The sequence below is a fragment of the Salvelinus alpinus genome, chromosome 27 (assembly GCF_045679555.1).
Source record: "Salvelinus alpinus chromosome 27, SLU_Salpinus.1, whole genome shotgun sequence".
Lineage (NCBI taxonomy): Eukaryota > Metazoa > Chordata > Actinopteri > Salmoniformes > Salmonidae > Salvelinus > Salvelinus alpinus.
In genome coordinates this window covers 35,616,798-35,670,172 of record NC_092112.1, presented here as the reverse complement: position 1 = coordinate 35,670,172, position 53,375 = coordinate 35,616,798, and the positions used below count along the sequence as shown (strand labels likewise).

The following is a 53,375-nucleotide window of genomic DNA, read 5'->3' as shown; positions in this document are numbered from 1 at the left end:
CTTTTTTGGTTACTACATGATTCCGTATGTGTTATTTCATAGTTTTGATGTAGAAAATAGTAAAAAATAAAGAAAAACCATTGAATGAGTAGGTGTTCTAAAACTTCTGACTGGTAGTGTAGATCAACGTTTTTTCTGTTATCGAATCAACATTATATCAGCCTTTTTCAATGCAACAAACCAAAACAAATCTAACTTTGCAAGATTGAGTCTGCGATTTTGTTGTAGGCAGAGCCAGAGTGCAACGTAGTACAATTATATTGCGGGGGACGAGTGGATGTTCAATAACTTCAATCACTAGTAGGTAATACACATGATTGAGGAATACTACAGTGTGTAATATTGTATGCTACAGTGAGTACTACACATGATTGAGGAATACTACAGGGTGTAGTATTCTACAGTATACTGCAAAATTATATTGTAAGTACTACACATGATCATGTGACTATAAATTGTGTAGTATAATATTCTACAGTATACTACAGTTTACTACAGTATACTGCAAAATTCTATAGTAAGTAGTACACATGATTAAAGGATACTACAGTGTGTAGTATGGTATGCTACATTTTACTACAGAATTATACAGTAAGTACTACACATGATCAAGGGATACTAAAGTGTATAGTATTGTGTTCTACAGTATACTACAGTTCACTAAATAATTCTATAGTAAGTACTGTAATATTCTGTAGTAAACTGTAGTACTTTTTATGTGGGGTGGCCTGATCAATATAAGTGGGACCATTTGAAATCGCAAAACTTGTGCAGCACACCGTACACAATCACCCTCTGGGCCACCATAATCACAACGTTGTTCAACTGGTTGTTAAGTACAGTACCTGGATTATTTTTCACAAACACAAAATACAATTAATTCAACCAAATTACAGTAAAGGCTTCTCCTTCACATGAACAGAAAGCTACTTGCACAGTATAAGCTAAGGTTTGTTCCACAGGTAGAGTTAAGCACTGATTTGCAGTGTTTATATGAAAACATCTGTCACGACTTCCGCCGAAGTCGGCCCTTCTCCTTGTTCGGGTGGTGTTCGGCGGTCGACGTCACCGGCTTTCTAGTCACCACCGATCCATGTTTCAGTTTCGTTTTGTCTGTATTACACACACCTGGTTTCAATTCCCCTATCATGTTCCCTATTTAACCCTCTGGCATACATCCGTTCTGTCCGTGATTGTTTGTGTCGTTAGTGGTTGTTGTATGTGCTAGTGTGTTTGTTATTATTCCTATGTGGAATTTTGCTTGTTTTTTGAGTAAACTCCGTTGTGTTGCTCAACACCTGTGTCCTGCGCCTGATCCGCTACATATCTGCACACAATCGCTGACAACATCTGATATTTTATGATGTGCTCTGCTACCTGGTTGGACTTTATATTGTAAAACTAAAAGAGAAACTATATCAACCACAATCCAATAACAAGATGCATCTTCTGGCACATAACGATTAAGGGGTGGTTTCCTGAACAGATGTCAGTCCATTACTGTGTGCCAGGAAACCACCCCATGTGCTTTCTTGGAAACGTGAGTTTCAGTTTCAATATTTCAAGATTTTTATTGTAGCCAACAGCTCATTAGAACTCTGAACAATACGCATACTGCACAGCTGAAGCTAAGCTCTGGTCTACAGGTAAGATCTTCTTCACTTCATTTATTTGTAATTAGTTATTTGAAAAATATTAGATCCTAGATCTTACCTCATGTTTGGTCATGTACAATGCAGTGATAATATATACTTTGCAGAGATTTTATTTATTATTGCAACATTGTAATTTCTTCATCTCTGCTCCGGTTCTAACTTCAAGGTGACATTTTGTGTGAGCATAAATTTGTCCAGAGTTATCAAAAATAACCATATTTCAAATACATGGGGAGGCATATTATAATATTGCATGTTCCAAATACTTCAACTCATTTACAGCGCCTTCAGAAAGTATTCACACCTTGATTTTTACAAAGTGGGATTAAAATGCATTTAATTGTAATTTTTGGTCAACGACCTACACAAAATACTCTAATGTCAAAGTGAGAAAAAAATGTTTTACATAAAAAAAATTTTTTTTAAAGCAAAATGCTAATATAGTATCTTTATAAGATAAGTATTCAACCCAGAGTCAATCAATATATGTTAGAATCACCTTTGGCAGTGATTACAGCTGTGAGTTTTTCTGGGTAGGTTTCTAAGAGCTTTTCTTTAACTGACTTGCCTAGTTAAATAAAGATGAAATAAATAATCTAAAAAAATTATAATAATAATTTCAGGTCTTGCCATAGATTTCATGCAGATTTAAGTCAGACCTGTAACTCGGCCACTCAGGAACATTCACTATCGTCTTGGTAAGCAACTCCAGTGTAGATTTGGCCTTATTTTTTAGGTTATTGTCCTGCTGAAATGTGAATTAATCTCCCGGTGTCTGGTGCAAAGCACACAGAATCAGGTTTTCCTCTAGGATTTTGCCTGTGCTTAGCTCCATTCCATGTATTTTTTTATCCTGAAAACTCCCCAGTCCTTAACCATTACAAGCATACTCATAACATGATGCTACCTCCACAATGCTTAAAAATATGGAGAGTGGTACTCAGTAATGTGTTGTATTGGATTTGCCCCAACATAAAACTTTGTATTCAGGGCAAAAAGTTATTTGCTTTGCCACATTTCCTGTAGTATTACTTTAGTGCCTTGTTGCAAAGAGTATGCATGTTTTGGAATATTTTTTATTCCGTACAGGCCAAAATTCACTGCTTGACTGAGGGATCTTACAGATAATTGTATGTGTGGGGTACATAGTCATAAATCATGTTAAACACTATTATTGCACACAGAGGGGGTCCATGCAACTTACTATGTGACTTGTTAAGCAAGGTTTTACCCCTTAACTTATTTAGGCTTGCCATAACAAAGGGGTTAAATACTTATTGACTTAAACTTTTTATTTTTTAGTTAATAAAAAAATAAACATCATTCCACTTTGACAACATGGGTTATTGTTGATTCCTATGGGGTGTAATTCAATCTCAATTTAATCAAATGTAAATTCAGGCAGTAACACAACAAAATGTGGAAAAAGTCAAGGGGTGTGAATACTTTCAGATGGCACTGTACCAGTATGATAAGGCATACCAGCATAATAAATCACACATCCTGTATTACTGCACTGGGAGGATGTTGTATTTGTCTGATCCCCAAACAAAATAAAGAGCATTTATTTGTTGTGTTTATATTGTTATTTGTTTGTGTCTTTGCCCGTGTGTTTCTATAGGACAAAGTAATGGCAGGCCAAACAGTGTCCATGAAAGGACCAGTGTGTCTAATTGAGAACGACAGTGAAGGGAAACTGTGTGTGGTCCGCAGCGCACTGGAAACCCTGAGCCAGATTGAGCAGCATGTGGTAGTGGTGGCAGTGGTCGGCCTGTACCGCACCGGCAAGTCATACCTCATGAACAAACTGGCTGGGACGAACAAAGGTGGGCACATTAATTATTACCTTAATTTATTAGCTAAATCAATATATTATTCTACACTGGTAGTAGGCCTGGTTAGTAATTATTAGGGTCTGACAGGCTACAGTATATAGCAAATTTCCTTAGATGCTTCAGAAAGTACTGTAGAGGCTCTGCTTACAAGTTCTTACGCACAGGAATTTGAAACTCTACAGCTGCTCCATCAGCATCGACATATGCTTTCTAAAATCAACATTGATTTTGTTTTGCTGACAACACTCTCAAATCCGACACCATAATAAGGCTGTAAGACATTTAGCGGTGTTATGTTCCCCAAATACAACACATACAGTAGCTACTGATAGTCTCTAGGTTTTCCATGCATTAAATGACTTTGTGAGATTTCCGCAGCAAATGGAATATTTGCACACAAATACTTGCACACTTCACTGAATTCGCCCCAGTAGTTTGCACTTACAAGGAACACAAACCGGCTGCGCGCTTGCGCCATCGTGCATAAATTTGTTTTGTCCCCCCACACCAAACGCGATCACAACATGCAGGTTAAAATATCAAACAAACTCTGAACCAATTACATTAATTTGGGTACAGGTCGAAAAGCATTAAACCTTTATGGCAATTCAGCTAGCTAGCTTGCACTTGCTAGCTAATTTGTCCTATTTAACTAGCTTGCTGTTTCTAGCTAATTTGTCCTGGGATATAAACATTGAGTTGTTATTTTACCTGAAATGCACAAGTTCCTCTACTCCAACAATTAATCCACACATAAAATGGTCAACCGAATCGTTTCTAATCATCTCTCCTCCTTCTAGTCTTTTTCTTCTCTTGACTTTATATTGCGATTGGCAACTTTCATAAATTAGGTGCATTACCGCCACCGACCTCATTTGTCTTTCAGTCACCCACGTTGGTATAACCAATGAGGAGATGGCACACGATGGTGCACACGCGCAGACGGTTTGGGTTCCGTGTTAGCCCTTGGCAATGCAGACGCTTGTTGGCGTGTGCGAGCAGTGTGGGTGCAATAATTTAATATAGATTTCTAAATTTATTTTGCGACGCAGCGGTGTAGTCAGCCTGTTACTATATACCGTAGATCAACATATTATCAGCCAATTTTCAATGCAACAAACCAAACCAAAACAAATCTAACTTTGCAAGACTGAGTCTACGATTTTGTTGTAGGCAGAGCCAGAGTGCAACCGAGTAGAATTTATATTGGCGGGGTAGCCCACAAGCTGACTTTCAATCACCAGGGAGTGAATTCGCTTTTCAGATCAGAGTGCAGAGCCGTGTGTGTGCACATTTGTCGATATTCTTTGCTAGTTAGCGAGTTACTAGCGCAGTTATAGATAAGTATAGGTATGCAATGGGGAGTTACTGCTTGCTACAAGAGCACAAAACATGTAGGCTACATTTCAAGCTGTCTTTGAAAAGCCAGTCAGGTAAAAAGCTTATGTCTTAATTTAATGAGCAGTGTTGTATTTTAAGACAGGTTTAAATATGCAAATAATCCGACATTGTCTAATTCTTATTCATTTTATTTTGTAAAGTGGTTTCTTGCATCATACAACACAATACAATGTAATTTACAGTGTCCTATTTGGCCCATGGTGTTACAGACCAAGTAAAAAAGTATTAATTAATGTCAAGCCCTTCTATCAGCATATCGATTGTGCTACCAGGGCTGGTAAAACCCTGGATCATTGTTATTCTAACTTCCGCGACGCATATAAGGCCCTCCCCCGCCCTCTTTTCGGAAAAGCTGACCACGACTCCATTTTGTTGCTTCCAGCCTACAAACAGAAACTAAAACAAGAAGCTCCCGCGCTCAGGTCTGTTCAATGCTGGTCCGACCAATCTGATTCCACGCTTCAAGACTGCTTCGATCACGTGGATTGGGATATGTTCCGCATTGCGTCCAACAACCACATTGACGAATACGCTGATTCGGTGAGCGAGTTCATTAGAAAGTGCATCGGCGACATAATACCCACAGCAACGATTAAAACATTCCCAAACCAGAAACCATGGATTGATGGCAGCATTTGCGCGAAACTGAACGCGCAAACCACTGCTTTTAACCAGGGCAATGTGACCGGAAACATGACCGAATACAAACAGTGTAGCTATTCCCCCCGCAAGGCAATCAAACAAGCGAAGTGCCAGTATAGAGACAAAGTAGAGTCGCAATTCAACAGCTCAGACACGAGGTATGTGGCACTATTACACTTCATTCAGCTGCCTCTAGCCCAAAGGTAAATGTGCTAAAAATGTTTTTCTATTATCCTCATTCCTCAAGGTTTTGCCCTTGGAGCCACAATTCAGTCCCAGACTAAGGGCATCTGGATGTGGTGTGTGCCCCACCCAATAAAATCAGACCACACCTTGGTGCTGCTGGATACAGAGGGGCTGGGGGATGTGGAGAAGGTGGGAGATTAAGGTTATACATTTAACATATTTACATGCAAGGCTACTACTGTAATAATTAGAGGCTCTTCATTGTCAAAATATTGTATGCAATGAAAATGTATACAGTACATATAAAACATACAGCAGAGTAAAGGCACATTTTAGAAATTATACAAACTTTAAACTTTTTCTCCTTGAACTTTGAACTACTCCCTGACTTTATTTCACTCATCACTCCAGTAACACCTAACTCATCTTTCTGTGTTGACAGGGTGATGATAGTAATGACAACTGGATCTTTTCCCTGGCTGTTCTTCTGAGCAGCGGCCTGGTGTACAACAGCATGGGCACCATCGACAACTACGCCCTGGAGAAACTGCAGTATCCTTCAGCAGAGATGGGGAAGGGGAGATAGTGCCCAGAGCAAAGGGTCGTTTTCTAGCCTGGTCCCAGATCTGTTTGTGCTGTCATGCATAACAATGGAGTTAGGAGTTGGCAAAAAAGCATAAACAGATCTGGAACCAGGCTATTGTTTTTCTGCCACTGTAATGAAAAATAGCAGTAGCTGTGGTAAGGTTTGGGTGACTTTAGGAGACTTAGCTTTGGAGACTTGACATGGCAGAAAGCTGAAAGGGTTACAGGCCACACCCTCAAACTAGATATTATGCCCTTTGCAACCTGGTGGTGTTATACTATTCAATACAATCTCACCCAATGTAGACAACAAATATGTTTATTTTTGTAGCTCACTGCATACATTTCTACAAAAGAAATCATGGGTAACACACAAGTTGCCGCTATTACTATGTAGCTGACACAGTAATAACTGTTAACAACATGGTAGTTACATACGTTTTTACAAAGTAATTACATGGTACTGTAACAAGATTGTTGCAGAATCAGTTATTACACAATTGGAAGCTTATTCCACATATGTAACTACTGATGTTATTACACATTCTCTTGATCCACTATGTAACTAATATTTTGTAATTACACATTTGAAAGTCATCTGTGAATTACCATGTTAATAACTCAAACCAAAATGTGACCTAGTTACATGTAACTACAAGGTGCCACTACCACTGAATCTGCATGTAATACCAGGGTTAATAAATAGGCTAGGACCTGGTAACAACAATTGTAACAATGCACTCCCTGTTATTAACTACCGGTCATTTTCAATTAGTTTATTTCTGTGTTTTGACCTGGCTCAAAGGCTATACCTAATCAAGTGTAATGTAAGAACAATGTAGTTATATAGGATATACTGGTAATTATCATGTATCTACCCAGTAGCAAGCAACTTATAGTAAAGTGAAACCCAGTCGGTCTTAACTTTTATAATTACTACATGTATGTAGTAACAATCTTTACAGACAATAGACTAACCAGGAGAAATTGAGACAGGAGAACATTTACCTACATTGAACTTTATCAACCAACTCTCTAATTAAAATGTTGTTACAAGGGATATACATGTATTTACAATGTACTTATCCAGGAGCAAGCAACTTGAAGGTGCAATATGGAGATTGCTGAATTTCAGTTTGTGACAACACAAGCAATGTATAGTATAGACAATCATCTAAACCGTTGTGAAATATCTTTTCACTAACAAAAAATATTGTATTTTCAGCTGGTGTATAAAACCGAAAGTAAAAGTCGCAAAAACAAAACTTTGGGTCACCCACTAAGTTACATAGTGCAGCTTTAATATAAAGTGAAGTGAAATGTTTTATGACTTTGTAGTTACAATGTAACAACCTTTGCAGACAATAGGCTAACAAGGAGAATTAAGGAGACAGGAGAACATTTTGACTTTTCTTTAGTGGATTTGACAAAGATTCATATTCAAACCATTCAAATTCAATTCCCCATTTCAGACTCAATGCAAGAACTATTAGTAAAACGTACTAACTAGTTAGTAAAATGTAATAACACAGGGTGGTAAAGCTAGCTAGCTAGAATTTTGCTAATTAATGTTAGCTAGAAAGCAAGTTACTGTAAGCACTGGCACAATGTCAAAGCGTTTTCTAACTTGGTCAATAAAGACAAAATCGTCATTAAAGTTATGAAACATTTAGTTAACAATATTATTTCACTGTTTTGAGACTTACATAACAAACCTTTATTAACACAACAAATTAAGAGACAGAAATAACATGTGGCTCCTATTTTGGCTACAGAGGAGCTTGTGAGAGGTGAGAGGTCAGTATGACGTCACTTCCTGGTGAACTCACTTCTACAAAATCGCAAAAAAATAAAATAAATAAAATAAAAATAAAAATAAAAAAGCGAGCTATTGGATCACTCCAATATGGTATCCTTCCAATATGGTATCCAGCTACACACTGTGTGAAAAACAGCAGTGTAATATAGCTGAAAAGTAAGTTTCCAAGGAAAACTGAGATAGTTACTGGAAACTAGGATAGTTATCGCCTGTACTGTAAAGTAGTACAACAGAACTATAGTAAACACAGCTACACACTGAAACCCTCAGTGTAATAGAGTTGAGATGTGAGTTTCCAAGGGAAACTAAGATAGTTACTGTTTTACTGTAAAATAGTACAACAAACAACTATTGTAAACCCAGCTACACACTGTGTGAAAACAGCAGTTCAATAGAGCTGAAGAGTGCATTTCCAAGGGAAAACTAGGATAGTCACTGGAAACTAACATAGTTACTGTATGTACGTAGCCTACCGTAAGTTTAGTAACAGAAAAACTATAGTAAACCCAGCTACACACTGTGTGAAGAACAAAAAACAGTAATGTAATAGAGCTGTCAGTTTCCAATTAAGGGATAGTTACTGTCTGTACTGTAAAGTAGTGCAACAGAACTACAGTAAACCCAACTGAAACCCTCAGTGTAATAGAGCTAAGATGTGAGTTTCCATGGGAAACTATGACAGTTACTGTCTGTACTGTAAAATAGTGACAGAACTATCTCAACTCAGCTCTGAAAAAACAACACCAGTGTAATCTCACTATGGTGAGGCTAGCATAAACTCAGACCAACAGTGTAAGATTACTGTGTATATAGTGTGCAATACTGTATGATAGTATAGAATGGGACATACAGCATCAGCCTTAGTCTCATACATTATCTGAAGGAGGAGTCGTGGAGTGTGAACTGCTTGACCATGAAGGGGCAAGGCATTCTACCTCACACACGTTTATAGCTTATTTCTTGCTTTATACGTGGGGATTCAGGTTGACAGGACATAAGGAAAAGTGTGTTTATAACTGTGCTTCGTCCTGCAATGGTCACCTCTCGTTAAGCTAGCTACTTTGCATAGCTCATTCACCGTGGAACACGCAAGATGGCTGCATCCTGTGAGAGATGAAAACGTGATGCGCCTCACGACACCTAGCTCACTCTCAGGGGAGAACTGCAAGTCCACCAGAGCGAAACATACACAGTCTCCCGATCTTGCAGGGTAGGCTCGGTCCCCGGATCCGAAGGCTAAAACCGGGAGGGTTGGTGGACAGACAAGTCACACAGACAACTAAGACAAACCCTCAGCGCCGCCAATACTGCTCGACCAAACCAAGTATCGCCCAGGTTGGTACACTCTGTCACAAGTAATAAAAACAAGGACCAAACCCAAACGAGATGGCACAAGCCAAACCAAACCGAGTTGGGAGACAGCAGAGCCGTATTGGAGTGATCCAATATAGTGCTACATAACTCATGAAACATTTTTGTTTGCGATTTAGTGACTGACATTGTACGTTTGCACATTCAAAATAAGAAGCCAGAAGAACGCTGGGCTGTCACCAGGAAGTGACATCACACTGACATCTCACACTCTCCTTTGAGGCCAAAATGGAAGCCACATGCTATTTCCAAAGACAGTACAGTATGAATGAAGATAGGCAGAAACTGCTTCTCCAGTAGAAATCCCTGATCACCCTTGTAGGCGATGTCATGGCGACGTTGGCTAGCTAAGCCACAGATAGAACAATGAGACGGATATTTCACCGGATGTATACATGTGAAGCATCCGCTTGGTGCTTCCACTCACTACCAAATATAGTGGTGAGAGGAAGCTCGGTAGTGGGTGAAGATGGAGCGAGATGGATTTTGGCCGACATTCTGCAAATGTTCTTATCAATGAAACATTTGATCTCTATTAGTGCTGACCCCATTTAGTCGACTGTTCTATTGTTTGGTCGATAGGCTGTTGGTCGACCGATATTTCTTTAGTCGAGCAGTAGCAAAAAATAATAATAAATCATGGTGTATTTTTATTTTTATTTTTTATTTCACCTTTATTTAACCAGGTAGGCTAGTTGAGAACAAGTTCTCATTTGCAACTGCGACCTGGCCAAGATAAAGCATAGCAGTGTGAACAGACAACACAGAGTTACACATGGAGTAAACAATAAACAAGTCAATAACATGGTAGAAAAGAAGAGAATCTATATACAATGTGTGCAAAAGGCATGAGGTAGGCAATAAATCGAATAATTACAATTTAGCAGATTAACACTGGAGTGATAAATCATCAGATGATCATGTGCAAGAAGAGATACTGGTGTGCAAAAGAGCAGAAAAGTAAATAAATAAAAGCAGTATGGGGGGTGAGGTAGGTAAATTGGGTGGGTAGTTTACAGATGGACTATGTACAGCTGCAGCGATCGGTTAGCTGCTCGGATAGCAGATTTTTAAAGTTGTTGAGGGAGATAAAAGTCTCCAACTTCAGAGATTTTTGCAATTCGTTCCAGTCGCAGGCAGCAGAGAACTGGAAGGTAAGACAGCTTTCTGATTTCGCGCCAGTCTGAGTGGACTAATCCATTGTGGAGGATGTGGGGATGGTACAGTCCATCACTCTAAGGCATGTGCTACTGAAAATATATATGGTTAAGGACAATGGTGCAATATTAATAAAAACAGCATTATTTTATAACAAATGCACTTTCTCCTGCGTTTGATAGTGGTCGCTGTCTGCGGTTCTGAAACATCAGTGCGCTGTTAAATTGGTGCCTTTTCCTAGACTATGTTGCTATGTGCATAATAGCAACGTTAACAAGCAGATTGTTCTCAACACCAATGTGGCGGATGCAGAAGCGCAGTCAGAAGACGAGAAAACAGCCCTTGCCTTGTCTAAGAAAAGTGAGGAGAGAGGAAACCCCAACTTAATTTGGTCTATAATCAATAGCCTAACTTTTAAATGTGCCTGACTTCATAAATCATCCATATATATATCTACAGAAATAAGACAGATCCTTCTTGTGTTTCCTGTTTGAGTGTTTGTTTAATAGCCTACTAATTCAGTGAGCTCCAATCCTCACACAACCACAACATGTCGGATAAACAATTTCACAAATTTGACTGTTTTTAATATTTGCTATGCTGTAATACAAGGGTTGCACTTCTTTTTTTGTTAGAACAGCCTCTCTGGTATTACTTATTATTTATTTTGTGTTCCAAATTGTCAGAAAAATAACCCTCCTTTTTCTTGATCTCTTTCTTATTGTTATTATTACTACTATTATTGTTATGATCATCATTATAATAATAAGTAGCCAATTACTTTTAAACTCAGTTTTTCACAATTCCTGACATTTAGTCCTAGTAGAAATTCCCTGTCTTAGGTCAGTTAGGATCACCACTTTTATTTTAAGATTGTGAAATGTCAGAATAATAGTAGAGAGATGTCACGACTTCCGCCGAAGTCGCTCCCTCTCCTTGTTCGGGCGGCGTTCGGCGGTCGACGTCACCGGTCTTCTAGCCACCGGTCTTCTAGCCAAGTGCTGCCTCACTTGTTCTTTGGGCATTTGTTTTTTTGTGATGCGGTTGCGTTTTGTTCTAAATATTGCCTCAGTAAAGTGCTTTGTCCACTCATCTCTGCTCTCCTGCGCCTGACTTCCATACACCAGCTACACCCACCGTATGACAAGAGAATGATTTCTTTCAGCTTTTATTTCTTTCATCACATTCCCAGTGATTCAGAAGTTTACATACACTCAATTAGTATTTGGTAGCATTGCCTTTAAATTGTTTAACTTGGGTCAAACGTTTCGGGTAGCCTTCCACAAGCTTCCCTCAATAAGTTGGGTGAATTTTGGCCCATTCCTCCTGACAGAGCTGGAGTAACTGAGTCAGGTTTGTAGGCCTCCTTGCTCGCACACGCTTTTTCACTTCTGCCCACAAATTTTCTATGGGATTGAGGTCAGGGCTTTGTGATGGCCACTCCAATACCTTGACTTTTTTCCATCCTCATGATGCCATCCATTTTGTGCACCAGTCCCTCCTGCAGCAAAGCACCCCCACAACAACGGTTGGGATGGTGTTCTTCGGCTTGCAAGCCTCCCTTTTTTCCCCTCCAAACATAACGATGGTCATTATGGCCAAACAGTTCTATTTTTGTACGATTTTTGTCCCCATGTGCAGTTGCAAACCGTAGTCGGGCTTTTTTTATGGCGGTTTTGGAGCAGTGGCTTCTTCCTTGATGAGCGGCCTTTCAGTTTATGTCAATATAGGACTTATTTTACTGTGGATATAGATACTTTTGTACCTGTTTCCTCCAGCATCTTCACAAGGTTCTTTGCTGTTGTTCTGGGATTGATTTGCCTTTTTTTGCACCAAAGTACGTTCATCTCTAGGAGACAGAACGTATCTCCTTCCTGAGCAGTATGATGGCTCCGTGGTCCAATGGTGTTAATACTTGCGTACTATTGTTTGTACAGATGAACGTGGTACCTTCAGGCTTTTGGAAATTGCTCCCAATGATGAACCAGACTTGTGGAGGTCTAACAAAAAAAATCTGAGGTCTTGGCTGATTTCTTTTGATTTTCCCATGATGTCAAGCAAAGAGGCACTGAGTTTGAAGGTAGGCCTTGAAATACATCCACAGGTACACCTCCAATTGACTCAAATTATGTCAATTAGCCTATCAGAAACTTCTAAAGCCATGACATAATTTTCTGGAATTTGCCAAGCTGTTTAAAGGCACAGTCAACTTAGTGTTTGTTAACTTCTGACTCACTGGAATTGTGATACAGTGAAATAATCAGTCTGTAAACAATTGTTGGAAAAATTACTTGTGTCATGCTCAAAGTAGATGTCCTAACCGACTTGCCAAAACTATAGTTTGTTAACAAGAAATTCGTGGAGTGGTTGAAAACCGAGTTTTAACTTCTTATGGGCAGCATCCGGTGAAATTGCAGAGCGCCAAATTCAAAATACAGAAATAGTCAAATTAAACATTCATAAAAATAGAAGTGTTATACATCGGTTTAAAGATTAACTTCTTGTTTACCCAGCCGCTGTGTCAGATTTCAAAAAGGCTTTACGGCGAAAGCATACCATGCGATTATCTGAGGACAGCGCCCCGCTTACAAAAGCATACAAACATTTTACAACCAAGTAAAGGAATTACAAAAGTCAGAAATTGCTATAAAATTAATAATTTACCTTTGATGATCTTCATATGTTTACACTCTCAAGAGTCCCTGTTACACAATAAACTCAGTTTTGTTGGCGCATTTTGTTCAGTAATCCATTGGCTCAAAGGCGGTCACGACATGCAGACGAATACATCCTAATAGTACCGGTTAAGTTCGTCGAAACATGTCAATCGATGTTTATAATTAATCCTCAGGTTGTCTATTGTCTAAATAATTGATAATATTTCAACCGGACAATAGTGTCTTCAATAGAAAGGAAAAACAACGAACGGCGAGCAATCGGTCACGCGCACAAAACAGCTCTGGTTCATTCTGCATGCCACATAGAAAATGGTCTCATTCTTCCTTGTTTTTCAGAATACAAACCTGAAACAATGTCTAAAGACAGTTAACATCTAGTGGAAGCCATAGGAACTGCAATCTGGGCCCTAACCCAACAGATACTGTATAGGCATTCAATAGAAAAGTACCCATATAAAAAATATCCCACTTCCTGGATGGATTTTCTTCAGGTTTTCGCCTGCCGTATCAGTTCTGTTATACTCACAGACATTATTTTTTGGAAACTTTAGAGTGTTTTCTATCCAATACTACCATAGGATATGCATGGTAGTGCATATCCTAGCTTCTGGGCCTGAGTAACATTCATCCAAAATTCTAAATACTGCCCCCTACCCAAGAGAGGTTAATGACTCCAACCTAAGTGTATGTAAACTTCCAACTTCAACTGTATATAGGCTACTGTATCAATCAGTAATTCATTAGTTCATATCATCACACAGCATACGAGTCATTCATGCTTTGAAACGCAATCAAGCATTTTAGCTTTAAAATTAAATAACAAGCGACCTTTGAATAATTAGCGTAAACAATAAATAAACCGTTCCATTTCGGCAATTGCATTCACGAATGCATACAACTGTTTTTAGTCTTTGCTATAGTAAAGGATTTACAAAAAATAAAATAAACGTGCCAACAGACTGGTAGGCTTTTAATTCATTTATTTTATTTAACTAGGCAAGTCAGTTAAGAACAAATTCTTATTTACAATGACGGCCTAAGAACAGGGGGTTAACTGCCTTGATCAGGGGCAGAACGACAGCTCGGGGATTCGATCTAGCAACCTTTCGGTCACTGGCCCAATGCTCCAACCACTAGGCTACCTGCCACCAATTTAGTGTTGTTTACATTGTTCTAAACGGTCAGGAAAAGTTATATTGTAATCTAACAGCACCTGTTTGGCACACATAATATCTACGCAGCGCTTGCTCCTTTCCTTATTTAACTTGATCTCCAGTATTTTCCACAACTAGTCAAATTTTTTCCACACATCTGACTTCCCCTTTACCTCCTGAGCAACCAGTGAACATTCCCCCATTTAGAGTTTATTTGTCACGTCCTCTGCATCCATTTTGCTGTCAAGTGTGTTATCATGTTCAGAGTTTGTTATAACCAATTTAGTCGTATGACTATGATATGCTATGATGTGATATCTCACAAAGAGAGCAAGGTTTGAGGAAATAGGGGATATTTTTCCGAAACAATTGAGGGATTTCGGTAACAAAACATTTCAGTCAAATGTCTGTAATTATGTTGCCGCTTCAGCAACACGGTGTTACGAGAATTATGTTCTCAATGTTCATAAACCATTTCAATTAAACTACTCAGGATTTGTAAGATTCTGGTTGACTGAAACAGACGGAGGCCCAGCTATGATAGTCAACATGTTTATTCACGAGAGCGCTAGTCCGTTGTACAAAATCATTCATTTTATACTGGCTCCTTACGCACTTACATTCACACACAAACAGTAGGTATCCTACGCACATACTGTATCACTACCCAGCCGACAAAGATTAGGGAGACCGTGAGAAGTACTCCCTGTCCTCGCCCAAGATTAGGGAGGCCGTGAGAAGTACTCCCTGCCCTCTCCCAAATCTCTCAGTGGCCCCTAGCCAAGGTCGGCACCGAATTTTGCTCAGACAGTCTGTGTTTAAGATACTATAAAGACATATTGTACAGATATATTGTTTTACCCTAATTCTGACTAAAACTACACATATCATTTATTATAATTTTACTGACTAAAACTACACACCTCATTAATAATACTTTTATGATCCTAATCAATTTCATACAGTTATAAGGTTTCAGAGTGGAATTATTTCATTCTTTCAACATTTTAATTACTTTAACACACGGACAGCACCATAAACACTGTTAATGTTCTGAGGAGGTCGATGTAGCAGAGAGGAGAGAGAGACAACGGGTGCTAGTCACACAGTCACTCGCTGCCGTTTTTTTTTACACAGCGCAGCAAGTCTGAGCCCGGCCTGGCAAAATCATATCAATTGCGGTCAGACTCCCTCTAGTCATTTATGTGTCTTAATGATTTCATCAAACAGAGCTCTTAAAGCTTTATACAAGCTCAGTGCATATAGTTGATTTGATTAAACCACATCAGATGTGTCTATATATGGAGAAATACATGTTTAAAAATGTCAAACAATCGATTGGTTGAAAGAACAGACGACTCTCGGTCGACCAAGATATTCTTGGAGTCGGGGACAGCCCAAATCTCTATACAGTTTTCTGTTTACAAAGCTATAATCTGTTATGAACAGAGTGTACAAATCTTTGTGTAATTTACCCTTTGTCAAGTTTTTTCAATTTGCATTGTTTAGAAGGAGTGCAAGGGCGAATTGAGTTATTGCAGACGTGCACTTCACAGAGAAGGCGTTCCCTAATGGAAAAATTTAAATACGGTGAACACTTTGGAATTACCTACATTTCTGCATAAATTGGTCCAAAAATTTGATCTGATCTTCATCTAAGTCACGGCAATAGACACAGTGTGCTTAAACTAATAACACACAAATTATTGTATTTTTCTTGTCTATATTGAATATTTTGGTTTGAGTCATTAACATGGTAATTTACAGGTGGCTTTCAAATGTGTAATTACAAAACATTAGTTACATAGTAGAACAAGAAAAAGTGTAATAACACATGTGGAACACAGTAATTACACAGGTGGAATAGTGTAATTACACATTCCTTGCTCCAATTGTGTTATAATTAATTCCACAACACACCTATTACCATGTAATTACATGGTCAAAGTCTATTTAACTACCATGTTATTAATGTGTTAGTTACTTAGTAAGAAGGGCAACTTAATGTAAAGTGTTACCAAATAAGGTTCTAAATAGCAGTACCCTGTAGAATTTGGTCACAGCCTCAGTGTGGGGATCATAGAGAGATAGAGATCACTACATAACCAGTTTTTGCATGGACATTGCCATTGAGGACTTCCACCATTTTAAAGTAGTCAACTGGGTATGACTTCCTATGGGTTAAGAAAGGACCACACAATTCCATCCAGGTCATCAGGAGGGGTCAGCCAATTAATTATACTCATGAGCAAACAGTCCATAACTGCAGGTGACAGTAACTCGCCAACCTTGGCTTTATACCTATTCAAACAACACTCTAGGTGGCAGTATGTACCCTTTCAATTTGTTTACCAACTCATAGAAGTAGTAATGGGAAAAAATGTACTACTTCAAAATGGAGATGGCTTCAATGGCGCTGCCCATGCTCTCACAGATGCCATGATGGGACAGAAACAAAGATGTGTCATCTAACTAGGTCTATGGTGTGGATATGTCTGGGTTATTGTCCTCAACACCGCCCCCTAAAGCTATGTGACAGAACTGACAGACCTCATTAAGGTGAAGTCGGTTGAGGGAGACGTTGATGAATCTGCAGACTATGTCCGTTTCTTTCCGTCTTTTGTGTGGACGGTCAGAGATTTCGGACTAGATTTAAAGCTTGATGGAAAACCCATCACAGCACATCAGTACCTGGATAATGCTCTTAAACTGAAATCAGGTGAGAATACTACAGATGGATTAATGATACTGAATATATGGTACTTAAAGTTCTACTTAAAAGGACAGTTCATCCAAATTACCAAATTACATTTTAGTTTCTTTACCTCGCAAGCAGTCTATTGCCAAGGTAAGACAGCAATCCATGCTTTGGTTTTGTTTACCTGGCCACTGTTTCCAAATGCTAATTTGTTAATATCAATGGTCCATATATTAGCATTTTTTACATTTCATGTCCAAATCATCCTAAAGTGTCTTCAATTGATTGTGTAGCTCAATTAAGTTACTTTAAGATGATTTGGACAATTAGCATTTGGAGACAGTGGCCAGGTAAACAAAACAACAACATGGATTGCTGTCTTGTAATTTGTTCTATCTGTTCATTTATGTAATTTTTTCGAAGGTACTAGCAAGAAGATTGTTCAATACAACCTGCCTCGTGATTGTCTGCGGAAGTTCTTTTCCCCCCGCTGGTGTTTTGTCTTTGAACGACCTGCCAACTCTGAGAAAATGAAACGCATGGAGGAGTTGACAGATGCTGACTTGGAACCCTCCTTTGTGATGCAGTCCAGAGACTTCTGTGACCACATATTTAAAGAAGTCAAGACTAAGACCATGATAGGTGGCCTGAAAGTCACTGGTAAAAGTGAGTATTTAATCTATTATATAGGTGTGAGAAAATACAGTGTGTGTCTATTGGGTATAATTTAAAATATTCCACTACAACTATTTTTTTCCAATTGTGCTGCTGCTACCACAACTACCATGTATACTTTTACCTCATTATTACTACAACCTCGATATCTACTACCATACACTGAGTATACAAAACATTAAGAAAACCTGCTCTTTCCACGACATAGAATGACCAGGTGAATCAAGGTGAAAGCTACGATCCCTTATTGATGTCACTTGTTAAATCCACTTCAATCAAATCAAATCAAATGTTATTTGTCACATGCGCCGAATACAACAGGTGTAGACCTTACAGTGAAATGCTTACTTACAAGCCCTTAACCAACAATGCCATTTTAAGAAGAAAGTATCTTCAAAAATAAACTGAAGTAAAAAAATTAATTAATAAAATAACAGTAGCGAGGCTATATGCGGGGGGTACCGGTCCAGAGTCAATGTGCGGGGGCACCAGTTAGTCGAGGTAATTGAGGTAATATGTACATGTAGGTAGAGGTAAAGTGACTATATATGGATAATAAACAGAGAGTAGCAGCAGTGTAAAAATGGGGGGTTGCGTGGGGACAATGCAAATAGTCCAGGTAGCCATTTGAAGAAGCTGTTAAGAAGGCTTTTGAACCTAGATATAGTGCTCCGGTACCGCTTGCCGTGCGGTAGCAGAGAGAACAGTCTATGACTAGGGTGGCTGGAGACCTTGGCAATTTCTTCCTCTGACACCAACTAGTATACAGGTCCTGGATAGCAGGAAGTTTGGCCCCAGTGATGTATTGGGCCATACGCACTACCCTCAGTAGTGCCTTTCGGGGACTGAGCACGCACCCCTGAGGGGCCCCTGTGTTGAGGATCAGTGTGGCAGATGTGTTGTTACCTTACCACCTGGGAGCGGCCCGCCAGGAAGTCCAGGATCCAGTTGCAGAGGGAGGTATTTAGACCCAGGGTCCTTAGCTTAGTGATGAGCTTTGAGGGCACAATGGTGTTGAATGCTGAGCTGTAGTCAAAGAATAGTATTCTCACGTAGGTGTTCCTTTTGTTCAGGTGGGAAAGGGCAGTGTGGAGTGCAATAGAGATTGTATCATCTGTGGATCTGTTGGGGCGGTATGCAAATTGGAGTGGGTCTAAGGTTTCTGGGATAATGGTGTTGAGGTGAGCCATGACCAGCCTTTCAAAGCACTTCATGGCTACAGACATGAGTGCTACGGGTCGGTAGTCATTTAGGCAGGTTACCTTGGTGTTCTTGGGCACAAGGCCTATGGTGGTCTGCTTGAAACATGTTGGTATTACAGACTCGGGCAGGGACAGGTTGAAAATGTCAGTGAAGACACTTGCCAGTTGGTCAGCGCATGCTCGGAGTACACATCCTGGTAATCCATCTGGCCCTGCGGCCCTGTGAATGTTGACCTGTATAAAGGCTACGGAGAGCGTGATCACACAGTCATCCGGAAGAGCTGATGCTCTCGTGCATGCTTCAGTGTTGCTTGCCTTGAAGCAAGCATAAAAGTTATTTAGCTCGTCTGGTAGGCTCATGTCACTGGGCAGCTCGTGGCTGTGCTTCGCTTTGTAGTCCGTAATAGTTTGCAAGCCCTGCCACATCCGACGAGCGTCGGAGCCGGTGTAGTACGATTCAATCTTAGTCCTGTATTGACGCTTTGCCTGTTTGATGGTTCGTCGGAGGGCATAGCAGGATTTCTTATAAGCCTCCCGGTTAGAGTCCCGCTCCTTGAAAGTGGCAGCTCTACCCTTTAGCTCTGTGTGGATGTTGCCTGTAATCCATGGCTTCTGGTTGGGGTATGTATGTATGGTCTCTGTGGGGATGACGTCATCGATGCACTTATTGATGAAGCCAGTGACTGAGGTGGTGTACTCCTCAATGCCATCGGAAGAATCCCGGAACATATTCCAGTCTGTGCTAGCGAAACAGTCATGTAGCTTAGCATCTGTGTCATCTGACCACTTCCTTATTGAGCGAGTCACTGGTTCTTCCTGCTTTAGTTTTTGCTTGTAAGCAGGAATCAGGAGGATAGAGTAATGGTCAGATTTGCCAAATGGAGGGCGAGGGAGAGCTTTGTACGCATTTCTGTGTGTGGAGTAAAGGTGGCCTAGAGTTTTTTTTCCTCTGGTTGCACATTTAATATGCTAGTAGAGATTTTGTAAAATGGATTTAAGTTTTCCTGCATTAAAGTCCACGGCCACTAGGAGCACCGCCTCTGGAGGAGTATTTTCTTGTTTGCTTATGGCGATATACAGCTCGTTGAGTGCGGTCTTAGTGCCAGCATCGGTTTGTGGTGGTAAATAGACAGCTACAAAAAATATAGATGAAAATTCTCTTAGTAAATAGTGTGGTCTACAGCTTATCATGAGATATTCTACCTCAGGCGAGCAAAACCTTGAGATGTCCTTAATATTAGATTTTGTGCACCAGCTGTTATTGACAAATAGATACAGACCGCCACTCCTTGTCTTACCGGAAGCAGCTGTTCTATGTTGCCGATAGACCGAAAATGCCGCCAGCTGTATGTTATCCATGTCGTTGTTCAGCCACGACTCGGTGAAACATAAGATATTACAGTTTTAATGTCCCGTTGGTAGGATAGCCTTGATCAGAGCTCATCCATTTGGTTATCCAATGATTGCACGTTGGCTAATAGGACTGATGATAGAGGGGGATTACTCACGCATCATCGGATCCTTACAAGGCACCCCGACCTACATCCCCGATATTTCCATCTCTTCTTCATGCGAATGACGGGGATGTGGGCCTTCTCGGGTATCTGAAGTAAATCCTTCGCGTCCGACTCGTTAAAGAAAAAATCTTCGTCCATTACGAGGTGAGTAATCGGTGTCCTGATATCCAGAAGTTAATTTCGGTCATAAGAGACAGTGATAGAAACATAATGTACAATCAGTGTAGATGATGGGGAGGAAACAGGTAAACAGGGATTTTTAAGTTTTGATGCAATTGAGACATGGACTGTGTATATGTTCCATTCAGAGGGTGAATGGGCAGGACAAAATATTTAAGTGCCTTTCAACGGGGTATGTAGTCGGTGCCAGGCACACCGGTTTGTGTCAAGGACTACAATGCTGCAGGGTTTTTCACACTAAACAGTTTCCCGTGTGTTTCAAGAATGGTCCACCACCAAAAGGACATCAAGGCAATTTGACACAACTGTGGGAAGCATTGGAGTCAACATGGGCCAGTATCCCTGTGGAATGCTTTTGACACCTTGTAGAGTCCATGCCCCGACGAATTGAGGCTGTTCTGAGAGCAACTCAATATTGGGAAGGAGTTCTTAATGTTTTGTACGCTCATTGTAACACAACAACCATCCACCACTAAAATCACAACCACAACTACCTTTCACCATCACCACTTCCACTAACAACATCTACTACTACTACTACTACAACCACCATCATTACCACTAAAATCACTACCAACATCACTACTACTACTGCTACTACCATCATTACTACTACAAACACTACCACCATCACTACTTAAACTACTACATCCACCACCATCACTACTACTACAAATACTACTGCCAGATGTGCTGAGCCCCATTTTTCTGATGCAGTGCTCGGGAACCTGACAGAGATGTACGTTGACATGATACGGAGTGGGCAGGTACCCTGCCTGGACAATGCTGTGGTGGCACTGGCCCAGATTGAGAACTCCAGTGCCATTGAAAAGGCCAAGGCCTACTACCAGCAGAGCATGGCAAAGCTGGTGGTCTTTCCCACTGAGACCCAGCAGCAGCTGTCTATGGTTCATGCTTCCATGGAGAGGGAGGCAGTGGCCATCTTCATGAATAGTTCATTCAAGGATGAAGACCAGAAGTACCAGAAGGAGCTCATGGTATGGGAATATATTATATTCATGGGTTGCACATTGCATCACAATATTGTCATTAAGGTTCTCTTCGGGACTGAGTGGAGTACTACGAATCTATCTAGATGTACTAAGGCTTTTCTAAAGTTAGCTAGCTTCAGTTAGCTTCACATTCCAGCTCAAGCTTCATCCATGTTACGAAGGTGGATATTGATTGTGCACCAGCCGCTTACCCGAGCGTGTTCAAGCCAGGCTTGTTAGTGCGCGTTCATGTCACACGTGGCAACATCAATCCATGGGCGAGTCAGTGCCACATTTACATTTAGGCCGAAATCTCTTCTGCGTGAAGTTGCAAATGTTTCCTGTTATTACAAAAATTGAATGCGTAATGTGATAGGCATTTTAATAATATTATTTTTAACATAAAAAAACATTGATTAATACAATATTTAATCAGTCGTCTTCCTCAGCTGAAGAGGATGATGACACAATCTTTTTGAGAGGGATGGAATATGATTTCATTGGTCTTCAACTCGCAACATACACTTCATTCAGGATAAATGGAGTTAGCCCATGGACTTAGATAGAAATTGCATCTGTCCCATTTTGGCATCTGTTAGCAATGCTAACATTAGCAATGCTAGGTATTTTTGACAAACTTTGCTAGGTAATGGTAACATTGCCATCTGTCTAAAGTAAATTTGATGACATCATAATGATGACAAAGTTGTTTCTTACTAATTATTGCATACATTAGCAATGTCAATGTATTTCCAAGCAACTATAGTGTTATTTAGACGAAACAATCATAAGCCTTTAATGACTGAGCACTACTCGACTTTCGGGAGTCACTGTGGCTACGGCGTCTTTAGAATGTTCATAACAATGGCATGATGTGATGGAGGTTTAAGATCCAAAACAATTATTTATGACCATCGATATAAAATCCAATTTACATATACGTTAAACGCAAATGTGTTGCATGAGGGGAGAAAAATGTTTTGGCTATTTTGCAAAGAGCAAACTGTTTTCAAAGTTCAGTTAACTGTTTTGAGAGCATGGAACTTTTTTTCCCAAGACGCTCCAAAATAAAAACTTTCATCCTCCCAAATGCAACACATGTAATCATAATAGTGATTACATTATTTAATTCTGTTAGACAAAAGTATGTCATAAACATCACAGTGGAGTTCAAATACATGTTTGGACCTAACCTCTTTTCTCTAACCAACCACTCCATGTTTCTTTTAGAAAGCGCTTCAAGAAGTATATTCGACAATCTGTGAGAGAAACTCGCAGGAATCCCAGAGGGCATGCACGCACATCATCGAACACATATTTGCTCCCCTAAAGGTCCAACTTACGAATGGTTCCTACATGACCCCTGGAGGATACAAACACTACTGCGATGACCTCAAAATGATGACCAGCGAATACAGATCAACAGGAGGCAAAGGAGTGAAGGTATGTTGGACTTGCATCTAACACAACCTCACTGATTGGTCAAAATGGAAGACTGGTGCCGTGTGTATTGGAGGTTGAGGTTCTGTTCTTATTGTCTCTTATCATGTGTGTGTGCGTACATACATGTGTGTGGTTCTAGGCTGAAGAGGTACTGAAGAAGTACCTGAATGACAAGGAAAGCACTGGTCAGGCCATCCTGTCAGCAGACCAATCTCTCACTGAAGCTGAGTTGAGGGCCGAAGGTGAGGACCTGTGTTGGAATTATCCATCCAGTAAATGCGAGTGGCAAACGGCAATCTTTGCAACTTTACCTTTAATAAACGTACAAGGGTTGTGTACTATGGTTTTCCTAAAATCATTTACCATTACAGACGAGGAAAATGTAACCCATTGTGTTGCCCAAAATGATATAAATATATAAATGAAATACAGTTTCTTGGTTTTGCTCTCTCTCTCTTTAGAGGAGAAAGCGAAAAGGGAGGCGTCTGAGCAAGAGAAACGAACCATGGAAGAGCAGATCAGAGTCCAGGAATTGCTGATGGACGATCAGAAGAGAACGTATGAAGAGCATAAGAAACAGCTGTTGGAGAAGATGGAGGCTGACAAGGAAAATGCTAAAGTAGAGTACAATAGAGTTCTGGAGGCCAAACTCAAGGTAGGAACTGTAATAATGGAGACCAGCAGGCAGTATATTGATTTTGGGTTAAGGGATAGTCCCCTCAAAATACCTAACATGATTTTCCAAAACAGTCTTTATTTGACAGTTTTGTTTACAGTTTGTCTGCATTTTAGTCACCTTTTGCACTTTGAATTTGTTTTCTATTTCACAAAGTTTTGTAAGATTTTGTTAGCCTCACAGCCTAATAACTATGATACAGTATTTTTGTTGTAGTAACTGCTTGGTACTTTTGATAGACTTGATTTGTGTTTACTGTATTGTAAAGTTATACAGCATTAATATACATATATTGCATACTACAGTAGCAAAGTATTTTTTTCATTTGCAAGTGACATTTTTCATTGGTAGTTGGTCGTACTAATTCAGAGGACAAGAATACAGCTCAATACAGAGGTAAAATGCTTTTAGTGATCTAAGCAATGTTGGTCATTTCAGGAGAAGGAAGACCTCCTCAAGGAAGGGTTTCATTGCAAAGCACAAGAAATGGAGGAACAGATTAAGGACCTCAGGATGGAGCAGGAGGAACAGGAAAAAGCTAAGCCCTCAATATGGAAGCAAGCTCTGGATAACATTGGAACTGCTGCTCTAATGATTCCAGGATGGGGAAAATTAATTGGAGTTGGTATGAAAGTTGGGTCACATTTCATGAAATGAAGGTCCTTTAGGGGGGGATGATAATATACTTCCAAAATATAGTGTTTCACCACCATGTCCACTTTCGAGAAAGGTGTGGATAAATTCTCAAATTTTTTACCTTTCAATCATTAGACTGAATACTTTAAATTAAGCACTCCGTTCAGAAAGTGTATTTATTTAGTTTAATGTTTGTTAAGAAGGCATAAAAACAATAAAGAGTATTTTTTTTTCAAGGCAAATTAAGGAGTGTTCCTTTATTGAAAAGATTTATCAGTACCTTTAATTTCATTCATTTGCACCAAATATAATAGAATAGTATGTACATTGGGATGTTTGTAATAGGCTCAGTGTTAGTAAGGGCTTTATTTGTGCTCACAACAAACACTTTCTACACAATAAACACTTTTATTTTCACTGATCCTGTCTTGATTAGCATGGACAAATGAACAGGATAATTTTTAATTATGTGAAGCTGTAATGAACATGATGGGAGACAGAGAGCTGGTTTCAAGCGCAGGGCGCAGCAGGTGTTTATTTGTAAAGGACCACAGGAGGAGGCAGGTAGCTGGGTCCAGGGGCAGGCAGAAGGTCATACACAGGGGGTCCAACAAGGCAACAGTACAGGCAGGGAAAAGGCTAGTAACGTCGTCTGGGAGATCAGGCAATAGGTTGATAACAGGAAATCCGATAGGCTAAATTACAGGCAGGGAATAGGTAAAAGGTGTCATTAGTGAGGCAGGCCAAAACTATCATGCCCAGGAGAATTAAATTGCGGGGAAAAACAGAGCTCCGAATAGAAGTGTGTCACAAAACAAACAATACCTCACAATGATGGGGTGCAAAGAACTGAACTAAATAGTGTGTGATAATGGCATACATTAATAATGACATTGTTTATTTTCATCATTAAGCTTCATGAATCTCCATAGTATGCTTTTCTCGGTAAGTCACATTATACAAACTGGCTTTGTTGAATAAATTTGTTCGGATTGTGCAGTAAATAAGAGATTATGGTCAGATAATACATAATCACATACACTACATGACCAAAAGTATGTGGACGCCTGCTCGCAAAACATCTCATTCCAAAATCATGGGCATTACTATGGAGTTGGTCCCCCATTTGCTGCTATAACATCCTCCACTATTCTGGGAAAGCTTTCCACTAGATGTTGGAACATTGCTGCGGAGACTTGCTTCCATTCAGCCACAAGAGCATTAGTGAGGTTGGGCAATGATGGGCGATTAGGCCTGGCTCGCGGTCGGCGTTCCAATTCATTCCAAAGGTGTTCGATGGGGTTGAGGTCAGGGCTCTGTGCAGCATTAAGATTTCCCTTCACTGGAACTAAGGGGCCTAGCCTGAACCATGAAAAACACCCTGCATATAATTCCCTTATCACACCCCCAGACCATTATTCCTCCTCCACAAAACTTTACAGTTGGCACTATGCATTGGGCCAGGTAGCGTTCTCCTGGCATCTGCCAAACCCAGATTCGTCCGTAGGACTGCCAGATGATGAAGTGAGAGAAGGCGTTTTCCGCTGTTCCAGAGTCCAATGGCAGCGAGCTTTACACCACTCCAGCCGACGCTTGGCATTGCGCATGGTGATCTTAGGCTTGTGTGCGGCTGCTTGGCCATGGAAACCCTTTTCATGGAGCTCCGGACAAACAGTTCTTGTGCTGACATTGCTTCCAGAGGCAGTTTGGAACTCGGTGGTGAGTGTTGCAACCGAGGACAGACGATTTTAACGAGCTATGCGCTTCAGCACTTGTGGTCTCGTTCTGTGAGCTTGTGTGTGACAGAAAAATGTGTGTGAGGGAGAGGGAACAGGCACAAAAGAGCTTGGGATTTATTGTATACTGGCAGTGGCACTGTCCCCGAACAATATGGTTATAATGGGTTGGATTAGGATAACCAACTAGTATCCCTAGCCAGACGGGTTGCCTCCCACAATGCATCCAGTGCTACAGCAGTCAGGTTTACAAGACTAACAACCAACCCCAAAATGTTTTATTATGGAGTTGATAGTGACAACCACCTCCACATGCTAATTAAGATGCTCCCTCTACCTTGCCTCTGGACTTCCTGTAATCACCATATCAGGTTGTTCTCCTTGTGCCGCTACAAGTTTAACAAGAACAACAGAAAAGGCAACATTTGCGTGTGGCAGAGAGGTACAGTGATCGCAGCGTTTCGTTCAGAATATCAAATCAGGCATTCCAAATATAGTAATATGCAAAAACATGCTCCAATAGGTTCTTGTTAGGACCTAGGTCCTGCTTAGCTCTGCCTACCTCCTTGTTTATTCTGCCCACTGTGTGACAGCGATTCCCATTGTAAAAGGCCCATCTTTCCCATTTTCACTTAGTTATGAGTAAATATGTCACATAGAACACATAGTATTCAGACTTTGCATTGTGATTTGTTTGATCCAATCGGTGTACCAAAAGTCTTCACAGTAATGAAAGTTGGCTTTACATCATGACTTTCTACATTTTGCAATCAGAACAACAGCACAGAATATAATACCTATAATTTATTGAATATTTTCTGTACAGTGATTGTTTCTTGTGGAGTAGAAATGTAACTCAGACATGGGTCTAGATTCAATCCGTAGCATGGAAGATCCGCCCTATAGCGCGAATAAAATGTAAAGGCAATGTTCCCGTGTTCGCACAGACTGCAGTCACGGTTAACACTGCATATGTCGGCTCAATCGGAAATTACCTATACATTTCAATCGCAATATTAACGTTGATCTTCCGGGTTACAGATTGAATCTAGTCCATGGTCTGCGAATTTTGTTGGAATAAACTGAAACTGAAAATAGAATTGACTAGTTATTATATATCTCAATAGACTAGATTCCATTGTCATTGTAGCCTATAATGGACTGATAAAGCAGGCTACTATTTTATTCTGCTATGATATTCAACAATGTTACAGACAGGCCAACCAACGTCAGACAGTAAAAACAAGGACATATAAGTAGCCTACACTATATAGATACAGGATATACAAATAAAGTGTATCATTTTAATTACACTTCATGGTACATCTAGTGGTCTGTAAAGTGCTAGTACATGAGGGAGAGAGAGTACAAAGATATATGGGGCATGGGTTATTAAAAGTTCTGGGTTTGCACTGCTATGTTTTTTAGGCGTGTTGTCCTGATTGTTAGTGCTCTGTAAACATCTTCAGGAGAATACAAGTACCCTTCGTCTGAAGGGAGCTTGTTAAGAATGTGTGAGGATATGCATTTTTGACAGGATCAGACAAGATGAAAGTGACAAAAATGTAAATTTAACGAGTGGCTTGTACCACTGTGTCACATGTTCCATTAAACACATGAGCCATCCAATCCAGGTCATGTTCAGTAGTCTGGTAAAGTAGCACCACCCATAAAGTCGCCTACAAAATAAAATGAATCGGTTAAATCCAAACATATCCACAAAATAAAGTGAGAGTAGTGACTGTTTGCTGAAGGTGGCCTTGGTTCAATAGTGTTTATTACACCCCTACACTAACTGCATAATCTGGGGAAAGGTTGTGATGAATGAATAGGGTCCAGCTGAGCAGTATCAGGCCATGGCCCTGTTGTTGATTAATGGACAATAAAGAGGGCATTTGAATTAAGTAGGCCTCTAGTCTTAGCCAGAGGTAGGTAAAAAGCAAAGGGAATAAAAAGGAGGGACAGACAGACATATTTATTGTATATGATCTCTGACACATGGAGTTGCATGGGAAACGGTCCAGGAACAAAGGACAATGCCAAAGGACCAGTCAGCTCATCCCCCCTCTGATGGGCTAAAATGTATCTCTGCTATAGTATCCAGAGGACTATAGAATGAGTGATAGAATAGTACTATATTATCCATGTCTGGTATCTATCTGAAACTAGTTCACTGATGATAACTCTGATGCTATCTAAAGGGATGTATGATCTGCCACTGACATTGCTCGTACATGTATTTATATATTCTTAATTCCATTCCTTTACTTAGCTTTGTGTGTATTGGGCATATGTTGTGAAATTGTTAGATATTACTTGTTAGATATTACTGAACTGTCGGAGCTAGAAACACAAGCATTTCGCTACACCCGCAATAGCATCTGCTAAACACGTGTATGTGACCAATAAAATTTGATTTGATTTGATCTCTGTGGTTACTTGTGTCTGTACAGGGTGAACTCTGAATTACTATATGCAAAAAGGTTTTATGGTCCTCTCAGGAATTATGTCTTATTTACTTCGGTCTCATTCCCCAAACAAGAATTTAAATCACAGGAGGTTGGTGGCACCTTAATAGGGGAGAATGGGCTCGTAGTGATGGCTGGAGCAGAATAAGTGGAATGGTATCAAATGGAATGGTATCAAAAAATCTAAAGCCTCAATACAGGACTAAGATTGAATCGTACTACCACGGCTCCAACACTCGTCAGATGTGGCAGGGCTTGCAAACCTTTACAGAGTACAAAAGGAAGCACAGTCGCGAGCTGCCCAGTGACACGAGCCTACCAGATGAGCTAAATTACTTCTATGCTCGCTTCGAGGCAAGCAACACTGAAGCATGCATGAGAGCATCAGCTGTTCCGGACGACTGTGTGATCGCGCTCTCCGTAGCCAATGCGAGTAAGACCTTTAAAGGCTGGTCATGGCTCACATCAACACCATTATCCCAGAAACCCTAGACCCACTCCAGTTTGCATAACGCCCCAACAGATCCACAGATGATGCAATCTCTATTGCACTCCACGCTGCCCTTTCCCCCCTGGACAAAAGGAGCACCTACGTGAGAATGCTATTCATTGACTACAGCTCAGCATTCAACACCATAGTGCCCTCAAAGCTCATCACTAAGCTAAGGACCCTGGGACTAAACACCTCCCTCTGCAACTGGATCCTGGACTTCCTGACGGGCCGCCCCCCAGGTGGTAAGGGTAGGTAACAACACATCTGCCACGCTGATCCTCAACATGGGGGCCCCTCAGGGGTGCGTGCTCAGTCCCCTCCTGTACTCCCTGTTCACTCAACTCCAACACCATCATTAAGTTTGCCGACAACACGACAATGATGAGACAGCCTATAGGGAGGAGGTCAGAGACCTGGCCGTGTGGTGCCAGGATAGCAACCTCTCCCTCAACATGATCAAGACAAAGGAGATGATTGTGGACTACAGGAAAAGGAGGATCGAGCACGCCTGACATTCTCATTGACGGGGCTATAGTGGAGCAGGATGAGAGCTTTAAGTTCCTTGGTGTCCACATCACCAACAAACTATCATGGTCCAAACACACCAAGACAGTCGGGAAGTGAGCACAACAAAGCCTATTCCCCCTCGAGACTGAAAAGATTTGGCATGGGTCCTCAGATCCTCAAGAAGTTCTACAGCTGCACCATCGAGAGCATCCTGACTAGTTGCATCATTGCCTGGTATGGCAAATGCTCGGTCTCCGACCACAAGGCACTACAGAGGGTAGTGCGTACGGCCCAGTACATCACTGGGGCCAGGCTTCCTGCCATCCAGGACCTCTATACCAAGCGGTGTCAGAGGAAGGCCCTAAAAATTGTCAGACTCCAGCCACCCTAGTCATAGACTGTTCTCTCTGCTACCGCACGGCAAGCCGTACCGGAGCGCCAAGTTTAGGTCCAAGAGGCTTCTAAACAGCTTCTACCCCCAAGTCATAAGACTCCTGAGCATCTAATTAAATGGCTACCCAGACTATTTGCATTGTCCCCCCCCCTCCCCCTTATATAGCCTCGCTATTGTTATTTTACTGCTTCTCTTTAATTATTTGTTACTTATATTTCTTCTTATTATTAGCTTTTTTTAAAGTTTTTTTTAAAAACTGCATTGTTGGTTAGGGCTTGTAAGTAAACATTTCACTGTAAGGTCTACGCCTGCTGTATTCGGCGCATGTGACAAATACAATTTGATTTGGAATTGTTTTTTATTTATTTTCTTCAAATTAATAAAAAAATGTTTTTATGTCAATAAGTATTGAACCGTTTTGTTATAGAAAGCCAAAATAAGTTCAGGAGTAACACTTTGCTTAACAAGTCATATAGTAAGTTGCATGGATTTTTTCATGTGTAGTACTTACTATATAATTTATCAGTATAGTATAGAATACTATACTACACACTGTACAGTAGTATCCCTCGATCATGTGTAGTACGTACTATAGAATTTTGTAATATACTGTAGAATACTATACTACGCACTGTGGTATCCCTTGATCATGTGCAGTACTTACTGTATAATTATTTTGTAAACTGTAGCATACTATACTACATACTGTAGTATCCCTCAATCATGTGTAGTACTTAATATATAATTTTGCAGTATACTATACTACACACTGTGGTATCCCTTGATCATGTGTGGTACTTACTGTAGAACATTCTGTAGAATACTATACTGCACACTGTATTGATATGCTAATATTTAATTTGATTTGCTTATAACCATACCCCTCCCCCATATCCCAATTGAATCCACCCATGATTGAGAAACATACATGCCAAATATAGACCATACCAGTAGTATATTTTGTTCCCTACAGCTTATGGAAAATTTGCTCTTATAGCATTTGTGCAGAAGGTAAGTCTGCAAAAACACTACTGTAAATACTATAGTTGTTTAACTATAGTAATACTAAAGTAAGTACAGTATACGTTAGTAAACTGTAAATACCACAGTATACTTGAAAGAGAGCAACCCAGCTCTACATGTTTGTTGACCTGTGACCCACTGACAACGCCTCCGGTTGGAAGGGAATTTGTAGCACTTTGAGGTCAAGGGCGGTGCAATTGCTATGTCAAGCGGTGATGCAGCCTGTCAAGATGCTCTCGATTGTGCAGCTGTAGAACTTTTTGAGGATCTGAGGGCCCATCCCAAATATTTTCAGCCTCCTGAGGGGAAGAGGGGCTGCCGTGCCATCTTCATGACCGTGCGGGTAAGTGTGGACCATGTTAAGTCCTTAGTGATGTGGACGCCAAGGAACTTAAAGCTCTCGACCCACTACACATCATCCCCATTAGATGTGGATGGGGACATGCTCTCCCCTCTTTCTCCTAATGTCCACGATCAGCTCCTTGGTCTTACTGATGTGGGGGAACAGGGAGTACAGGAAGGGACTAAGCACAGGCCCCTGATAGGCCTCCGTGTTGAGGGTCAGCTTGGCGGAGGTGTTGTTGCCTACCCTCATCACCTGGGGCCGGCCTGTCAGGAAGTCCAGGATCCAGTTGCAGAGGGATGGGTTCAACTCCAGGGGCCAGGGGCTTGGTGATGAGCTTGGAGAGAACTATGGTGTTGAACCCTGAGCTGTTGTCTATCAACAGCATTCTCACATAGTTATTTCCCCTCTTGTCCAGGTGGGAGAGGGCAGTGTGAAGTGCAATAGAGATTCCGTCATCTGTGGATCTGTTTGGGCGGTATGTGATTTGGAGTGGGTCTAGGGTGTCTGGGATGATGGTATTGATGTGTGTCATGACCATTCCTTCAAATGCTAAAGTAATGTGCACAAAAACACTATATATTTTTAGCAATAGTAATACTACAGAATTTATACTATAGTAAACTGTGGTATTTTTTCATGTGGGACACTTTTGCCACACCCACCAAACGGGCGCAAACATACAGTACCTCAAAGACTGTTGAAGAACGGTGCAAAGGGCATTATCCCTCTGAAGAGTATGAATTAGGTTGTTTGAGAAGGTTTGAATCTTGAGATAGTAGGGCATGATTGAAGTAGGCCTTGTGGTAGAGGTCTGAGTGGGACTGCTTTCTTCATCCCGCTCCTGCCAGCTATCAGATGTATTGGGCTATATCAGCCAATAGGCTAGATGAAACAGAGCCATAGTTAGAGCAAGAGCGGACACTTGCACTTGGCTTAAACTACGTTTTGCATATAGCCCAATGGCAAGCAAGCCTGGAGGAATGAGCCCATTCCAGGACCGGGGCGTGGGCAGCGTCTGGGACAAACATCCGGTTAGCCGGATGAGAACCCCCCCTGGGAACGCTGCACCACACGGACCTGGTTTTCTATTCCCCAGATGAGTTTAGCCGCCAGACACGAGGTAGGAAGAATGGTCTTGGGATCTGAAGGTGTAGCAGCGGGGCTATAGAGGCATGAAAGTGCATCCGGCTTAACATTTTTGGACCCTGGGCGGTAGGAGATGGTAAAGTTGAACCGGGTGAACAGTAGGGCCCATCTAGCTTGCCTGGAGTTGAGATGCTTGGCGGTGCGGAGATATTCTAGGTTCTTGGGATCCATCCACACAATGAATGGATGTTCCGTCCCATCTAACCAGTGCCTCCACTCCTCCAATGCCATCTTCACAGCGAGTAGTTCTCGATTCCCCACATCATAATTCCTCTCTGTGGCATTAAGATGATGGGAGAAGAAGGAGCAGGGAGGCAGCTTAAGGTGCAGGGCAGAACGCTGGGACAGGACGGCCCCCACTTTGACATCCGAAGTGTCTACCTCCACCACGAACTGACGGGACGGGTCTGGATGGATTCATATGGGAGCTGTGGTGAAGCGGTGCTTAAGGTCCAGGAACGCCGGTCATCAGCTGGGGACCACTTGAACGGGACCTTGGGAGAGGAGAGTACTGAAAGGGGGGAAGCCATGGTGCTGTAACCCCGGATAAAACGGCGATATAAATTCGCAAATCCTAAGAAGTGTTGCAGCTGCACTCTGGATGTGAGTTGGGGCCAATCCACCACCGCTCTCACCTTTCTGGGATCCATCTGCACATTACCAGCAGCGATGATGTATCCAAGGAGGGAAATGGTGGAGCGATGGAATTCGCATTTTTCTGCTTTGACAAAAAGCTGGTTCTCCAGGAGACGCTGGAGAACTTGTCGGATGTGGAGAACGTGTTCTTGAGCTGAGTGGGAAAAAACGAGGATGTCGTCGAGGTATATGAACCGGTTCAACATGTTGTGGAGAACGTTGTTAACCAGGGCCTGGAACACAGCAGGAGCGTTGGTCAGACCGAATGGCATCACCAGGTATTCGTAGTGTCCGCTAGCAGTGTTGAAGGCTGTCTTCCACTCATCACCTTCCCGTATCCGTGCCAGGTGGTAAGCGTTCCGCAGGTCCAACTTAGAGAAGATAGTCGCCCCCTGGAGCGGTTCAAAAGCTGAGGCGATGTAAGAAGCAGTGCGGGTTGGTTGGGTTGTGTTTTGGAGGACACATGGCTCTCGACCTTCGCCTCTCCCGAGTCCGTGCGGGAGTTGTAGCGATGAGACAAGACAGTAACTACTAACAATTGGATACCACGAAGTTGGGGAGAAAAAGGGGAAGAAAAAAAAAGCTGAGGCGATGAACGATAGCGGGTAGCGGTTCTTAACCGTGATGTCATTGAGGCCCTGGTAGTCGATGCCTGCAGCCAGGGAGTCTCCATAGCCTTGGTTTCCGAACCCGACAGTGAATACAGCTGTCCCCGGGGTGGTGTAGTGCCCGGGAGAAGGTCGGATCCCGCAGTTATAGGGTCTATGTGGAGGAAGCAAAGTGGCCCCGGCCTTACTGAAAACCTCCCGAGGTCCTGGTACTCTGCGGGAATGGCGGAGAGGTCAGAGGCTTCTCCGAGCCCACAGGAACACGTCCCGGGGCAGGCTGCGTAACTTCAGGCCATGACTGCATCAGCAGTCCAGTTGATAAGGGAATTGTGTCGCTGGAGCCACGAAAACCCCAATACCACGGGAACCTAAGGAGACTTGATGAGCATTACCTGGATTGACTCCCTGTGGTTCCCTGACACTCGCAGGTTGACAGGAGTAGTATTGTGGGTGACTGCCTATAGAGCGCCCATCCAGCGCTCTAACGTCCATGGGAATGGAGAGGGGCTGAGTGGGGATGCCCAGCTCTGACACCAGGGTAGTGTCCATGAAACTCTCATCAGCCCCAGAGTCAATGAGAACCCGGAGAGGAGGATGGCATGGAGAGGGGTGCGAGTAAGGGGAGAAGAAAAATTCTCTGTATGGCCCGTCAGAGTACTCGTACCTACTGATGAGCCTGGTCTTAATGGATAGGTAGACACATAATGGCCGGTAATCCCGCAATACAGACAACTCTTTGTGTTAAGTCTGTGTAAACGTTCGGCTGGAGACAGCCTAGCTCTGCCGAGTTGCATCGGCTCCGGAAGAGGCGAGTCGGCAGACCTCGGAGATTCTCGGGGGGACTCAGGTAACCTCAGAGGCAAGGTGAGATCCTTGGGCGAGCAAGTGGGACTGGAATCAGACCTCCTCTCCCTCCTTCATTCCCGTAGCCGCCCATCGATCCGGATGGTCAAGGCGATGAGCGAGTCGAGATCCGTAGGCAGCTCCCGGGCTGCGAGCTCGTCTTTAACCTCCTCCGATAATCCATGAAGGAATGTGTCGAACAGGGATTCCGGGTTCCAGGCACTCTCGGCAGCCAACGTGCAGTAATCAACCGCATAGTCCGCCACACTACGGGAGTCTTGACGAAGCTGGAGTAACTTCCGGGCAGCCTCTCTCCCAGACAACGGAGAATCGAAAACCTTTTTCACCTCAGCCACAAACTTCTCTAGACTGAAGCACACGGCAGATTGTTGTTCACACCCCGCCGTAGCCCAGGCGAGAGCCCTCCCAGACATGAGTGTTGTGAGATACGCTATCTTCAAGCGGTCTGAGAGGAAGGGCTGCAGCTCGAAGATGAGGGAACAAATGCCCGACAGGTTCCTGACTCTCCAGCGAAGCGTTCCGGAAGAGGTAAGCGGGGTTCTCCTTCCATAAGACCTCGAAGTAACTCCTCGTGCCTCCCAATGGTGGCTCCTTGGGAGGAGACAGCGTTGCGGAGCTGGTCTGAGTCTGCTGGGTCAGTCATGCCCAGTTCATACTATCAGAACTCCTGATAAGACCCAGATGCAGACAGTTCGAATCACAGATGTGTATTAACAAAACAGGGGGCAGGCAGACGACAGGTCAAGGGCAGGCAGAGGTCGGTAAACCAGGGCATAGTCAGTAAGGTACAGAACGGCAGGCAGGCTCAGGGTCAGGGTCAGGGCAGGCAGACGTCAGTAATTCATGGCAGTGTCAGAGCAGGCAGAGTAGTCAAAACCGGAAAAACATGAAAAACAGGGGCAAGAGGAAAACAAGAGTACAGGAAAAACACGCTGGTAGGCTTGATGAGACAAGACGAACTGGCAATAGACAAACAAAAAACACAGCCATAAATGCACAGGGGATAATGGGGAAGATGGGCGACACCTGGAGGTGGGTGGAGACAAGCACAAGACAGGTGAAATAGATCAGGGTGTGACAGTGTGGGGGAAGGGCGTCAGACAGAAGAAGATTGAGAGGCAGATTATTTAACTTCGTGGAGACATGTTTCTTGGGTGGATAAGGTATGAGTCAATTAACGCACTTGAACTAGTAGAATGTTTTAAGAAGCCCACATTTTTGAGCAAAAGGAGTCTCTGCTCATTGGTTTGACACACAGGACATTTGAGCTGCTGTCCTCAGTATGTTGTAGATGAGAGCTTTGTCTTATGGTTTTAAAGATATGAGATGTGATTTAAGATAGATATGAACATATATTTTAAATGTTGATTGACATTTAATATGATATAGGGCTAACATTGAACATGCACTGTGTTATTTCATTTGAAAGAGCAAATTTTAACCTATTTAAGATATAATTTTCTTATGTGTGACAAACTGAAGTCAAACTATAACCTTTGATCACTCAGTTGGCAGTCTTGTATCAAACAAATCTAATTGAGGCCTAGGTTCAATGCGGACCGCAGAAGATCCATGCCTCGTACGTGGACACTGCATTCACAGTAAATGCTGCATATGTCGGCTCAATCCGTTATAGCGCTGATCTTCCTTGGTTCGGATTGAATATAGCCCCAAGAGTGGCTAAAATGTGTGGTGTCATTGTAAATGGGACATTTCATGTGAATTTGGTCCGAAACTTATCATGACGTTTTGGATCTTCCTGAAATGTAATCCAAGGAAAGGTACTTTGAAGGAGGCACTACATTTTAAATGTTAAATTATTAAGATTATTATTGATTAACTTTGGTCATCGAAGTTGGGATATTTGTGACATTTTGGCTTTACTACCCAGATCTCCTATAAGACACTACAACCCTTAGTCTGTAGATCTAAGCAAGACTTGCTGTAATTTCAAACTTTACCATGTTCTCCAAAATATGAGCATTGCTTAGATTTTGATACTTACCTACAATATGGATTCTGCAAAATATAAACATTCATATTTTAAAAGTATTTAAAACATTTTTTAGATGTTGTTTTACACAATTTACTCCACAGTCACATTAAATGTCTAGAGTGGGGTCTCTGTTTCTTTATTAGTCATGATCCATTTTATGAGCACCACGAACCAGCACAGTGAATGTGAAAAGTGTTGTAAAAGAAACTCCCTCTGCTGGTGATTGCTGGATGTGCTTTTGAAATTATATTGATGTTTTTCAGTAATCATAAATCAATGTATGAAAATTGTGATCAAAATGTATTAATTAGGCTAGTCATATTTCAGAGCACATTGAAAGGTTTCTAATGACACACTTTCTTTGTAGCATGTCTCAGGTGCAACAATGGGAAGTTTAATATGTTGAAGAAATACCAGTGGAAGGAACATTTTTGGGAGGACAAAAAGCTCATTACTTAAAAAAAGTATAAATAAATGATCAATATCAACATGGGTTTTGAAAAGCTACATGCTCCTGATCTTCCTGCATGTTTGAACATTTGAATGCTGTTTTTTTTATTTTATTACTTTGTCATTAAGGAGCATTAGGCCTACATTCAATCAGATCAAGCTTTAACCTGGCAAAGCCGACACCCCCATAGCTGATGTTTTGACGGTGTCTGGAAGGTGTAACTGCGTTGGAGCTGTCAAATCGGTTGTGCATGATTATTGTCAAGAATAAGCCACACTGTCCCACTCACGTTAGAAGTTCAGAAAGAGAATGTGTAGGCTATATCGAAATAATTACGTTCACATTTAAAATCATTACACGAAATAATAAGGATTTCGATCAGCATAATCACATTACATCTCACATTCAAGTGTCCAAACATGAAGAAATATCTCTTAATGCGACTCCGTGCAGCCAATGGCAATATCTGCTTTAGGTATAATGCAAGGAGCCGCTTGTAAATTCGACAGCTCTAAGTAGTTCCACCTCTAACATGCTTGCTAAAAATGCAGCATTTTGACATCCTCCGTCAGTCAACCCTGTGTCACTTCTAGGAAGATTTCAACCCACTCTATCCAAACATTTCTCCAAGTTCACCATCATTGTAAATCTCTAATTATTTTGTTGCTTGGACAAAGTCCTTTTTGAGGTTTTATTATTTATTTAATGTGATTAGTGATTAATTTATGTCTGTCCCTCATTTTAAAGGGATACTTCCGGATTTTGGCCATGAAGCCCTTTATCTACTTCTTAGAGTCAGATGAACTTGTGGATACAATTTTTATGTCTCTACGTGCAGTTTGAAGAAATTTGCTAACTGGCGTAGGCACAATGATTGTAAGTCTATGGCAGATACAAAAGACTTCCAGCCATTGCGTTAACGCTAGTAACTACCTCTAACTTCCTTCATGCTGGATGCAGAGACATACAAATGTTTTCCATGTGTTCATCTGGCTCTGGGGAAGTAGATAAAGGGCTTTCGTTTCCAAAATCCCAAACTATTCCTTTAAGGTTAACCCTGTTACTTGAACTGAACTATTGTTTTAATGTGGTGAAGCCATTCATTTAAAAAAAAAAATAATTTCATAAGAAATATTTAACATCTAATAGTCAAATCATAGTGTAAAAGCAGGTGACTGGTTCTACTCTTTTGGGCCATTTTCTGGTGCTTTGTAGTGGAAAACTGACCAGGTCGAGCATAACATGTCAACCCTGTTACCCATACTGTAGATAGACAGGCTATACATTTTTTTTGTAATTACATTTTTTAGTGTGGAGCTTGCATTCAATTGCAACTCCCTGTTGCACAAGCTTCCATTCAACGTTCAAAGCATTCTGAATACACCTGACTTGTGATTTTATTTAATTTTAATTCCACCCTGGTCAAATGCCTAAACCTTAGGAGTAATCAGAATTGACCCATTAACAGCTGCTTTCACACAACAACAAAAATATTCCGGAACCCCCTATAGCCCCCAGTCTTGAACTGCTCCCCACCTCTGTTCGCCTTAAATATCAACAAAGGTGTGTTGGTTGAAAGGTGTAGGCTAAACAGTTATTTTCCTAGCGGTGATGTCATTTCCTCCTGCAAGCTCCATATAAAAACGCAGGTGCAGTTGCAGCAAGTTGTTCGTGGTACATTAATGCTTGCGCGAGATAGACCCCTGATACTGAAAAACGCAGCCCGCCAGAAATAACCAGGGCGGCCAAGTTGCACATAGAATGAACCCATCATTTATCGACTCTTTCCACAAACAATCGAAGGGGAACTAACATTCTGAATAAGCTTTTGACGTTTGCTATTCCTGCCCGTTTTATTGCAACGATGATCGCGAGAGGATACTTCATTTTGACAATATTGGTTAATCGCGGTAAGAGAAATTGTATTATGTTGGGATTGACTAATATTTATTCAAGTTATAGCTGTGATTCCACTAAAGTTAGCGGGTTGTGAAGCTGCGGGAATGTCTGTTGTCATTTGGTCTAGCACCAAGGACAGCGGCAAGCGCACCCGAATCCTTTTCGGATGGGCGCTATCGGCGATCTGTACATATAGGCCTATACGCTTGGCCACAGAAGTGCATTCTCAATTAATAAGAAGTCGATATTTTTCATGGGAAATATGTCTGCCCTCGTCCCAACTGTAGGCTATAAAATTGACCATATATTTAGCTGAAAATGTTGTGGAATAACGTATCCTAAACTAAAGACGACAATGTACCTATTGATTGGTAGAGCTAAACCTAATAACTATGCGAGACATGACGTTTTCGTTAATCATATTTTTCTTTCCCCACGTAGTTCTCTCATTGCCCGTGACTCCAACTTACCTTGAGAAAGAGGATGTCGAGGTAAGAATCCTTTTCAACGAATAGCTTAATGATATTGTCAGCTTTATGTTACATTTTGTGTATGGTGTTTGTAATCAGGGCCAGACTGGCAGCCATCTGGCATTTTTTTGGGCAAATGCCAGATGGGCTGGTCATTTTTTTGCCCAGTGGGCCTGTCTAACCTTTTTTTTCTGCTCAAAATGATCATTATCTACCTAATAATGGGGCCTCAAGGAATAAATTGGTCCAGTGTGTGGGCCTTGAAGACAAAAATGGTCCGGTGGGTTAGAAATGGCAGAGCCGATTTCTGGTCTCAGTTCACCCCTGTTTGTATCAAAAACACTTTGCTTGATACGTTTCAGGACTAGGGTTGCAAAGGGAGGGTATGTTTCTCATAACTTTCAAAGTTTATCAGTAAACTACCAGAATTTTGGTAACTTTCAACTTTCATTCTTCGTGCGTCATGTCCAAATAATACAAAAGTATAAAAAAATATATATTGTGAAGCTCAACAAAGCCACTTATAGATGATTTGAACATGATGTACGAAAAATTAGAATATCAGTTCCATACCTTGAATGGGATTTGTACATTTTTCACGCATCACCAAACAAAAAATCTGTGAAGCTACAGTCTCTCATGCAACACAATGATAATGTTCTACGCACAAGAATATCAGGGTGCTATCTTCATGTACGATAATCTATTTACATATAATTTGCATATTGTACTTACATATCTTATTTACGTATTGTAAATGTACAATAACACAACGACACTGTTATTGCCACGACAGTGAGTAATCGAAATAGAATAATGCATATCCATGTCTCTTTATTTTGTTTACTTTGCAACTGTAATATCTGGGACTACTCTGAAGCCACAGCACACTGCAAAGTCCAGCTATAGACCTGAGACCGTCTTTGGTCTACCAGACTGCAGCCTTCTCTCCTTGGCAATACTTTAAAGAGCACATTTGACATCTGGAGGCTAACACCATGATGGGAGGTCTGATTGTCTCTCCATTGCTGTCGTGGCATCCAGTCTTTCCCCTAGTTTATTTTACAGGTGGGGCGACAAGATTCAAAGCCAACATTGTTAATATAATCCATTAAATAGAAGATCATTTTTGTAGGCGGATGGTCCTGGCCCGCCTATACGGGGAAGGGGAAAACGCTGATGCCATGTTTATCCGTTGACCGTGTGTCCGCTCTGCCCCCCTCAGGTGATGAAATGCATCGTGGAGGTTCTCGCTGATGTGCTCTCGAAGCCACACCGTTTGGCTGTCAGTCAGGAGTGCCTGAACATACTAAGGACAGGTAAACCACTCCCAGGGACCTGTACTCCAGATATACGCGTTTAGGTACAGATCTAGGATCAGCTCACACTCCCTAACTTAATAACCACAACTCCATTAACAGAGAAAAATGCAAAAATCACCTTAGATCAGTGTCTAGAGACATACCTTTTCTGGTATTTCAAAGGTGTCACTGTCACTCACTGTCACCAATTGTGACCTAATGCAAGTTAATATTTGCTTTCATTTTCACCATGGATGCACATGACTCAGGAAAGTCCGAAATGGCACCTAATCCCTACATATTGCACTATGCAGTGCACTACATTTGACCAGGGCCCATAGGGCTTTGGTCATAAGTAAGGCACGATATAAGGAATAGAGTGCCATTTGCGACACAGGTCTGAGCTCTCCATAAGTGCACTCGGCAGAGCAGGCGGGGCTATTCAATTACAGCCATTGTGTTACCTTGACGCTGTCCTTGTTGAGAAAAATCTTTCAGGGCATTACTCATTACTGGCTATTGTTACCAGGATGGGGCTGCGGTTGGGAAATGAAACCCCTCAATAGAGAGAGAGAGAGAGATGCTCCGAATACAGTGAAATGCTTACTAACAAGCCCTTAACCAACAGTAAAATAACAATAGCGAGGCTATATACAGTGGGTGCCAGTACAGAGTCAATGTGCGGGGGCACCGGTTAGTCGAGGTAATATGTACAGAGGAGAGGGAAAATAAAAATAAGGGGCACTAAAAAGAGAGAACAAAGAGGGAGACATACAGTATAGATGGGCAGGGAGGGAAATACAATGGAGAAAGGATTACTTAGTAGTAAGATCAGACAGAGAAGAGAAACAGCAAGAGAAATGTGTTTACCATAAAGAGATGGATTTTAGAGAGGGAGAAAGGGGAAGACCAAGAGGGAGAGAAAGAAAGAACGAAGGAAAGAGTGACCCTGAAGAAAGACAGAGTAAGCAGTAGTTCTCTTGAATGCCGGCCTCATTCTGTACACTCTTTCTGGGTCAGCAGAAAGGGAAAAGCTCTGTGATGCTGTAATTCACTGGAAACCACTCTTTGGGCCAAAATGATTAATTTGGATTTCTGCTTTGGAGGCAATACATTTCAGGGTAATTAATTTTTAGAGATGGGAGCAAATGTGCTGAGTTGTCACGAACAACCAAAGGGGAGAAATATACCTGTACATTTGCGCAGGGACATTGCTGGCTTGCTTGGACAATTAAAGTATTTATGCGTTGCTGAATGACCAGGTCTCCCTAGTAAAATAGGTTTTCTGACCTCAATGTGATTTCTGGGGGATAAATAAAGGTTACAAAAAATGGTTTCCTTTGCAGATGAAAGGCTTGTGTCAATCCTCCGCCACCGCAACTTCCTCAAGGAGCTGCAGGACATTGCCGTTGAAGGTGAGGTATTGACTGACTTTCACTGTGGCGGGTGATACAAGGCAACCCTATCAGGAAGTGACATCATCTTTGAGTGATGTCACACAACTGTTGTGATGTAATCAGAATTTCACTTTGTTGTGTTCATCTTAGATTTGATTGGGTTTCATGTTCCCTTTCACATAAATGGTTTTCAGCATGAAGTAAATCGTTTTTAGTGTTTATTCTCTTGATTGTTTTCAATTTAGTTTGTCAATCATGTAAACAGCCACAATAATAATAATAATAAAATAGCTATTTCTAAAACCCAAGACACTTTACAATAAGCAATCATAAGTGTATTTTAGGGGATGTATTGTAAGTATATGTCAAAATAAATTAGTCTAAATATTTGCAGTCACAACTCCTCATCTCCCCTCCAAATGACAGGAGCCAATGAGAGAGCTCAGCAGCATGTTGACATCACGGCAGATCATGTGACTAAGAAACCACAGGGTCCTCAGGGTATAGATGAGGCTGCAGGTGAGTCCCACTAGCACACATCCTCAGTAAAATTGCCATATGACAGCATTGCCTCATGATGACTGAAAATCCAAATCTCTGTCAAGTTTGCCATTTTACTGTCAAGTTGTGATATTGTGACAGTCGCTATGTGCAGGGCTGGCCCTAACCTTTTGGTCGATCTATAAAGTGGAATTTAGCTGCCGCCCCCCCCACCTCGCAGAAAATAGTGGCCCCCCCCTCTTGACTGAGAAGTGAAAAAATATAAGGTTTAGGGTTCATTTCCTGCAATTCTACAGATTTTGCCATGGGGCAGAGATATTTTTTTTTAGCAGTTTTGAAGCAAATTTCATGACTTAATATGATATGAGTGCGAGTGACTAACAAAATCAATGTGGGCCCCCTGGAGGTCACGTCCCCTGGGCACGTGCCCTGCATGCCCAGTCGGTAATTCCACCATGATTACTATACATTTAAGTAGCTAATTTACCAATCAAAAAAATGTTAGCTGACAAGGGATAATTGAGTGACTGTCAGTGACTGACATAAGAGAGAAACTGCTGATGCACAAATTGCACCTTGTGTATTCTACTATTCTAACTCTCAACAGTAAGTTGAGACCCGGACTGAGTTCCTAAAACAAAAATTGGGGATTAGGGACCCCATGGTCGCCTCTTAGCAGTCTCTTATGTCCCTTATGCTTTGGCCCAGTGTGTGTGTGTGTGTGTGTGTGTGTGTGTGTGTGTGTGTGTGTGTGTGTGTGTGTGTGTGTGTGTGTGTGTGTGTGTGTGTGTGTGTGTGTGTGTGTGTGTGTGTGTGTGTGTGTGTGTGTGTGTGTGTGTGTGTGTGTGTGTGTGTGTGTGAGAGAGAGAGAGAGATACAGACCCTGTTTATAGACAAAGATGCAGTTCAATTCTGGACAAGCCAAGAGGCACACTATGAAATCTATAAATCTCTTCGTTTTTGCTGTGCAATGTTCTGGGACGTTGTCAGCTAAGCAGGTCTGACCACAGTGCTGTGTGGAGTGGATGGCATCTGGGAGAAGGGAGCTGCTGGTACACACACAGGCTCTAAAGGTTCTGATAGACAGAATTGGGACAGGGAGCTTCTCTCTCTTGCTATCTCTCGCTGCCCATGTCTTTTCCAATGGCTGTCAGTTACCCTCTGTGTCTCTCTGTCTCTCTCATTCTCTGGGCGCCAGTTCCACAGGTGTAAACCCCATAGACTTAAAAGGGATTGTTCAGCAAGACAAAGTTCACAAACGTTGGCTAACTTTAGTCAAATTGTTTAACTTTAGCAGTTACTAGGTAACATGTTTGTGATGAGATTTCATCCATCAAACTTTCCAGATGGTTGGAATATGTATGTACGGTCTTGGTGGGAACAATGTCGTCAATGCACTTATTGATGAAGCCGGTGACGGAGGTGGTATACTCCTCAATGCCAATGGAGGAATCCCGGAACATATTCCAGTCTGTACTAGCAAAACAGTCCTGTAGCTTAGCATCTGCGTCATCTGACCACTTCCGTATTGAGCAAGTCAATGGTACTTCCTGCTTTAATTTTTGCTTGTAAGCAGGAATCAGGAGGACAGAATTATGGTCAGATTTGCCAAATGAGGGCGAGGGAGAGCTTTGTATGCGTCTCTGTGTGTAGTAAAGGTGGTCTAGAGTTTTTTTTCTTCTGGTTGCACATGTGACATGCTGGTAGAAATGAGGTAAAACAGGATTTAAGTTTGCCTGCATTAAAGTCCCTGGCCACAAGGAGCGCCACTTCTGGATGAGCATTTTCTTGTTTTCTTATGACCTTATACAGCTCGTTGAGTGCGGTCTTAGTGCCAGCATCGGTTTGTGGTGGTAAATAGACGTCTACGAATAATATAGATGAGAACTCTCTTGGTAGATAGTGTGGTCTACAGCTTATCATAAGGTACTCTACCTCAGGCGAGCAATACCTCGAGACTTCTTTAGTATTAGACATTGCGCACCAGCTGTTATTGACAAATAGACACACACCCCCACCCCTCGTCTTACCAGACGTAGCTGCTCTGTCCTGTCAATGCACGGAAAACCCAGCCAGCTTTATATTACCTGTGTCGTTGTTCAGCCACGATTCGGTGAAACATAAGATATTACCGTTTTTCATGTCCTGTTGGTAGGTAGTCTTGATCGTAGATCATCCAGTTTATTTTCCAATGATTGCACATTGGCCAATAGGACGGATGGTAGTGGCATTTGCTTCAAAAGTAGTTAATCAATCAAATATATTTATAAAGCCCTTTTTACATCAGCAGATGTCACAAAGTGCTTATACGGAAAACCAGCTTAAAACCCCAAAGAGCAAGCAATGCAGATGTAGAAGCATGGTGGCTAGGGCAAACTCCATAGAAATGGCAGAAACCTAGGAAGAAACCTAGAGAGAAACAAGGCTCTGAGAGGTGGCCAGTCCTCTTCTGGCTGTGCCGGGTGGAGATTATAAGAGTACATGACCATTAAAGTCAGATCGTTCTTCAAGATGTTCAAACATTCATAGATGACCAGCAGGGCCAAATAATAATTACAGTGGTTGTAGAGGGTGCAACATGTCAGCTAGGAGTAAATGTCAGTTGGCTTTTCATAGCTGAGCATTTAGAGGTTGAGACAGCAGGTGCGGTAGAGAGGGGGGGAGAGAGAGAGAGAGAGATACAGACCCTGTTTATAGACAAAGATGCAGTTCAATTCTGGACACACTATGAAATTGATACATCCCTTATTTTTGTTGTGCAATGTTCTGGGACGTTGTGTCAGCTAAGCAGGTCTGACCACAGTGCTGTGTGGAGTGGATGGCATCTGGGAGAAGGGAGCTGCTGGTACACACACAGGCTCCAAAGTTTCTGATAGACAGAATTGGGACAGGGAGTCTCTGTCTTTCTCTCTCTTCTCTAAACCCCATAGAATTAAAAAGGATTGTTCAGCAAGACAAAGTTCACAAACGTTGGCTAACTTTAGTCAAACTGTTTAACTTTAGCAGTTACTAGGTAACATGTTTGTGATGAGATTTCATCCATCAAATGTTCCAGATGGTACATCCAACATGGCCCACTGCCCACACATGAGAGGTTTGTTATTCTACAGGCACATTTAAGCATGAACACTGCCTAACAACTAAGCTCAGCAACCCAGAACTACTACGTCTGTCTACGAGAGATTACCTAACAACGCAAGAGTGAGGATATGATTAATCATCATGCTGATTTTTTTTCTTCTTCATGTGAGAAAAGAAAGTTATTTGATTCTGCCTAATTTGGTATTCTAGCACATCCTTGTGGAGGTATTATCATAGAGATACGATATACTGTGTTCTGTTTAATTCTGTAGGCCTTATGCACCACATGGTAAGTAAGCTTAGGTGACTTGAAATGATCTGAACCCGTATTTACTAAGCTCTGAATCAGGTCCCCCATGTCCATACAATCTTAATCATTATGATCTAAAAGGGAAAACTGATCCTAGATCAGCACTCCAACTCTGAGACACTTTATGAAAACGGGCCTTGATGCACCATGTCATGACAGCACTAGGACTTATTTATGGCTCGTTGCCATAGGTTGCATTAAGGTAAGTGACAAGGTTTACTCATTATTCAATTTGCATTTCCAATTTAATTTCGGCAGCTCCTATAGTATATTCACTGTCCGTTTTAGTTCTGCTGATGTCAGGATAAGTAAGTACACAGGGGATTCGCCTCTTGGCCATCAGTCAAAGTGCACATTTACATTTTGATTGGCCGCTGCTTTAAAGTCGGCCACTTGTGCATGCTGTCCGATCGTACGTCGGGATGGAAAGGCAAAGGTGAGTGCCAAATGGCACCCTTTCCCATAGTCAAGAATACATATTTCGTACTAGATATGAAAAGCACCCTATTTTGTACTACATATGAAATAGGGTTTCATTTGGGACATATGGCTGTGTCTGAAGCCATTTGCCACACGTGACCGTCAAACTTTGCGTCTTTCTGTTGTCGCTATGACATATTTCTAAACTATGAAAGAGAAAATTTCTGCACATTCTGTGACATCAGAGGATGTGTCCACCTTCCTCTCCTTTTCACATTTGAGATTAATCATGACTATTCAGATCGAAATATAGTGTATAGAACAGATGTGATTGTCGGTTAGGTAGAATAGGGAATTGTTTCCGCTCTATTCATAAAATGTCTATATGCAATGTTCAGAACGGTTCACTTCACACCCTTGTGGCGCCTTGCTAACTGCACTTCCTGCTGGGAAGTGAAGTCGATCTATTGTCCATCTAAATGTAGTCCATCTGTTGGATGGATGTTTGGGCAGTGCAATGGATCATTGCTCCCAGTTTCATAATTGAAAGGCAGGCAGGGAGGTCCCTGTGCTCTGCTTTTAACTCCTTATCCTTATCCTTATCCACACTCTTAACACTAGGGCCGGGATTCAATACGAGGCGCGTTGTAGCACACAGTATAATATAACACAAAGGCCACAAAGGACAAAGGTTTTTGTATCAACATTTTAGCTTGATATAATAAACAAATGTCTTTACAGGGTTAAATATTAGTTTCTAGAACACAGCATGTGCTTCAAAAGTAGCTATCAATCATTCAAATCGTTTTTACATCAGCAGATGTTACAAAGTGCTTATACAGAAACCCAGCCGAAAACCCCAAAGAGCAAGCGATGTAGAAGCACAGTGGCTAGAAAAATAATTATACTGTTATTTGGATTGTAGTTTGGATTCTTTCTGATATTTATTGTTTTTTCTTGAGTTATTTTTACTATTACTAATGTTTGACATTCTACTGCAATTTTAAGGAGCTGGCAACTAAAGCGTTTCACTGCACCCGTTATAACATCTGCTAAACTGTGTTTTCAACCAATAAACGTTGATTTGATGTACAACTTCATTGAATGTCTTTTTGTGCCTTGACAAAATCATTTACCCCCCATTGATGAGAAATGGTATCTCTGTTTCATCTCCTTCATAGATCGATCGATGTTGGCCGCTCTGGGGGGCCCCGGCGAGAGGTCTATCCTGTCCCAGAAGAGGGGGACCGGAGGAGAGGGAGAAGGGGAGGGTGAAGGAGAGGCGGGGAACAGTGCGGAGAGGGACGGAGAGTCATCCCGTGAGAGGAACGAGATCATCAGAAAAGGCGAAGAGAAGAAGCGAGAAAAGGACGAGACCCCTGACAACCGTATCTCAGATGCCATGAACAAGGAGGGGAAAGAGGAGGAAGAGGATGTGGATGTGATTGAAAAGAAAGAAGAAGAAGGGGATGAGAAGGAAAAGGAGGAGGATGAGGAGAAGCGTGCGAGCTCAAGAGAAGACGGCGAGAAGGCTAAAACGGAGGGAGGAAACGTGACTCTGGATAAGAAAGGTAAGAACTGCTGCCCAGAGTACATTGACAGTGACATTACAGACACTGGTCTTCAGGCCTTCACATGTCGACTAAATTGACATCTCTTGACTACACCACAGTGGAGTAGGGTAAAGTTGACCCTAAAAGCTGATCTTGGGTCAGTTTTGCATGTTAACCCACTAAAGGTAAATGTTAAGATTGGCGGTTGGGGTGGTGTGAGTTGATCTGTACCTAGACGAAACTTCATCCCGAAGCAAATTGAGTACTCGCGCTGTAATGAACCATATGATTGGCCAATTAGACATATATATTGAATGTCCTACATGGCTATTGTTCACAGTTGAACCCAAGAAAAGAAGAGGGTGGCAAAGACACTTCTAAAAACCCAGACATCTCTAGTCTACCCGCTTCTCACTAGCTACCTTCATTGGTATCTGGTAGCTATGCAGGCTGCGAGCAGGTACCATCATCTTGTAAGTGCACTTGCAAGCTTTAAAGTGAGCATGAAAGTGGCTGCAGTTAGCTTCCCTCTCGACTACACTTCACTAGTACACTACACCCGGAGGAGGATTAACTATGATGATGAGGTGTCATAAAGATTAAATAGTGGACCGCTCTAGCTAAGTGCCAAATCAATCCATTAGATAAACACTGTTCTCTGGGGTACTGAGGTCAGTCAGGCAGAGAGAGCAGGATCAGGAGGGAGGCATTGTTAGTGTGTGTGTGTGTGTGTGTGTACGAGCGACACACACACAAACACAAAGAGAAATCAAATATAAGAGAATAGAACGAGAGACGCACTGCAGTGAGAGAAAGAATGCAGGGAGGGAGGGAAGAGAAAAAGAGGTGGAGACTGGTGGTGAGACTGTGACCATGCACTGCGGGAGCAGATGATGGATAGGAGCGGCTCCATCTATCTGATGAGTTTGAGTGCTCCCCGCACAGCGGCCCGGTTTGATTAGATAATGGATACTGGAACATTACCAACAAGACAGAGCACTTGGACAGCAGGGTTGCCTCCCAAATGACACCATGTTCCCTATTCCCTATATAGTGCACTACTTTTGACCAGGATCTATAGGGCTCTGGTCAAAAGTAGTGCACTATATAGGGAATGGGTGCCATTTGGAATACAGCCCATGGCTACGGATTGACTGCACGCCCCTGGAATTCAAATCTAAACGCTAGATTTAGGCCAAGGAAAGAAATGAAAATATAATCATAAGCGGTGAGCAAGCATGTGAACTAGGCCATATTTTGTTTTTGTATACTTTATTTCTAGATTTTTAGGACAGAGAGACATCCCCAGTCCTTCAACCACCAACTGGCTATTTCTAAGGTTGAGGCTAGGACAAGGTTCTAGCATGACCAGCAAGTCCCAGTGACTATTCAACTGAGCATAAGGTCACTCCAAGGGACGGTACAATATGATCTCAGTACCTCCATATGTTGTATGCAGGGAAGGAGGCTCCGTAAGGGCTGTAACCAAATGCAGAGGTGTCATGCCCATAGGGGACACAGGGGCACGTGCCCCCTAACCCTAATCCCTACCCTACCCTAACCTTAACCATAACCATAAACCTTAATCACTTTAATAGGGGGTAGGGACGTCCCAAGGATCCCAGAAAGCACAGACCCCTTCAGATGTGTCATGTTTAAAAAACTAAATATAGATTTTTTTAAAACAACATTTTTGTTGTTGTTTCTCTGTAGTACTACGAGACACTTAGCCACTTTATGAAGTTTGCTTTAGCTAGCCCAGATAGGTTCCTAATCTCCCAAACTCATAACTAGCTACCAATAAACCATTTCAGGCAATCAAGTTAGAGTAGCTAGTTTGGTAGATTTTAGAAAAGCAAGCAATTACTAATGTACTGAATAAGATTCACATTCCTTTCAATCTTTTACCCGGATTGAGGCAGAGATGCAAAAAATAATATTTATTTTCTTTCAAAAAATAACCACCTGACTGGAGGATACAGACAAGTCAAGAAGTATGCTTGGATATAATGAAATGTATTTATGACATAGAATTAAGCATAATGATTATGGCTCTAGATTGCAGGAAAAAAGCTGTTTCGGGTGTTTGAAGAATTCTCAAACTTCCTGATGGACCACTCCCGTAACATCCTCATGTACTTTGTGCCCCCTCGGGTTTTTGGGGTGTATGACGCCCTTGACCACGTGTCCATAATTTAGAAAGGTGGAGCATGAGGGAAATGTAAAAGGCAGAGATCTGCTCAGCCAACTGGCAGCAGAAGATTTCATTAAGAAGAGTGGAATCCTGTTGAGGGTGGATAATACTGTTTAGAGAGTGAGGAGAGAGGGAGAGAAGGGAGGAGAGAGAGAAAGAGATGATGTTCCTTTCTTTGGAGAGCGGTGGTAGCCTCAAGGATAGATATAGCAGGCTAGTAACAAAAGGGTTCGAATCCTAGGTCTGATAAGGTGAATCTGACGTGAGTGAGCAGGCAACCGATATCACAGCAGCCACTTTCTGCCGTTGTGCAAGGCACAAACTGCTCTAGGGGTGATGCTTTGAGCTGACCCTGTGCTGCTCCTGGTCTGTTGTGCATATGTATGAGTGAGTGAGGGAGTGGTATGTCTGGTTGGATACTCTGTCAAGAAACAATGAAAAATGTCCATGCAAATGGATGAATAAAGATACACTACATGACCAAAAGTATGTGGACATCTGCTCATCGAACATCTCATTCCAAAATCATGGGCATTAACATGGAATTCCCCCCCCCCTTGCTGCTATAACAGCCTCCACTCTTTTGGGAAGGCTTCTCACTAGATGTTGGAACATTGCTATAAGGACCTGCTTCCATTCAGCCACAAGAGCATTAGTGAGTTCAGGCACTGATGTTGGGCTATTAGGCCTGGCTCGCAATCAGCGTTCCAATTCATCCAAAAGGTTTTCGATGGGTTTGAGGTCAGGGCTCTGTGCAGGCCAGTTAACTTCCTCCACACCGATATCAACATATAATTTCTGCATGGACCTCACTTTGTGCATGGGGCGTTGTCATGGTGAAACAGGAAAGGGCCTTCCCCAAACTGTTGAAACAAAGTTGGAAGCACAGAATCGTCTAGAATGTCATTTTATGCTGTACCGTTAAAATGTCTCTTCATTGGAACTAAGGGGCCCGAACCATGAACAACAGCCCCAGACCATTCTTCCTCCTCCACCAAACTTTATAGTTGGCACTATGTATTCGGGCAGGCAACGTTCTCCTGGAATCTGCCAAACCCAGATTTGTCCGTCGGACTGCCAGATGGTGAAGCGTGATTCATCACTCCAGAGAACGTGTTTCCACTGCTCCAGAGTCCAATGGTGGCGAGCTCCAGTCGACACTTGGCATTGCGCATGGTGATCTTAGGCTTGTGTTCGGCTGCTCAGTCATGGAAACCCATTTCATGAAGCTCCCAACGAACAATTGCTGACAATGCTTCAAGAGGCAGTTTGGAACTCGGTAGTGAGTGTTGCAACCGAGGACAGACAAGTTTTACGCGCTACTCGCTTTAGCACTCGGCTGTCCCGTTCTGTGAGCTTGTGTGGCCTACCACTTCGCGGCTGAGCCGTTGTTGATCCTAGACGTTTCCACTTCACAATAACAGCAAATACAATTCACTGGGGCAGCTCTAGCAAGGCAGATATTTGACAAACTGACTTGTTGGAAATGTGGCATCCTATGACAGTGCCACGTTGATAGTCATTGAGCTCTTTAGTGAGGCCATTCTACTGCCAATGTTTGTCTATGGAGATTGCATGTCGGTGTGCTCAATTTTATACACCTGTCAGCAACGAATGTGGCTGAAATAGCCAAATCCACTAATTTGAAGGGGTGTCCACATACTTTTGTATATATAGTGTATATTCTATTATTTTTTATCTACACAGGGGCAGAGTCTGGTGAGGTGACAGATGCACCAGAAGATAAATCTGAGGAGAAGAAATCTGCAGAGGAAAATGAAGAGGAGGTAGAGGAGAAGAGGTCTGCATTGCTTCTGCAAGACAGTGCCGAGGCAAAGAAGGAGTGGGAGGAGGAAGAGGAGGAGGAGGATGAGGGGGAGGTGAAACGCGAGGTCGCCGGTGTGAATCACTGGAGCAGAATGAGTGAGCTAGCCCGGAGTTTGCAAACAAAGAAGAGAGCGGGAGAGGAAGAAAAGTTGCAGGAAGTGAAGTCACTGGAGGTCGGAGGTCAACATGAAGTGCCCCATCACTCCCATCACTCCAAGGAGGAAGTGGAGGAGAAGAGGAAGGTGGGAGAGGCACGGAAGAGCCCCGAAGTGAAGGAGCTCCAGATGATGGCACGCAGGGAACCGCAGGAGAGGAGAGAGGGAGAGGAGGAAGAAGGGAGCACCAGCAGGAAGACTGAGGTACATTTCCCCCAATTATTAAAATTGGATGAACTATCCCCAAATCCAGTGAAATGCAATGGTACCTGGCTATATTAGCATTCTCGCTTAATCCTATCAGGAACCACCTCGAGAGGTGCACATTTTTGTTCTTGCCCTGCACTGTTGATTCAACTCGTCAACAAATCAACTAATCACCATGCCATGGATTAGTTGAATCAGGAGCCATATGTATCAAGCGTGTCAAGAGTAGGCGTGCTGATCGAGGATCAGGCCCCCCTTGTCCATGTAATCTTAATCATTGGGCTCTAAAAGGCAAAATTCTATAACATCACTCCTACTCTTAGACGCATGATACATAAGGCCCCTGATGTGTAACTGCTGGGCTACACTGAGAATGCATCGAGAAGAAACCCTGAACTAAACAAGAAACACAACACTCGGTGCTCTGAGAGCCTACCCACTGTACACACTGGTTGAATCAACGTTGTTTCCACGTCATTTCAATGAAAGGACTTTGAACCAACGTGTAATAGACGTTGAATTGACGTCTGTGCTCAGTGTGTATGTTCACTACCCACCTCACATCTAATGCTGTATTCTCTTCAGTCTACTGTAGTCCACTTTCATATGACACATCACAGTGCATCACTTGAATAGGCTAACAACACAGTTGACATTTGTCTGTCCTTTTGTCACGGTACGCTAGGCTGTCGTTGTCCACTTCATTAAACTCATCCTGTAGAGGAGCCGCTCGGTAGAACGCTGTGTAATGTGTTGGCCCCTGAGGCTTTTTCACACCTTCTTGGCAGATTCAACTTGGTTGTATTAAAATTAGTGCACATCGTAGCAAAACTTTTTGCAACCAAAATAAAACATTTACGTTTCTTATTGGACAAGTTAAGGTAGTCCC

The 53,375-nt window shown here is 42.0% G+C and overlaps 2 protein-coding genes across 3 annotated transcripts in view; both read left to right on the top strand.

The window, feature by feature from the left end:
• The first annotated feature begins 1,187 nt into the window (after positions 1-1,187).
• Positions 1,188-24,745, top strand: LOC139556471 (guanylate-binding protein 1-like). The gene is made up of 11 exons (XM_071370457.1): positions 1,188-1,646; positions 3,277-3,481; positions 5,781-5,908; positions 6,162-6,271; positions 17,013-17,203; positions 17,606-17,848; positions 21,474-21,754; positions 22,979-23,191; positions 23,331-23,433; positions 23,653-23,846; positions 24,306-24,745. The coding sequence occupies exons 2-11, from the start codon at positions 3,286-3,288 to the stop codon at positions 24,522-24,524; spliced, it is 1,878 nt and encodes a 625-aa protein (XP_071226558.1). The 5' UTR covers positions 1,188-1,646; positions 3,277-3,285; the 3' UTR covers positions 24,525-24,745.
• Positions 24,746-38,828: 14,083 nt separating this feature from the next.
• The window catches only part of chga (chromogranin A), a 15,981-nt gene continuing 1,434 nt past the window's right edge, over positions 38,829-53,375 (top strand). Inside the window, exons 1-7 of one of the 2 annotated variants that reach the window (XM_071370455.1) lie at positions 38,838-39,081; positions 39,512-39,561; positions 40,766-40,859; positions 42,188-42,256; positions 42,665-42,757; positions 47,732-48,121; positions 52,005-52,483. In XM_071370455.1, the coding sequence (XP_071226556.1) occupies positions 39,036-39,081; positions 39,512-39,561; positions 40,766-40,859; positions 42,188-42,256; positions 42,665-42,757; positions 47,732-48,121; positions 52,005-52,483 (1,221 nt within the window). In that variant the 5' untranslated portion in view covers positions 38,838-39,035. Of the gene's footprint in view, positions 39,082-39,511; positions 39,562-40,765; positions 40,860-42,187; positions 42,257-42,664; positions 42,758-47,731; positions 48,122-52,004; positions 52,484-53,375 lie in introns of both variants that reach the window. The other variant, XM_071370456.1, reaches the window with a different exon arrangement.

What these genes read in the sequence shown, in the direction of transcription:
- LOC139556471 (XM_071370457.1), top strand. Translation starts at nt 3,286, where the DNA reads ATGGCAGGCCAAACAGTGTCCATGAAAGGACCAGTGTGTCTAATTGAG. An exon ending in CCTGAAAGTCACTGGTAAAA is followed by an intron (nt 17,849 to 21,473) that starts GTGAGTATTTAA and finishes TTTCTGATGCAG; the next exon opens with TGCTCGGGAACCTGACAGAG. An exon ending in CAGGAGGCAAAGGAGTGAAG is followed by an intron (nt 23,192 to 23,330) that starts GTATGTTGGACT and finishes GTGTGGTTCTAG; the next exon opens with GCTGAAGAGGTACTGAAGAA.